At 40.0% G+C, this 56,441-nt stretch overlaps 2 protein-coding genes across 6 annotated transcripts; one reads left to right on the forward strand and one right to left on the reverse strand.

Moving 5' to 3' along the window:
* Positions 1 to 1,488: 1,488 nt before the first annotated feature.
* Positions 1,489 to 51,112, reverse strand: LOC121863247 (HIV Tat-specific factor 1 homolog). Of its 5 annotated transcripts, none has more exons than XM_042361781.1 (8): positions 50,982 to 51,112; positions 41,344 to 42,352; positions 39,515 to 39,695; positions 37,861 to 38,063; positions 21,140 to 21,309; positions 19,575 to 19,761; positions 18,472 to 18,608; positions 1,489 to 1,699 (listed from the first exon to the last, which is right to left on the reverse strand). In XM_042361781.1, exons 2-8 carry the CDS (start codon positions 42,334 to 42,336, stop codon positions 1,693 to 1,695), a joined length of 1,878 nt encoding a protein of 625 aa, XP_042217715.1. In that variant the 5' UTR covers positions 42,337 to 42,352; positions 50,982 to 51,112; the 3' UTR covers positions 1,489 to 1,692. The 5 variants fall into 5 exon arrangements, with proteins under 5 accessions (XP_042217715.1, XP_042217711.1, XP_042217712.1 ...); XM_042361777.1 differs by lacking the exon at positions 1,489 to 1,699 and adding an exon at positions 11,708 to 12,159; XM_042361778.1 differs by lacking the exons at positions 1,489 to 1,699; positions 50,982 to 51,112 and adding exons at positions 11,708 to 12,159; positions 49,993 to 50,080.
* On the forward strand, positions 24,077 to 28,699 carry LOC121863248 (perlucin-like protein). The gene is made up of 3 exons (XM_042361782.1): positions 24,077 to 24,183; positions 25,349 to 25,573; positions 28,188 to 28,699. The coding sequence occupies exons 1-3, from the start codon at positions 24,132 to 24,134 to the stop codon at positions 28,457 to 28,459; spliced, it is 549 nt and encodes a 182-aa protein (XP_042217716.1). The 5' UTR covers positions 24,077 to 24,131; the 3' UTR covers positions 28,460 to 28,699.
* Positions 51,113 to 56,441: the final 5,329 nt, after the last annotated feature.

Raw genomic sequence — 56,441 nt, forward strand, 5'->3', positions numbered from 1 at the left:
GTGACCTACCCCTTCTACCTACAGCCACTAGCAAGCAACACCTCCTCTGCTCCTGCCTGGTGGCTTTCGCTCTTGCTGGCGACTATGGCGCCCCACAAGCTGCGTGTCCTCCTCTGAGCACCCTCACCAACCAGCTCTCTCTACTCCACGCTTGTAACCACGCTGCCACTTCCCAGCACCAAGCTGTATTGTACATCCAAGCAATATGTATAAAGAGAGCACATTGTAAGTTTCCTTTCTCCAACCCATCCTGAGTGTGAACCAATACCTCAAAACCCCACAGGATTCCCTCGTATTCCTAGAGGCACTGGGTTTGGTTTTGGATATATAGTTATCGATCAAATGGGTCACTTTACTAGTTATGGTATTCAGCATAGTGTCTGCGTTCTTGTGCCTTAGTGAGTCAGGCCAGTGGATACACCTCATCCCGTCGTAATTTCCCTTGTAATATTTGCACCTTGGCCTGGCTTTATCATGAACTAGGTAACAGTTAAATCTGAATGACAACACTACATGGTGACTGGTGCCAACTGGGGCTAGATGTTCCAGTTTGGCCACCATACCCTCTTCGTTTGCTATGATGAGGTCGAGTGGCTTGGGTGTTTGCTCTCCTCTGTAATGTGTCAGGTCTTTAACATGTTGGAACAGAAAATTATCTCTTGAGTTTCTACAAAAAGAGTAGCAGGGTTATTCAAGTCATTTGGCGTGAACTCGTTTCTCCAGTCGATGTCGCAATAGTTAAAGTTCCCCATGATAAGGAGGTGGCTAGGGTTGAGCATCATTGCATTGTCTATTTAGTAGGCTACAGTTTGGGGATCTGTAGATACACCCGACAATAAGTAAGTCCCCTCCCTTTAATTTAATTTTACACCCATCCGTAAAGATGGCTAACGCCTGATCAAGGTGTTAGCTTTTCCCTTTGAACGTGTCATGCGCACAACTCAACAGCAGTGTCTGAGCATACAGAGTAGCTAACGTGATAGGCCGGGCATCCGTTTGTCCGTGATCTGTGTCCGTGTCCGCATCCGTATCTGTGTCCGTGAGGTAAACATTCATAATCCGTGAAAACTGCGTATGTGAGGTGCGCTTTTTCCCCGGAAAGTCACAGCAAGGCAATATGTCCCGACGTCTGCGTCAAGAACTAGAAGAGTTTGGCCACTTCCTTCTGATGGCCGGTATTATCCTTCACAGAGGCCATCACAATGCTAAAAAAAGAAAACATAGGTGGTGGGTCTGTCAAATCCTTCAAAGGCGTAGTGAGCATGGTGCATACTACCACTTAGTGAAGGAATTGGAACTGGATGAGGAACAGTTTCAACATTACTTGAGACTGACTGGAGAGCAATTTAGGCAAGTACTTTACCTGGTGGAAGAATCGGTGGTGAAAGTTTGCAAAACAAGGGAGGCAATATGCCCAAGGCAACGGCGAGTCATATGCTTGAGGTATGTATGCACACACTGGCTGTTACAAACATAAGAAAACGATGCTATCAAATAATCTTTATTGACCTAAAGAAAATGTTTCTTGAGTACATTATATGGGTGCAGGCAATAGGAGATAAACTGCCCAGGTTTTGTCTGACCAGTTCGACCAAGACCTCACAAACTTCTTGGTTGGTCAGTCTACTGGAGTCCTTGTGTTAACGCTCATAGGAGCGTTATTGGTTTGTTGACGCGTACCATATAATTCGGTCAAAACCTGTCAAAGAACAATTCTCATATAACAAATGCTGTTATCTCAGGACAAATAGTATGAATAATACAATCAATATACAGTACATAGCCTGTTAACATCTTCAATATAACTCACATGTTATAACTGTTCATACAGGAGACAATTTGTATAATATGATCAAATTACAGTACATAAATATACTTATTAAAATTATTTAGAGTTCCTTAGCAGATTCTAATACTTCACAATAACTCACATTTTAGGGTCTAGTGGTCTGAACCAACGTGTTGTCTGTCCTGTAGAAATCAGTAGACTACTCTCGAAGGCAATCGCAGCCCGGAGGCGAGGGCCATCTGTTTCGTATTGAAACACCTCAGCAAATTCGTCAGCAAATTCGTTGTCAACACTATATCTCTTATATCACCCTCTCTCTCTCGCCTAGTTTATCTTATTGTGGTTATCCTTCTCTTTCTCTCTCTCTTTTAGTTTATCTTACTGTGGCGGTAACACCTTGCGTTTGGGCATGGCGTTTGCTGTGAAAAACTAATTATAAAATAGGTCTCGTGAGTTTACGTAGGTTACGTAGCCCCCACAACAGCTTCCATGTTCCATACGTGTCCGTGAAAAGTCACTCGCTGTGCGATTCCTCGTGGACTCGGAACTGATATTTTACTTTTACTCTCTTTACCACCGATCGGCTCGTTAGCTGCTTGGGCGATCGGTCACATCTGTTACTTTTCTTTTTTATCCTCTTCACCAAATGATCGGCTCGTTACCCGCTTGGGCGATCGGTCGCGTCTCTGTTACACACTGTTGGCAAGTACTGGGCATGCACCGGCTCCTGAGTGTACCTGAACCCGCTCCAGTGTTGGTCAAGTCTTGTCTTGAAAGAGCTCACACTCGGTGCCGTCACAACACGTTCTGGTAGATTGTTCCAAGAGTTTACAACTCTCACTCCTAAAAAGTTTGCCCTCACACTTTTCTGGACTTGCGGCTTCTTCAATCTTGAGCTGTGACCCCTTGTGGGGCGAGCATCCGCCAGCTCCAAGTAAGGACACTCGACTGAGTAGTGCTCCTTGAGATGCTTATACACCTCAATTAGGTCGCCCCTTGCCCGTCTGTAGTATAAGCTAGGCAAGTTCAGGCGCTCCAATCTCTCAGGGTAGTTGAGGTGCCGAAGTGCAAGCACCAGTCTGGTGGCCCTGTGGGGTTTCGAGATGTTGTCTCGCACTCAGGATGGGTTGGAGAAAGGAAACTCACAATGTGCTCTCTGTGTATATATATATATTTTATATTGGATTGGATGTACTGTACAGTGCAGCTTGGTGCTGGGAAGCTGCTGCGTGGTTAGGAGCTTGCTGGTTCGGAAGCGTGGAGTAGAGAGGGCTGGTTGGTGAGGAGCTTGCTCGGAGGAGGTGTTGCTTGCTGCTGGGCTCGGGTAGAAGAAGGGGGGTCACAGCGAGGTTGAGAGCTTATATAGCGGAGGTAGGCGTGGCTTGATGGCTGACCTGCGCTTTGTCAGACGTCGCTAGTAGCCGACCATAGACCATGAGGCATTGGCTGGGTAACCCGAAAAGGGATCGGCTAGTCAGCGACAAACGGCAGTTGTAGTTGTAGGGGAAATTTCCACTACAATACTCCCCCTTCCCTCCGGGCGGTGCAGGAGACTTGTTGTCGGCAGGGTTGAATCCCACATGTGAGACATAATGGGCGGGGGTGTGGACTCTTCTGGAAGAAAATACCTTCACGGACCTACATATCTAAGGAGGAAAAGACCGCACCGGGATTCAAAGTTGCCAAGGACTGCCTCACTCTATTGATTGGTGGAAATGCTGAGGGTGACCTGAAGTTAAAGCCTCTCCTTGTGTACTGGTCTGAAACACCCCATGTTCTGAGGGGGGTTGTGAAGGGACAACTTCCTCTCATCTAGCGTTCAAACCGTAAGGCGTGGGTGACAGGGTCTGTGATGCACGACTACATGTTCAACTATGTGTCCAGTCGCATTAGTTGCTATAATAAGGAAAATAATTTTGATGATAAAACTCTGATGGTGATCAACAATGCACCAGGTCATCCACCAGCTATGGTTGACTGGTGTAAGAACATTAAAATTGTGTTTTTGCCTCCCAACACCACGGCATTGCTGCAACCCATGGACCCATTCAAGGCGCTCTACACTCAGCCTATCATCGAGCAGCTGATTGAGGGGACCGATGGAGAAGGGAAACCTACAATCCGGGAGTTTGGGAAAAAACACTACATCAGGAAAGCCATAAAAAACATCAGTGATTCATGGGAGGCAACAACACAACAGAACATGAACGGTGTGTGGTGTAAGCTGTGACCTGAGTGTGTGCACAACTTCGTTGGTTTCCCTTCAATGTCTGCAATTAGGAAGACTATTGTGACTCTTGCAAAGAAGGCTGGATTCGATGAAGTGGATGACGTTGACGTAGAAGACCTCGACTCTCACAATGAAGACCTGATAGAACTGGAGAGGCTTCAGCAGGAAGAAATGCCACTTGCAACGGAAGAAGATGCAGATGAAACTCCAACGCAACTCCTCACTGTACAGAACCTAAGGAAGCTGATTTCTTCATTTGAGAAGGCGATGGAAATGGACCCTAATATTGACCGAAGTTGCACTATCATCCGCAATGTCAAGAAAGACATACGAGCATACTACGAGGTGCTTGAGGAGAAGAGGAAGAATGCACAACAAATGACTCGATGCATTTATCGCGGCCAAACCTTCTACCCCCAGTGCACCAACCACCCCATATACAGTACATCCTAACAGAACACAGCTTTTAGGCAGATGTTCAAGACGAGTGTAAAACCACAGCCTTCAACGAGTGAACCACAGCCTTCAACCAGTGGAGAACAACAGCTTTCAGTGCAAATTGACAGCGATAATCAGAGTGAGGTGGCTGACAACCCTGGCAGTGAGGTGGCTGACGACCCCGGCCTCCTCTCACCCCAGTAAACCTTCACCCTCTCCCCTAATGCCAACTTCAGCAAGCAAGCAACACAGCACATCAGAGGTAAATTAACAGTCTACTTTTAAAACTTACCTCACACACCTACGCACATAAACATTCAAACACTCACACACTCAAACATGTAAAGTACCCCTGTATACTGTACTTGTAAACATATACGCCTAATAAACTCAGTCCTTGTTATTGATGTTTATTTGATATTATGCCCTTGTTTCTTTATTTATTTTATGTTCTAAATGTATTGAGTAAAACAAGTGATAAAATCTGAAGGCCGTGACCACTGCGATGCCCGTATCCCCCCTATTTGCATTATTTCTTATGGGAGAAATTGCTCCGCTATTCGCAGTTTTGACATTCACGAGTCTCATGCCCGTAACCTTTGCGATAAGTGAGGTAGCCCTGTGCTGCTTTCAGTGATTGGTTTATCATAATGATGCTTAGTTTATCTTATTACTTATCTACAAAGGAAAAACTTCAGAAGTCACAATTTGATATTTTTGGCTAACTCAATATTTTTTGTCAAGGAAGAATTAGTGAGCTTTCATGATAACAGTACAGGGGGGCCCCCCAAGATTGCAGATTTTTATTTCACGGATGACACCCTGGACGTACCGAAGAATGTCTGTGGGTAGTTTTAAAGTTGCTGGCATTTTCGCTGCCAGGACAGGGAGCCATTTGTTCTAGGGACAGTAATTTCCTTTACCTGTATTGTAAATATGTGTGCACAGACACACGCACACAAAACATACAAATAAATAATTATAGGAAAATACTCTCACAAATAATCAGAAACAAATTTATTAAAAATGTGACAAGTCTACCCTCAAGTCCGTGCTTTATTACTTTATTAATAAAGCACGGACTTGAGGGTAGACTCACATTTTAATAAATTTGTTTCTGATTATTTGTGAGAGTATTTTCCTATTATTAATTATTTGTATGTGTGTGTGAGTACTGTATGTCTACACACATACAGTATATATACCTGTACAATACACTACAGATAAAAGAAATAATTGTCCTAAGATCAAACACATAAAGGGAATACAGTATACATTTCTTTGTGCACAAGTAAAAATGTAACCTCCCCTCACCTACCCACAGTCCGCAAATGTTATTTTCGGATTTGGCAATCTGCAGCCATTTTGAGAACCTAACCCTCGCGAGTTTGGGGGCACCACCCCTGTACAGTGGTCCCTCGATTAACGAACACAATTGGTTCCACAGAATCTTTCGTTAACTGAATCTATTATTTCAATGGGATATTGGGTAATTGGTTCCAACTCACAGAAAAAGTACATACAAAGTACAGTATTAGGAAAAAATACTAAATTAGTCCAAAAATCATGAAATGAACCACATTACTTCTTCTATATCAGGGGTTCTCAACCAGGGGGGAATTCCCCCCAGGGGGGGAATTCAGGTTTTCAGGGGGGGAAAATCTGATTCGGGAGCAAGAGATATGTTCGATGAAAAATCAATCACAGAATTTTGGCCCTTGATGTGCGATTCCTACCCAAAAGTGGCAGAAAGAGCTATCCGTGCATTGCTTCCGTTTGTGTCGACATATCTTTGTGAGTCAGGCTTTTCAACTCTGTTGCAAATTAAAACGAAGCAACGTAGTAGATTAGAGGTAGAAAATGACCTGCGTTGTGCCCTTTCAAGCACTCCTCCGCGTATCCCAGAATTGGCGAAGAAAAAACAATCACAGGTTTCTCATTGACTGTAATCTTCATCTGAATAAAATTAATTACAAATTTACAATATCCTGGTATGCTATTGAACTTTTTGTTTATTGCATTATGCTTCAGTTTGGTCTGTTAAATAATTCATTATAAATAAAAAAAAAACTATTTTACTTTTATTCAAGTTTAATAAATCCATCAACATTTTCAATTGGCATTTAATTTGTAAAACTCCACTATAAAAATAATCCATGTAAAATTGTAAATGTATATGTACTAATATGGAAAAAATAAAGGATTTTCAGTATTATATGCACTTTTTGAGGCAGACAATCTTGGAAAGGAGGGGGGAATGACATTCTGACATATGGTGAAAGGGGTGCATGGGGCAAACAAGGTTGAGAACCACTGTTCTATATGATGGGAGAAGTGGTTCTATGGCCAAAAAAAAAAATCCATTCAATTTGTATATGTTTCAGATCTTTAACTCTTTGGCTCCAGGAATTTTCCCCAAGTTGAATAGAATCATCTGGCTGTTTTAACAGCAGCTATGGTGAAAACAAATTTATGTCTAAAAATCAAGTAGTTCCCCTGCCTACTTTTTCAAGTCGTATACTGTAAATGAAACATTGAATATTTCACATTGCTTGCCAAGAGAAACACTATGATCCATCCTTTTCAGCAGCTTTACTTTCTCTGTTATAGTCAGTGTGTGTCTTCCCCTTGAAGGAACTAGAGCCAGGAGTATTTACTGGTTGTTAGTAAGACATTATGTACTGTACTGTGAATTAGAGGTAAACAAACTCTGGGCTGGGAACAACAAGCACACAACAATGTGCTGTTAATTGGGAGTTGCTGATTGATGGAATACTGGATAAGAGAAAGTCAACCTGTGTATGTTTACAGTGGGGTATGCTATAACGAACGTAATTGGTTCCAGAACCTCGTTCGTTATAGCATTCGTTCGTTATAGGATTAATCCGTTCCAGGCCCCCAAATACAACCACTTCACACTGAAAAAATTCTGTGGAAAATGTAAAAAATACGGTACTTTATCTTACCTTAGTGTTGTTCAGCATGCAGGACAGGAGGCAGAGGGGGAGGGGGGAGGAGAGAATTATGGAGAAGAGGTGGAAGGAGAGGAGTCATCCTTCCTAGCCCTCTTTGGTGACTGTCTCACAGGCACTTTGTCTGTAGGTTCTTTTGTTACCTTTGTAAAGAAGGAATCCAGGGTTGGCTGCTTCAACCTTGATTTCTGGACCTTCCAAAAGTAGTTCATAACATTGTCATTGAACACACTGATGGCCTTTTGCACAGAACCAACATCAGGATGATAATCCTCAGCAAGCTTGGACAGTTTGCTCCAGCAAAAGAACGCATCCTTGAGATCTTTGGCTGGAATGATGCGGCTTTCCTCCTTGTCCTCCTCCTCCCCTGACTCCTCAGAAGTTAAGCTCCGCTTCAGTGTCTCGTTTTCCTCTTTGTGAAGCTCAAGCAGCTCCTCAGTGGACAATTCCTTACTGTGCTCTTCCACCAACTCCTCAACATCATCATCATCCACTTCCAGGCCCATGGAATTGCCCAGAGACACAATTTCATGAACAACAGCCTCTTCTTCTAACTCTTCGAAGCCTTCAAAGTCTCTTTGAAGGACACATTCAGGCCACAATGGCCTCCAAGCAGCACAAAGACACCTCACAGTAACCTCTTTCCAGGCTGAGGTAATTAAAAATACAGCATCTGCTATATTGAAGTGACTCTTCCAAAATTCCTTCAAGCTAACATCACTGGAAGAAGTGGACGCAAAACATTTTCTAAACAGTGCCTTTGTGTACAACTTCTTAAAGTTAGAAATTACCTGTTGATCCATGGGCTGGATGAGAGGTGTTGTGTTGGGTGGCAAGAAGTGCACAGTGATGAAGTTCAACTCCTCTGGCAATTCAACCATCAAATTAGGAGGGTGGGCTGGTGCATTGTCCATCACCAACAAAGCTTTCAGTGGAAGATTATTCTCCCCGAGGTGTTCCCGAACACTGGGTCCAAACACCTTGATCACCCACTCAGAGAATAAATTCCTGGTCACCCAAGCCTTTGGGTTTGACCGCCACATAACACCAAGGCGGGTCTTCCTAATTTTTTTGAAAGCTCTGGGGTTTTCTGCGTGGTACACAAGGAGTGGCTTTATTTTGTAGTCACCAGAAGCATTAGCACAAAGAAGGAGGGTAAGCCTGTCTTTCATTGGCTTATGGCCAGGGGCAGAAGTTTCCTCCTTGGTAATGTATGTACGGCGAGGCATTTTTTTCCAAAAAAGTCCAGTTTCATCACAGTTGAATACCTGCTGAGAAACAAAGCCTCCCTCGTTAATAATATTCAAAAAAATGTCATGGTGTTCCTTAGCTGCTTCCTTATCTGCACTAGCAGCATCACCATGTCTCACAACACTATGTATTTTATTTCTCCTTCTGAAACCAGTAAACCACCCCTTGGTACCCATAAACACTGGCACATCACTATCACTTGCACTGGGAGTCTTGGCTTTAAGGTTCTCAAACAATTGTCTGGCCTTCTCACAAATTATAGCTTCACTAATGCTATCACCTGCCATTTCTTTCTCCATTATCCACACTAAGAGTAAATTTTCCATCTCCTCAATCACATTACACCTTGCTTTGCTAAGTCTAGAGATTCCCTTAGCCACTTGCACTGTTTTCAACTCCTCTTTATTCTTTAAAATCGTACATATAGTCGATTTAGCCATCCCATACTCATCACTAAGTTTCGCAATGCTTCTTCCATCCTCACGTTTCTTTATGATTTCTTTCTTAGTTTCAAGAGTTATGAGCTTTCTCACTCGCTTTGGACGATTCATTGTCACAATTGTACACTTGTATAACAAAATATTTATACAAATAACTCTATTTCCACATCAAAAGACGAAATTTCAACAATAACAGTGGTGCACTGGCTACACAATGAGACAAAGATGGCGCCTGACGCTCTTGTTGTGGGTCGCGGTACAACAATATTCATGCGCCAGGCGAAATAGTCCGGTATTCATCCGCGTTGGTTGTAGGAGTTGCGTTCGTTATAGCATTCTCAATTTTATAGGTAAAACCGTTCGTTATAGGAATATTCGTAGTAGAATCCGTTCGTTATAGCATACCCCACTGTATATTTTATTATTTTTTAATGATTAAGTTCATTTAAGTTGGCTCTTCAGTTACAATTCGAACTGCACTAAATTTATTCTTGTTCAATTTTAAAGTAGACAGAATCTATTATCATACCCTTTAGATCAATTGTATGTTATTTTTCTCATGAATTTTACTAAACAAGCCCTTCAAACAATCTGCTTGAAAATGGGATACTGTACTGGACATATAATACAACATCCACTGAGGTTGCCTGCACAATAGAGAGCTTGAAGTTAACAGACATCTGGCCAAAGAAACTGGGTAAAATATATAAAATTATATTTAAATCTATATTAAATACATTGGCATCAGAGGTTAACTATATACTGTACTTTAATTAAAAAAAAAAAAAAAAAAAAAAAAATATATATATATATATATATATATATATATATATATATATATATATATATATATATATATATATATATATATATATATATATATATATATATATATATATATATATATATATATATATATATATACACAGTATTACCCGCCCTAGCGGTTTCACTTAACGCGTTTTATCATATACGCGGTGCCTCGCCAGAGCTGAACTTTCACTTAACACGGATTTTTTCCACATATACGCGGTGAGTGTCCGGCTCGAGACGCTATTTTTAGATTTGCCCCACCCGCCACTGCCTGACTGCCTGTTTAGCTCATAAAATTCATACAAATTACCCGGCCAGAATATAATTTACATTGCTGGAATTCTTATAATTTGGTGATCATTTTGAATATAAACATCATATATTTTGCATTAAACATACAATTTTTAGATAACAATTTTTCTCTAGGTAACTATGTTATCTTTTGTGCAAAATATATGACATTTATATTCAAAATATTCCTGGTCTTACAAGGAATCCAGCAATGTCAATTATATTATCCTAACTTTAGTTTGAGGTATTATTTATTAAAATTTAGTGGTTATCCCACACATCTCCTTGGGACGGTTGGTGGGGGGTGGGGGGTGGGGGGGAGGGAGGGACCGACCGACCATCTGTTACCCTGTGAAGAATTATTTTTTTTTTTATTAACTGAAGATATTTGTTTTAGCTCATAAAATTCATACAAATTACCCGGTCAGAATATAATTTACATTGCTGGAATTCTTATAATTTGGTGATCATTTTGAATATAAACATCATATATTTTGCATTAAACATACAATTTTTAGATAAAAATTTTTCTCTAGGTAACTATGTTATCTTTTGTGCAAAATATATGACATTTATATTCAAAATATTCCTGGTCTTACAAGGAATCCAGCAATGTCAATTATATTATCCTAACTTTAATCTGAGGTATTATTTAATACTAAATGTTAAAAACTCTGGAAGGGAGGATTGGTGGGGGGTGGGGGGGAGGGTTGGGACTGACCGCGCGGTTGGAAGAGGGGGGGAGGCAAGGTGGGGTACTTTGATTGACAGATAGTGTCGTGAAGATTATTTTTTTTTTTATTAACTGAAGATATTTGTTTTAGCTCATAAAATTCATACAAATTACCCGGTCAGAATATAATTTACATTGCTGGAATTCTTATAATTTGGTGATCATTTTGAATATAAACATCATATATTTTGCATTAAACATACAAATTTTAGATAAAATTTTTTCTCTAGGTAACTATGTTATCTTTTGTGCAAAATATATGACATTTATATTCAAAATATTCCTGGTCTTACAAGGAATCCAGCCTAGTTTGAGGTATTAAGCAGTGTAGTGTGAGAGGGGGAGGGAGTTGAGTCCATTATTTGAATGGACATTAACTTGGCGACTGTATTTCTCTATTTCTCTTAAGTATTAATTGTGTGCATGTACCATCATAAAATTAAGATGTTATTTTTACTACAACATAGGTATGTGCCTTCAAAAAGTGGAGTTTGGGGGTCGGGCCGGTTTCTATTGGAATTAATCCCATATGTTCTGTTGTTCACTTAACGCGGATTTCACTTAACGCGGGACCCTCTGGGTTCAATTGACCGCGTTAAGTGGGGTACAACTGTGTGTGTGTATATATATATATATATATATATATATATATATATATATATATATATATATATATATATATATATATATATATATATATATATATATATATATATATATATATATATATATATATATATATTACTCGGGTTTCCTTTACTGTTTATTGAAGAAATGGCAAGTTCTCTCACATCAACAACAAATTACCACTCTGCAGTCATACCATCTGGCTATTTTTCTCATGAAATACAAATAATAATAATAATAATATGTTCAATGTTAAACTTAAACACATTACTGTATTGCTTCAAAAATCACTGTAAGTACAAAAATTGCCAAGAATTTTTTCAATCACTGATGCAGCAGAACAGTTCTGGTTGTGTCTTAACTTTCAACAATTCATAAAATTTTGACATATCAGTGAAAATGGTCTACTTTTGAAGTGTTCATCATAAACATAACTTAAAAACAAATTTCCTCGTATATATTTCTTGCTCTGTATCTATCTTCAGTTGCTATGTTCATCTTTATTTTCTTCGCTTTCCAAAAACTTGCTCCATTTCTTCAATCTTTCTTCACGTTCTGCATCTGTTTCTTCAATTCTGTGAATGGGAAAGAAAAAAAATGTCAAGGTGCTATAAAACGTCTTCTAAAACATTCAGCACACCGGTTACTGATGTTTCTTACATCAGAAAATAAATGAAAGATTGAAATATGAAATCTCATTTTATGGATTTTGGACAGGAAAGAGGCAAGTGAATTCTGAGATTCCCTTTCTCCAAAGAGCTATATGCACTCGAGAGGCAAGAGCACTTTTCTGTGATATTGCTGGAAATTTTTATGTAAACAAATACACCCCCCCCCCCTTGAACTGGGAAATAGCATAGCAAAATTTTGCCCTCTATCTGGTTGTTGGTCCCAAAGCCAGCAAGATAATAAGTACTGTACACTGTGACAAACCTAAGAGGTTTATTAAAGTTCAGCCCTTACATTTTCCTGCCTAAAAGAAATTTCTAATTCATCTTTCTTTCAAAGTCACAACATGGGATTTTAACTCCATTTCTTTGCTTTATAACTGTTTAAGGGTTATATGACAAGTGACAGTTGAAATTCCAAATCAGCTAGGAAAGGGGAGGTGGTCTACTGGTCATGTGTTATGACAACCCATAGAAGCACCCCAACTAGGAAGTGCAGTCAACAGCAAAATTTCATCCTAAATCAATCTGCATGATATGAGGTAAGTGTATGGGGAAGAGTTGACAATATGCTTTAAATGGCTAGTTATTTAAAAATTACGATTGGAGACGTCCTAAGAAAACCTTTATTGTATATAACTTAATTACTCTATAGTACAGGTATACTGTACTCCTGTATAAACCTTAGATTTTTATTTTTATTTTTTTAAATCCAAATTTTTCCATATTACACTCATGTACTGTATAATAATTCAACCCTGGTGTTTGAGAAATACTAGGTATAATCCTAGACATTTTGTAGAAAGACGCTTAGGCTGTGCAGATCATGTGGGAAATTTACTTGTCCCGAATAAGTGACAATTGAAAATTATTTGCCTGGATTTTGTTATGGGAAAGCTAAAGGTTTATAAGAGTCCCGGCCCTGACATGGTGCATCCCTGAGCGCAATGAGCTTGCTGAGCCCCTGAAGACCCTGTTCTGTAAATGCCTGGATGAGCAAAAGGTCCCCAGTGATTGTAAAATGGTAAGGGCGATCGTCACTCCACTAATAACTATAGACAGGTGAGCATTATAAGCGATGCCATAATTAACATCTACTATGAAACAACCTTGTAAAGGATTGCCAACACGGGTTTATGCCGGGGCGCACCTGCTTAACACTATTACTCAAGGTACTGGATATTTGGACCTACCCGGTACTGTAAATTCTGGAACAGGGTGGTAATATCAACAATTTATATCTATATTTTGCCAAGGCTTTCGACAGTGTACCCCGTTAAAGGCTAAAAATTAAAATGGAAGGGTACGCACCCTAGCTGGGTCGTCCCCCCACCCACCTTCCCTCCCTACCAGAGAAGCTTTGGGAGAAAATAGTAATTTACATTTTTAGTAATAAATAATAACTCAGACTAAAGTTAGGATAATATAATTGACATTTCTGGATTCCTTGCAGGTCAGGGAATATTTTGAATGTAAACTTCATATATTTTGCACAAAAGATAAAATACTTGCTTTGTGTAAACCAAATTATTACATTTGATCTAAAATTTGTATGTCTAATGCAAAATCCATGATGTTTATATTCAAAATGATCATCATATTGTAAGAATTCCAGCAATGTAAATTATATTCTGGCCGGGTAATTTGTATGAATTTTATGAGCTAAAAAAAAAAAAAAATTATACTTCACCGCGTATATGAGTAGATGCACCGCGGAAAGTGAAAGTCTGGTTCTGGCAAGGTACCGCGTAAATGAGAAATCGCGGAAAGTGAAACCGTGTAAAGCGGGGTAATACGTATATGAGTGATGGTGGTAATAGTCTTTTTCCATATACAGGTACAATCGGGGTCAAAAGTTTTGAACACTTAGCAACATCTGGCATCTGCTTCTGAGTTATACATATATGATTGGATATTAATAACACTACTTGTCATCACTTATTATGCCTGAACTGCAAAATGGGATAAAACTCTCCTTAATACTGAAGATCTTCAGGTACAGTACTTACATGCCATATACTGTCAAGTGTTCAAGAGTTTTGGCACCTTACTGTACATTCAACAATTGTCAGTTATTTGCAAGTGTTAAATAATCCTGGCTGATCATGAGCGTGCAGCCATGCGTCAACAAACAAACAAAGCATTTCTCTTCTTTATCACAGCTCTAAAGGTCAGAAACCTTGTCTTGTATAATTTTCCCCTTCTCTTGAATGAGGCTACCTAGAGCACTACGCTGTTTAAAAGACGGCGGTACGCTACGTTCACAGTTGTCCATATTCCCCGTGCAGTGTTGACTTGCGGCACACCAACCGCCAACAACCCGTTGAAACATGATCTTCAACACAAACCTCACAAACACCAGAGAATAATAATTTCTATATCCCATAGATATCCTCTTAATACTTTCATGTTTGTTTGGTCATATGATGTGAATTTTTTTTTTTTTAGTGTTGGTTACTCTGTGTGTGTGTGTGTGTGTGTGTAATAATAATAATAATAAATAATAATTAACGGTTTATTGAAAGAGCATGGCAGCCGGAAGGCTGAAAATATACAGTTGGGGAATGGGTCTCTTGATTGACAAATAATATACGATATATAATGACTAGGTGGGGAGAAGGTCAAACTACAGGACATTTCAACATAGTGACAGTGCAAAAAGGTAAAATTGACTTCGAGTGAATACACTGGTTGATCACAAGTTGTTGATAATTTTTACAATGGTTGGGACTGGGCTGTTCTTATAGCGATCAGTACGTGCTCGTATGGGCTGGATGCAGTTGTGTTGTTGAACAGCAATTCGCGGACGAGGGATCTCGGGTGGTAGTAGGAGCCGGTGTCAAGGATGGTGCAGAAGCTTTCCACCAAGTTTGCAGATGAGGTCATGGTGATGGTCAGAGAGCGCCGAGAGGGTCAGTGTGTTGAGCGCTTCTTGATATGTGGATAAGGAGGGGGAGAGAATAATTTTGCATGCCCTCTTTTGCAAGTTTTCTAGGTGTTTACATTGTGTGGCATTTAGGGAGGAAGACCAGGCACGGGAGGCATGGGTGAGCTTGGGAAGTATGAATGTTGAGTAACAAGTGAGGAGCTCGGGCGCAGGAACTCTGAGGGACTTGAGTCGGTGGAGACGGAAACTGGAGGATTTGACAACTTCACTGATGTTTGTTTTCCAATTTAATTTATCTATAGTGATGCTGAGGAGCTTAGTGGAGTCTACAACCTGGAGTATGTTGGGGCCTAAAGTAATGGAAGGGGGTGGGACAACGTCGGAGGAGAGATGGATGTGCATAACCATGGTCTTGGTATGGTTGATGGTGACATGGTTGTTGGTGGCCCGATTTTGGAGACTGTTCAATAAATCTTGGAGGGCAGTATAGTCGGAAGCAGAGTTGTTAACACTGATCCCAATGGTGGAGTCGACATATTTCCAGCGAGCAGGGGTTTCTCTTAGGGCATCATTGATGAGCATAAGGAAGCAGAGCAGTCCCATCTTGGTGCCTTGGAGATGCCACAGGTGAGTGACTGAAAAGTGGAGACAGCCTCTCGGAAGTGTACGGCTTGGCGTCGGTCACTGAGGAAGTCTGTAGGCCATGGTATGACTTCTTCGAAACCCAAGGTCGATAGCTTTGTTGATGATTAAATTGTGGTCGATTAGGTCAAATGCTTTGGTGAAGTCAATGAAGGCGACAGCCACAGACGTTTTTCCAGATGGCGGTATATGTAGTCGAGAAAGTTGACAAGACAGTGAGTGGTGGAGGAAGTTTTCATATTGCCAAGTTGCTGAGGATCTATGGCACCTGCAATATCAGCATAAGCCTAGTCAAATACAAAACTTTCACAGATTAAGCTGGGTATTGGGGTGATTACAAGAGTCGTAGCTCATTTAAGGATTGTGGACTGGTTGGCTTGGGCACTGGTGACACATATGAGGTCTTCCAGTCAGCTGGGCATCTTGCTTGGCTGAGGGAAGCATTGATGATGGAGCAGAGGGGTTTAGCAAGCTCCGAGGAGAACTCCTTGTAGAGTTTCATTGTTAAGTCAATGGGGGTGTTGGAGGTCTTGAACTTAAGCTTATCCAGACATTTTGCTACTTAAAATTCTTCTACTAAGTCAGTGGGAAAGGGGGCTGGTAGGTAAGCAGGGAGACTGGTTGTGTCAGGCCGGGAGAGCGTCTGGCATACAGTTGAGAAATGGTTGATTGATTGCTCAGCTGTGTAACCATTAATGAATGACTAAGGAAGTGGAGGGGGTGTGTCTTATTGTTTAGTCCACAAAGTTCTTTAAGCTTACCATACCACTGACTGTTGTTGGTCTGCTTCAGGTGTTGCAACTTGGTTGGGTAGTGGGACTTCTTTGCGGTGCGTATTTCGCGGATGGCTTGGCTGTGAAGGGACCTGTAGCGGTTGTGATCATTGAGATAAAAGGCGCTGTCTCTCTGTTGCATAAGTCTTTTGATCCAAGGTGTGATCCAGGGCAAGTCAGCTGGGTGTGATGTGACGGATTTCTCGGGGAAGAAGTGGTGGTGAGCTCCCGTGGTGGTGTTGGTATAATTTATCCATTGGGTATTCACGTCATCCACACAAGGTACTTCATTCCAGGGATGGTGAACTATCCACTGCCCGAAGAGATGCACTGCAGAGTCAGTAATCGGCCTGTAGGTCTTGATGTAGGGTCTCTCCACTTGGGTGGTAGTGGCAGGTGGAGACCAGAGTACTGATAGGTGTGTGCTACACCCGATGGGAGGCATTGGCCGAGATGGTTGGTACTGGTCTGCTAAGTCAGTTAAGATAAGGTCAAGGGTATTTTGACCGAGTGTGGGGAAGTTCACAACTTGTGAGAGTGACAGCTGGTTCTGGATATGAGTGGAGTAAATTTTGTTGTAATCTCTGCATAATACTAGCTTGGCACATGGGTACCTAACTCTTGAGGTGGTAATGAGGTGATTGATAAGAGTGTCTCTGGTGGGTGAGCAAGGTGGATGATATATCACACAGTATATGATAGAAGCAGTATGACGTGGATGGGCCCGTGGCATGACCTGTACCCATAATACCTCTACATCAGCTGGGACTTGAACATCAAGGTGTGATGGGTGTAGTTCATCTTGACAGAAGAGGGCAACGCCCCCTCCGTGTCCATGTGAACGAAGGTGATGAAAGAATTGGTATCCCTCAATGTGGCACGTTTCAGGAACAATTTGCCAAGCTTCACATATGGCAACGACATTGGCAGCGTTTGTGTGTAGTGTGTATTGTGAGTGTGTGAGAAATATTATTGAGGTTATCGAAGTCTGGGTTGTGGCAACGGTGGGCCATCTTGCCAATTTGCAAATATTGCTAGCCCTACCCGGTGAATCTAGATCCCGACCCATGATAGTGCCTGAAGGACATTCTTGAATAATGTTTCCCTACATTAGCTTCGGGTTCCCATTGGTCGGGCTCACCATCGGATATGTTGACTGTGAATACGGGCCCATACCCCTTATTCTTTCTCTCCTATTGGAGTGTATTGTCAATGTGAGATTTGAGGCATCCATTCAAACTAGTAGATCTATTTCTGGAATTGCCTTAATACTTTGGAGGATTGGTAGCTCTTGTACATCCACCACTGCAAATCCTTTTTTAACAGCCAACAGCAGAGGACCCAAAGATAATGTTTTTCTCATTGAGGCAAAGATCAAGAGGTATTGTCTGACTAAATGGTATTAGCCATCATAAATCGGTAGGCCTTCTCTTTAGGGTACAGAAGGGGTGTGCTAAGTGATATACATCATACATAACTCATTGAGGCCCTGTCGATCATAAAAATACAGCACTGAAACAAACTGTGCTCCCAAAATACTTACCATTCTCAATTACTCCAGTCCCAGTAGTTTTCTCAAGAAACCAGGACATAGATGCTGTAAGTTCAAAACCATGGCAAGAATTGGAGAAGCAATGAATGAGTTTCGCATTACTGTATATAAGCAAAGGGGATGGAAATTAATTAATTTAACAGTGGGTTTTCAGTAGGATCATGTTTGACTCTGATTTGAATGGTTAAGGAGCTGCATGCAGAAACAGCTACTTTTTTTTTCAGCCCATTCACTCAAAACCATTCCCTCTCATTCATGCACTATATTCTTTTGACAACCCCTTTTTAACAGTATTTAACAATTCATAATTGGTATAATAAACCAAAACTTTACATACTTAAAAAAACTGAGAATCTCATACATACTTGAATTTTTCCTTTCCGTCCCAAGTTGTCACACGAAGAGTACGTCCATTGTACAGGCGATTATTTAAAGTTCCTACGCACATATCAGCACTTTCCACTTCATCAAATGTTACTTGAACAACCCCCTCTAGGTGGAGCTGCAAATAAGAGATTACATTAAAGCTTCTGCAAAGATTTTTAATCACTTACCTACAAAAATATAATGTAAGCTACTTCTTTCATCTACAGTATGGGTCTCCCTCCCCAATCATGGTTTCTAACTCAAACATTGTAGTAAAATGACCCAATTTTCTCTTTCATGGTTCCAATTCCCACATTTTCTCAGTGGTGGTGCCAAGTTTTGGAAACAGATGGCACCAACATGTCTTATTAGAGGACACTGTTATTGACAAATACTTTTCTTTTCTGCTTCATTAATATTTGTTAACATTATAATAAGAGTAAAGATTGTTTGGAAATCTGAGGGAGCATTTTTATACAGCAGGTTAGGTTCTGGGAAGCAGTTTATAACATAAAAGTGTTGTGACTTGAATGTACAATAACCAAGATGTTCCTGAATACTGGTATATTAGGGAACCTTCAATATTTAACTGACCACAACCATAATATACAGTATAGAGAGAATTTTAAAGAGTTTGCAGAGATTATAATATTACAGTATTACTGCATCTTTCACTTCTCATTATCATTGCAATTTTAGGTTAATTCATTTACAGTGTAAGTATAGGGTATCTATTTGTTTGATTCTTTTGTGTTATCATGACTACTATAATATATTAATTACTTTTTGAGGTATTTAGTGAAGGTAAGCCATTCAGAGGGTAGGTTTATGGAGACTGAAAGTGGTGCAGTAATTATGAATTTGACTTTTTGCATGGGTTTTTGAGAAATTGACTCGCCTGATATGGAACAAATTTTCCCCATTTACATGTAATTGTTTTGGAAACTAGGAAACTGATCACTATCTGGCTTATCAGGATAATTATAGGAAACTAATTCCAAAATCTCTGTACCTATATTGAAGAATATAATTAATGCACATACGTATATTACTTCAAAACAACATAACCACAAAAAACTGCAGAGACCAAATATCAACTTACATCATGAAGGTCTAGTTTCTTGATTTTACCAAAATTTTCACACTGACTTCTCATAGCTTCTTTATGAACCAGAATTTTTTCCATAGCAGTAATAAACTCCTTTGGGTCAAACACATTACGAATTATAATGGTCGTTTCGTATTTTTGTCTTTGACCTCGAAGTGGTTCTGGTCGCCAATCAAATAATCTGTAAGTAATGTAAAACATCATTAAATTTTTCTATCAAGCAATGTTTTTCATTATTTTTAAAATTTAATTTATTTTGAGTTCGTACCAACTAGGTAGAGAAAGAAAAAGTGGGCAGAAAGAAGGACTGTACTGACAGGTTAAACAATGAGAATTCCTCGTATTCCACAATATATAATTTTTATTATTACTGTATCACTCAAATTACAGTACATCATGTATCACTTTTAACTACCAAGAAACCTCTATAGTAACTGATCTAGCATGTGACCTTGACAGTGTGAGGTGAAATCACTGTTGCTGGAATACAATTACACCTCAGGTTTCTACATTGAATAAACCATTCAAGCTCACTCTTGGTTCCAGGCAAGTATTAAGGATCATGGACATGATTAATTTTCTTGAATATGATAAATGAATTCAAGAAAGGGTTAGACATATTAAATAAATTGTACCTCACTATAACTTGTCTGAAATAACTTTGGTATTAGATTGTGCTTTTTGTTTTTATTTATTTATTACAACACTGTGATTCTGTGTGCATTTTTAATTTTTATACAGTAAAGCCCCATAATTCGTACCCCTCAAATTCGAAATCACTCCTAATTCGTAATGTTTAGGTTACAAAATACTGTATTGTATATACAGTACTATTAAATTTTTTTTAAAATATTTTGTAAAATTTCAGATTACTATAAGAGACATTTACAAATACAGTATTTATGTCGCACATGTCACCATGGGATGGAAATGCCTGGCCCGCCTCAGTGTAAACAAATACTATACGCATCACTTGTGTCGGTCAGTTCACATTGGTCAGTTGTGGAGTGCACATCTACAGTCAACCATGCAAGCCTTTTCCACTTGTTTTTTCCCTCATTGCCCAATGTTTGAACCATTATGTCTGATAATGCTAGACCAAGCACCTCAAAAGGTACTGCTATTAGAAGTTTTTAAATTTTGATGGGGCAGATATTTTTTTTAATTATTATAATTTGTAAGGGCTGGAGCCCCTATTCATTCAAATTATGGTATTTTTTTTTACTGTACATGGAAATATTTAAGCTATGTTACAGTCATTTTATTACACGTGGGAGGTGGGGTTTTTTTGATGGGAAACTTTTCTACACTTTATAATGGTAATCAATGGAAAAGTATGATTTGATTTATGATTACAGTATTCAGTTAATAAAATGGTTTTCCTGTACACAACCCTATCCTAGATTGAGGTACATTTGTTGTTATTTTAATTTCTTGAGGCCTTGGACTTATGTTCCTCTGTCTTTCTACGAGACTAATCAGAAATACTTACCAGTATGTAGACACAATTGCCAGCACCAACACTTTAGACTCTCATATTTCCAACATAAAGGACTTACTTTTCTTGTCGTTTCTGAATTTTTTCTAGTAATTTCTTCTGCTTCTTTCGAGGTTTGAGCTTTGGATTGTACTCCCCTTTCTGCTGGAACCTGGCTTGTTCAACATGAATCTTTTTACTGCCTACTTGGTACTCATCAAGGATTTGTATGGCCAATTCCACAGACTCTATCTGGAAACAGTGTTATCATTAGAACTATAATTTTTTTCAAAGAAGCTTAAAGTATCATTTTATAGCTGTGGGTAAGAGATGAATAACCTGCATAATATGTACATCAATTAGAACATGACATTCAGAACCTTCCTTAGACAGGGTGTTGTAACATGTTTTAGTAACAGGCAACAGTATCCTGATTCACAATACAGTATTACCCCGCTTTACGCGGTTTCACTTTATGCTATTTCTCATATACGCGGTGCCTCGCCAGAACCGAACTTTCACTTTCTGCGGTTCATCTGTTCATCTACCCATATACGCGTGAAGTATAATTTTTTTTTTTATTTAGTTCATAAAATTCATACAAATTACCCGGCCAGAATATAATTTACATTGCTGGAATTCTTACACTTTGATGATCATTTTGAATATAAACATCATAGATTTTGCATTAGACATACAAATTTTAGATCTAATGTTTACTCTGAGTAAATATGTTATCTTTTGTGCAAAATATATGACATTTATATTCAAAATGTTCCTGGTCTTACAAGGAATCCAGCAATGTCAATTATATTATCCTAACTTTAGTCTGAGGTATTATTTATTACTAAAAAGGTAAATATTCTGGTTTTCCCACACATTTATCTGGTAGGGAGGGACCGACTGACCATCTGGCACAGTATGAAGAATATGTTTTTTTATTATTAACTGAAGATATTTGTTTTAGCTCATAAAATTCATACAAATTACCCAGCCAGAATATAATTTACATTGCTGGAATTCTTACAATTTGATGATCATTTTGAATATAAACATCATAGATTTTGCATTAGACATACAAATTTTAGATCTAATGTTTACTCTGAATAAATATGTTATCTTTTGTGCAAAATATATGACATTTATATTCAAAATGTTCCTGGTCTTACAAGGAATCCAGCAATGTCAATTATATTATCCTAACTTTAGTCTGAGGTATTATTTGTTACTAAAAGTTAAAATTAGTTTTTTCACCCAACATTTCTCTGGTAGGGAGGGAAGGTGGGGGGTGGGGGGGAGGGTTGGGACCGACCGACCATCTGGCGCGGTTGGAAGAGGGGGGGAGGCAAGTTGGGGTACTTTGATTGACAGATAGTGTCGTGAAGAATATTTTTTTTTTATTAACTGAAGATATTTGTTTTAGCTCATAAAATTCATACAAATTACTGGACCAGAATATAATTTACATTGCTGGAATTCTTACAATATGATGATCATTTTGAATATAAACATCATGGATTTTGCATTAGACATACAAATTTTAGATCTAATGTAATAATTTGGTTTACACAAAGCAAGTATTTTATCTTTTGTGCAAAATATATGAAGTTTACATTCAAAATATTCCCTGACCTGCAAGGAATCCAGAAATGTCAATTATATTATCCTAACTTTAGTCTGAGGTATTATTTATTACTAAACGTTAAAATCTAGTGTTTCACCCAATCATTTCTCAGAGAGGTAGGGGCCAGTGAGCTGGGAAGAGGGGGAGGGGGGGGATTTGAGTCTATTATTTGAATGGACATTAACCTGGCGACTGTATTTCTCTTAAATATTAATTGTGTGAGCATACCATCATAAAATTTAGATGTTATTTTTACTACAACATAGGTATTGTGTCGGAAAAAGTGGAGTTTGGGGGTAGGGCCAGTCTCTATTGGAATTAATCCCATATGTTCTGTTGTTCCATTTACGCAGATTTCACTTTCCGCGGTACCCTGTGGGTTCAATTGACAGCGTAAATCGGGGTACTACTGTACTGTATAACAATTGCTGCATAAACAACCCTTGCTCACCATGATGAATTAATACTTTGAATTGATCACTTAGTGGTTGCTTCAAGTGCCAATGAGACCTCAATTCATTGAGTCAAAACCTAACTTACATTCACCAACACCTCAAACCACTAACAGTCATTTGAGAGATAATGCCTCCTCAATATTACCTTGACAGTAGGAACATTATAGAATCTAGTCTCATTAAACATACCGAATCAGTCAACATTAATTTGAGTAATGGTATGTACAAACTGGATAATTTCGTAATTAAGAAGATTTGTAACCAGGTGAGAAGGTTGGGTCAGCTTACCCACTGACCTGACTACTGACTGCTGCGGTGCTTTTTGAAGATTAGTAGGGTCATTACCTAATACCTGACCATTGTGGACTTGATCTCACCCTCCTCTGTATATATATACCTTGTTTTGTACTTCTCCTTAGTCTGTACTCACCCCTGAAGATGTGAATTACACGAAAGCAATTGGGAACTTCGTGTTTTCTTTTTCCTTGTGGTTATCAGCATATATATATATATATATATATATATATATATATATATATATATATATATATATATATATATATATATATATATATATATATATATATATATATATATATATATATATATATAATTTTTATTTTTAACTTGACATTAACATTATTCAATTGGATGACAGAGGAGATAAACAATGGTTCACTTAATCTTATCATACACAAGACAAGATATCCTCATACCAAAGGCAGCTCCAGTAGATACTACCACAGTTACCTAATATTTTTTTAAGGTTTATTTAACATTTGCTATAGTGTCTTATTAAATCAGTAAATAAACCCAGAAAAGTCTAAATTCAAAGAATTCTGTCCCTGTGAAAAATATCCAGTACAATAGTAAAAAATTATGACACACACACATTACTGATACATCTCAGGTTAAAACAAGCAACACATGATCTATCTTGACCAACTGCCTTCCTTATCTACAATCCAAGTTACAATAGTTGTGTGTGTTAAACAATGAAGGGACATTTCTTATTCATCATCATTCTTGTCCTCCTAAGCAGGCAAGGTAAATGTAATCTTTTCAGTTCTATAACCTTTCTGGGAACAGTAAAGCTCTGCAGTAATTAACTGTGTTAGTTGCATTTAAAAACATTCCCAGTACATAATACTGTACAGTACTATATATACATACATAGATGAAGGTGTATCTAAATCTTATGTGCTAAAAAAATAAATAAATAAAAATTGTGGGAACAAGAAAAACCTGACAAGAGTGGGCAGGAATATAGGAAGAATAAGCAACATCCTTTCTGGATGAAATAAGGAAATGAGGTGAGTATGAGACAACAGATAACATGTTTTGAGGGGCTGTGATAACAAAGACAATATCCAAGGGTTGGTGAACTGACGGCTCCATATGCAATGTGTTCTATCCACACTGTCCTGAATGGGCTGTCAGTTTTATGGGACCCACTTTAATATCATTATGTTATTATCAACATTATTATTTACTAGAATTTATATACTGTACACTTATACTGATGTATATAAAGAGACATTATCATTACCAAATTTACAAGTGTAAAGACACTGTCAAATGTTTTTACCTTCCAATATCAGTATTCATATGTGGATCAAAATGGTGAGGCACCAAGTGAAAAAAATATTTCCCTAATATGAAAATCAGCCCAAAACAAGAACTGTGAAGCAAAAAATCAATACACACTTCAGTAAATAAAAATTTAGGAACACAGCTCAAAACTCGCTGATGAATACAATACAGTACAGTACATAAAAGTTGGGCAACATATAGGGACATTTTAAAGGTTGAGGAAAAAACGAGGTTTGAACTTCAGACTCTAGTGTACAACTTGGGGGTTCGAGTCATGTGACATGGGAAGAGACTATTCCAGGTGACTGCTTTTTTGAATAACAGCTAGATATTCATTGAGGTATTGACTTTTTTAACCACTAATTTTCCTGGTGTATGGTTGCCTTGTGAGGTGACCATGAACAATTTTCCCTGCCTCGGAACATAATTCGCTCCCTGAACATGGAAAGCTCTGCCAGGAGAGTTCTGAGCAGGTCATCTCATAGGTCATTTGACAATTTCTTGTATGTTGTAAAAGTATAAGTAAAAAATATTGTGCTATATTTTTGGAAGTCACTACCATATAAGAATCTTAATGGTGTTCAATCAATGACATGTTTTCTGTATGTTTCCAAAACAGGATGGTGTCAAGATCAGAATGGACAAGATAATGAAAGGCAGCAGCAATACTTATGTCCCCCCAACTTCATCCGACTGGGTCACAGTTGTTACCACTTCAGTGTGGAAATGACCACATGGCACAATGCTCACTTTGCCTGCAGAGATCTTGCAAGTCAGCTCGCTGCACTTGAGTCACAGAGGGAAGATGAAAATGTTCGCACATATCTCGGCAAGCCTGAATTTGGTAAGATTTCCTTATATGGTATTTGAGGCCCTCCGCATTAGAAGGGGGTGAAGCGCCAAAATAAAAAAGCTGAGAAAAACGCATTTAAACTTTTTTGAAGTTCAAACAACCATAACGTTTTTGTTTTTTAAGCTAGAGGGTTAATTTTTTTATCATGCAGCTCAATCCCTCTCCTAACAAACTGTGAAAACTGAAAGTTAGTACTGTGAATAGTTATTATTTTATCGCAAGTTGAATGAGAATAACTTCCTGTGATGTACAGTTGTTTGATCTTCAAACCAACAATAATCGTGTTTTTATGCATTTTTTTTATTATTGTGGGTTAATATGCTAAAACAATTTAATGATCACCAAAAACAGCACCCATCTTACAACCCCCCCCCCCAAAAAAAATGAAATACGTAATAAAAAACTCGTTTGCCTATCAGTATTTATCTTCCCGTCCCTATTATTAGCCAAAGATTTATAATATTGTTAAGTATAATAATGTATAGTAATAAGGAAACACCACCCCCACTCACCATTAACCTCTCACCCCCAACGTAATTAACATACGAACACAAAGGCGGAGAAAGCTTGCATAATCTTTGGTTAAAACAGTATTATAATAATAGTAATACAATCTTACTTTGTTTAGTTCCTTCTTTTTTATTATCCCTGAAGATACTGTAGTAGTAACTTGAAGTTACGTAAATCCTGAAGAGTGCGTATAACTTTAATGACCTTGTCATAATCAATCACATACAGTGGTCCCTCGGTTAACAAGCACAATCCGTTCTAGAAGGCTGCTCGTTAACCGAAAAACTCGTTAACCAAAACCATTGTTTCAATGGGTTTTTGGGTAATTGGTTCCAGCTCACCGAAAATTGCCTAAATTCAACAAAAAAGGTAGAAAGGTACACTTACTTTGAGGTGTGTATGTAGAAGGCTCCTGGATGATGATGATGATGATGATGATGATGATGATGATGGGAATTAGAATGGGGGTGGGGGAGAAGGGAGAAGAGAAGGCATTGGGGTGGAAGAGAAGTCACCCCATGGTGCTATTTCACCCATAAAATTTTAGTTCTCTTGGTAAGATTCAAGATTATTTTCTTTAAATCAACACTGCACTGCATTATATATTGTCAATATGTAAAATAAATTTCAAATTGACCAATAATTTGCTTGTAAACACAGAAAAAAAGCATTTAGTTGAAGAGAGTCTCAAGCAAGATGTTACCTCCACTGAAAAGACACAAAGACTGATGCCTGTATGCTGTGTTGGCAGGCTGGATGGCATGCCACAAACTAGTGACCCTACCTTCAATTATTTTCAATAATTGTTAAAATGAACTAAAAAATTTAATATTAAACTTTTTAAATTATTGAATAGTATAAACTTCTTGATATTTACTAAAAGGTTAAGGAATTTAAGCCCTAGAACCGATTACTGTATTGGCGGACTAATACTACAGCTGGTGGACCACCAAATGCAAGCGAAAACATGTGGAGGTCGGCTCGTAAGAAACTTGTTAATCGAGGGATTGCTCGTTAATCGAAGTTAAGAATCTTATGGAAGGTAACTCGTTAACCGAAATCTCGTTAACCGAGGCGCTCGTTAACCGAGGGACCACTGTACTGATCAAAGTCTTTCTTTGCACTCTCTAAAAATCGGCACACAGATTCTTCATCACTAAATCATTGATAATTATTGATGCCGGCAACAGTCCAGTTTCATTATAAGACTGAGTTATGGGCTCACTTTCACTAGCATTCGTTGGGTCAGGTTCACTTTCATCACTATCAAGGTCAATGCATGTCTCGTCACTGTCCACTTCTACCTCCTCACAGTCTGTATGTTCTTGTTGTGATACATTAGAGTCACTGCTTGTGTTACCATTAGACTCACTTTCATCATATTCATCGTCACTTTCATTGTCATTATTGCCGTCAGTGCATGTCACGTAACTCTGTACCGGAACACAGTCTGCAAAAAGGTTTTGTGATGTATAGCAGTCACTTTTTGTATTATGGGTATACCAAAATCACTATCACCAAGCATTCCTGGGGTGTCCACGTGAGCAATGTCGTCACTAAACACATGCTCAGGAATAATAGGCTCCTAAACCCACACCAGAAGGCCTGGCCTCACTCGAGTCTTGCTCTAATATTGGGCAGATATTACACAGCACTTCTCACACCCGTGGAACACGAATAACGTCAATGTTACGCCGAAAAGTAAAAAAAAATAGCAGTAGAAAGTACACTGAACCTCCATATGCTATACAGCGCACCAAAACTAACGAGGAGGCAGCATCTGGGTGGGCAGATTGGCCGAGGAGCTGTGACATAGCAAGGGGAAATCCACTGTGATTGGCTGCCTCAGGGGGTACTTTTATCATTTCACCTGCTTCACCCTATTGTAAGAAACAAATCACCTGTTCCACTCTATTATACTCACCTCATCTGTTCCACCTATAATAACATTTCATCTGTTCCACTCCTTTCAAGTGAAAATGAAGAAACAATTGATGATATAGAGACAAATAATGCACAATAACTTCTAAGCAGTACTGTACTGGATTTCTAGATAATCTTACTAACATGCTGTATTTCTCTCCTCAAAATACAGCATCCCTGAACAGGTGGGTAGGAGGCATCTACAACTGGTCTACAAGGCAGTGGACATGGGGCTCTTCAGCTGAGGTGATGCCATATAATGGTTTTGCCACTTCTGAGTTTCCTAGTTCATCTCGTTGGCACTGTGTTTATCTGTCACCAGACATTAGCTATCGCTGGAACCATGCACTATGCACCTCCTTTATGCATTACATCTGTGAAACTCACCAGATCAGAGTTCTTGATCCCAATGAAATTATCATAGAAGATCCAGGAAATTTCTGAGAACAGTTTACTGATTATAATTTCAAATCTCTTTAGTACTGTGAGTATATGAGGCAACTGGTTATGGTGCATCTTCCTGAACAAAGACTGATAATTATTTTCATTAAAGTATGCTGCAAAGTCACAGCATAGTACAGTATAGCCAATTCCTGGGTTCATATACTATATCAATATGACAGAAGCATATTGTATATATCCCCATGTTGCTATAATATATACAAATAAACATATGAGAATAAATATTTTTCTTTAGATCCCAACAAATATTTAGTCAAAACCCATGGACTATCATAAGTGTGCAGCAAGATATGGTCTACCACCGAGTGCCTCCGGGAAGATCCTGTCTATGCCTGGAAGCAGTTACACTATCCATAAGATGACTCATTCTACTAACTAGAAGCATAGAGCCTTGTCACCCAATCAAATCCACATTCAAATTTGGATCTGGATGTTGTCTCTAGGACCAGTGAGGTGTCAGGCCAAGACTCAATCAGACCCAGATTAACTTGATCCAATTCCCAGCTTAAACTAGTACAGTTCCTTGCCAGCAGCCATTCTGCCATTACCTATTTCCCTTAGTCCAATGGATAAAATGTTCTTAAAATTAATATTGTTGTTGTTATAGTACTGTACTGTACTGTACTGTACTGTACAGTATACAGTAAAATCCCAATTATCCGGAATCCATGCAACTGGCAGATTCAACCAACCGCACCAATATGAAATAATACAGGTTGGGTATCCCATATTCAAAATTCCCAAAACTGAAATGCTCTGAAATCCCAAAGTTTTTTTTAGTGCAAGGCCTTGGGGAGGTTCCCCGGTGATGTGCAGGCCCTGCTGCGCAACAGACTTGTACAAGCGTCATATGGCATCTTTGGCACCAAACATCCATTTCTTTTTAGCAGTTGTCACATGCAGACATTCATGCATTACTCCCCATGATTACAGTGATTTTTTATCTTATTTATATTTTTATTTTTGCTTACTCTGTGTTTTATGTTGTGAATATACTGCTCAAATCTATTTCATTATATTTATAGGAGAGAATACATTGAATGTGGCATATACTGTACAGTAAACCCTCACACTTCCGGATTTCAGTTGGTCTGGATGTGGCAAATTCATATCTGGTCTCTCTCTCTCTCTCTCTCTCTCTCAGTCCGTATGCTGCTTTTACTCCCCCACTGCTAAAATGAACTCAGTCTGCATCTCCTGCCACCAGTCACAGCACAGGTCCCTCCTCAGTCTTGCTTGTAGTCTCAGTGTGTGCACACCATCTTGCTACCTCTTGATCGCATCCTTTTGTTGTTCCTCGTGTATTTTGTGCCACGTGACTGTTTTTGTGCCTTGTGACTGTTGTGTAGTGATGGGACCCAAAAGGAAGCACACGCAGCTTACTGTAGCTCAGAAGCTGGAGTTGTTACAGAAGTTGGAGAGTGGTTGGTCTGTAGTGAGATGCTGTATCGAATATGGCGTCACTATGCAAACAGTGTCTGATATCTGAAGCTTATGGTTCCCTGCAGTCATTTGCATTGAAATATAGTCCTGATTCTTCGACCTCTAAGATGACTGTTGAAGACCACAAGCTGATGAGGGTAGAGCAGGATCAACGACTGGAAGATGCTGTCTTCAAATGGTATTCACAGCAGCATTCAAGTGGCGTGGCTGTGCATGGTGTCGAGATGCAAATGGCTGCAGAGAAGTTAGCTACACACCTTGGTATACCTAACTTTAATGCCTCTGATGGTTGGCTGTGGAGGGTTAGGAGGAGACATGGGATTGTCAACCGTAAGGTCTGTGGGGAAGCTGCAAGCACCCCAACCGATGAGATCAAGCATTTTCGCAAGATGTTGACAGAGTTGATTGCTCGAGGTCTGCTTTTGTCACAGGTATATAATGCAGATGAAACAGGGCTTTTTTGGAGATCGTTACCTGAGAACACCCAAGCAATGGCAAAGGAATACTCGACACATGGGAGGAAGCTGGATAAGGCTCAATTCTCCGTGATGTGTGCTGCTAATGCTGACGGCATGCACTGCCTAACTCCAGTTATTGTAGGAAAGACTAAGTGTCCCCACGCCATCAAGGACATAATGGATCATCTGCTCGTCCATTATTATGTCAGTGCCAAGGCCTGGTTTATGGTGGCTACCTGCACTGAGATACGCCATTATCAGATGGACATCTTGAAGATTCCTGCAAATTGTGTTTAGGCCATTATTCTACTTGATAATGCACCATCTCACCCTGATGCCCGTGAGATTGTTAGCGATGATGGTATAACACGGTGCATTTTCTTTCCTGCCAACACATCATTAATCCAGCCAATGGATCAAGGCATCATTTATGTGGCAACGAAGATATTTAGAAGGAAGTTTTTGCAAGAAGTCATGGTCGTGTTGGAGGATGGAGTTGATAAAGCTGAGGACACAAGAGGCCAGAGCACTCTACAGAACCTCTGGAAGTATGACATCAAGGCAGCCATCTTCAACTGGGCAGCAGCATGGAAGGATGTGAAGGTGTTGACTCTTGCCAAAGGCTGGAGGAAATTGTTATAAGATACAGATCATGTGGATTATTTTGAGGGGTTTTAGGTGGCTGACTACCACCGTAATTTAAAGAGGGCTGGTGAGGACACTATACTGTAAGTGAAGAAAATGTCTTGGAATGGCTTCACAGTGACGAAGGTGATCCTGGCTTCCAGCTGATGACTGAGGAGATAGCAGCTTCTTGCGCAGCCTCAGATGAGAACGATGATGAAAATGAGAAAGAAGACATCACCTTGTTTGCTCCAATGTTGTGACAGGTGTTTGGGCAGGATTGGACACACTGCTATCGAGTATTTGCATGCCAATACAAATGACCCTGATTTACAGTTACTATTCCTTTGTGAGTTGAGGGACTTGATAGGCAGGAAGCAGCTGGAGACTAATAAGCAGACTAAGATTGACTCCTTCCATACTAAAACCCCCGTCAATCCCAGAAGGACTCCTACACGTTGCCCTACTTCTCCCTCCTCACCTGTAGCTGGCCCTTCGTCTGCACCCACACACTTGCCGCCTGACGAAGAAGACTATACAGTCAAGAGTCCCACTATATGATCAGGGTAAAATCCAAACTTAAGCATATCTCACCAAAAGGTTAACAATATCTTATGTTACTGCATTAAAATTAAAAGGAGGTAAGTTAAAATAATACTGTATTGGTATACAATAATAACAATACGGTACTGTTCATAGAGTAATACAGTCAACCCTCACTTTACGCGGTCCCACATTCCGCGTTTACACGTTACGTGGTGCCCTGCCGGAACCCAGGATGCTCACATTCCGCGGTGCGTGTACCCCTTTACACGGGTGAAGCACAATTTTTTTATTTAGCTCATAAAATTCATACAAATTATCCGGCCAGAATATAATTTACATTGCTGGAATTCTTACAATTTGATGATCATTTTGAATATAAACATCATAGATTTTGTATTAGACATACAAATTTTAGATCTAATGTTTACTCTGAGTAAATATGTTATCTTTTGTGCAAAATATATGACATTTATATTCAAAATATTCCTGGTCTTACAAGGAATCCAGCAATGTCAATTATATTATCCTAACTTTAGTTTGAGGTATTATTTATTACTATACCTTAAAATCCAGTGGTTCCAAAATTTCTCAGAGAGGGAAGAGCCAGCGATTGTAGTGTGAGAAGAGGGGGAGGGAGTTGAGTCCATTATTTGAATGGACATTAACTTGGTGACTGTATTTCTCTATTTCTCTTAAGTATTAATTGTGTGCATGTACCATCATAAAATTAAGATGTTATTTTTACTAGAACATAGGTATTGTGTCAGAAAAAGTGGAGTTTGGGGGTCAGCCGGTCTCTATTTCATTTAATCCCATATGTTATGTTATTCACTTTACGCGTTTCTCACTTTCCGCAGTACCCTGTAGGTTACATTAACCCGTAAAGTGAGACCCAACTGTACTGTATAATTATTATGGATGCTATTATTACTGTATTATCATTATGGTATTATTATTTAATACAGTGAGTTCTGCTATAACGCGTGTTTTGACAACGCGAATTGGCTCTAACGCGATTGATGAATAGAGGAACAATATTTGTAAAACGCGAACGCGTTTGCTCTAACGCGATTCCACTCGAACGGTTATTATGGCTTGGCGGGGGGTTATGCAGTGTTTACAGTTCACGTTCGACATCACATGTTCAATTGATTTATGTGTTTTGTTTGTGAACAATTGCAGAAATAATTTATTTAATATTTATGTATACAGTATACCTGTACAGTATATGTAAAATGTAAAATTTTAATTAAGAGAGAAAAACAAAATACGTAGCGTTTTAGACCCGCGCGCTCTGTTTACTCCACACGTTCACTTTGAAACACGTGAGAAATTTTTAAGCGTCCTCAGTGCTTTCTGATGTACTGTTTCTCCAATTTTGTGACTATGGAAAAGAAGAATATCTCCGGGAAGCGTTCTGGTGATCGCATTTCCGGTGGTGATTGTAAAAGAAAGGCTATAACACTTGAAGAAAAGCTTGATGTTGTCAAGCGTTTTGAAAATAAGGAAAGAACATGTGATATTGTGCGTGCAACGGGAATAAAGGAGTCTACTTTACGCACCATTAGAGACAATGCAGCAAAGATTAAAGCAAGCTGTGTTGCTGGAAAAACCTTGAGTGCTAGCAAAAGTGTGAGATCACGGCCAAAGGAACTTGAGGAGATGGAATGGCTTCTAAGTGGTTTGGATAGAAGATCAAACGAAAAAGCGATCTGGGACCAGCTTCCTCACCATTAAAGAGAAAACCTTATCAATATATGAGGACCTAAAGAAAAAAGCTGAAAATCCTGCTGATGTGGTTGTCTTTAGTGCTAGTAGTGGGTGGTTTTCTGGTTTTAAGAACCGCTATGCTTTTCATAATGTAAAGTTATGTGGTGAAGCCGCAAGTGCCGACAAAGCAAGTGCCCGGGCATTTCCTCCCACTGTAAAGAAATTGATTCAGGAAGGCTACACCTTAGACCAAATTGTTAATTTGGATGAAACAGGTTTATACTGGAAGCGCATGCCAACAAGAACTTACATTTCCAAGAATGAAGCACATGCTCCAGGCTTTAAGGCTGAGAAGGACCGCGTGACAGTGTTGTTGGGTGCAAATGCTAGTGGAGACTTAAAGCTTAAGCCTGTGTCAACCTGCGAGCTTTAAAGGGTTACATAAAGTCTACTCTAGGTATTCACTTTAGGTCAAGCAAAAAAGGTTGGATGACAAGACAAATTTTTTCTGACCTTCTTGTGGATGTTTTTGAAAATGTGTTTAAAAAATATTGCAAGAAGAAGAATATAGATTTTAAGATTCTCCTCATTTCAGATAATACGCCAAGCCACCCTCCCACCATTGCTGAGCTTTCTGACAATATCAAAGTGCTCTTTCTACCTCCAAATACAACATCTCTCCTTCAACCAATGGACCAAGGAGTAATAGCAGCCTTCAAAGCCTATTATTTGAGGCGTACATTTAAGAAACTTATTGAAGCTACTGAGGAAGGAAAAATTTCAACATCAAGCATGCAATTGACATCATTGTGGAGGCCTGGGGTGAAGTAAGTAAGGACTGCTTGAGTGGAGTTTGGCAGAAGCTTCTCCCAGATTTAATTCATGATTTTACAGGCTTTGATGCATCAGAGGAGCTCCCAAAAATTAAAGAAAATTGTGTTTCTCTTGCAAAGCAAGTTGGCTTTGCTGAAGTGTAAAGCGCTGCTGTTGAGGAACTGCTCGAGTCCCACTGTGAAGACCTCTCTACAGAAGATCTACAACAACTTGTTGCTGCTGGGGAAATAGAAGATGCCAAAGATGAAGAAGTCCAGGATGCAAAACCAAGAGAGCTTCCCACTTCTGTTTTGTCTTCTATCCTGAGGAAAGTTGATAAGCAGTTGCAGATCTTGGAAGACAATGACTACAATGCAGAAAGGAGCAGGATTGCAGTTCGTGGTGTTAAATCTTTTTTGGCACCTTATGAACAGCTTCTTTGTGAAAGAAGAAAGACGGCAAAGCAGCAAACATTAGACGTCTTTTTTAAGTCAACCCCCAAGAAGCAGACTGAAGACACTGAACCACAGCCATCCACTTCTGGAATTAGACGTTTTTTTCTTCCCTCCCATGCAACCAAAACTGCACCTGATGATGACGATGACAACTGTCAAATCCTGTCTGCATGACTCAACCTCAACATCAACCTTCTCCCCCATCAAGTTATATTCATATTTTTCAAGGTAAAGTGTAACATTTACTGTATGATTTCATTATTAGATATGAATAACATTTATTTAGACTGTGCTATCCTTTGTGTTAGGCTAACTACGAAATTTTTTTCGATTTCGAGTAATCTGCACCTAACCCTATTTTCTCCATAAGCCCTGTTATTTCTATTACGCGAATTTCTATAACACGATGTTTTACAAGAACACAACTATCGCGTTATAGCAGAACTGACTGTACCATTATTACTATTATTGTTATTAACTGTATCAATAAAGTCCATGTACAATAATATGATTATTGTTAATGCACCTTCGTCCCCTAATTCATCCAGACATTTGTCACATCCGGACACCTTCTCCCCCCCAATTATCCGGAAGTGCGAGGGTTTACTGTTTATCATAATTTTTACTAGGGTAAGTATGAATGTGTAATGAAAAAAGGTAAGACACAGGCTGCTTAGCACCTCAGAGTCAGGCATCAAGGCGATGCCAAACAAACAATAGTGATTGCTTATTTTTCTGATTCTTCAGTGTACGTCTTATCATGTATTTCATACACAAAATTATTAAATATATTTCAAAAAACTACCTGCATGCTATACTGTATGCATCAATATGCTGTTAATGACATAAAATGAATTTCGTGTACAGTGGTCCCTCGGTTAATGAACAGAATTCGTTCCAGAGGGTCGTTCGTCAACCGAATCCATTGTTTCAATGGGATATTGGGTAATTGGTTCCAGCTCACCGAAAAATACATACAAAGTAAAAAAAAATGCAGTAAAGTACACTTATTTTGAGGTGTGTATGTAGAAGGTTCCTGGTTGATGATGATGATGGGAATTAGAAGTGGGGGTGGAGGAGAAGGGAGAAGAGAAGGAAGTGGGGATGAAGGAGAAATCACCTTTCAGTGGACCCATGCTTGATGAAGTAATTTCACCAATAAAATTTTAAGTTCACTAGGTGTAATTCAAAATTATTTTATTTAAATCAACACTGCACTGCACTATATATTATCAATATGTTAACTAAATTTCAGAATGACCAATAATTTCAATGGATAAGTGCAAAAATATTCAAGACACCAACAAAATAGATGATCACTCCACTGTTTTCAAAGCCCAACTGACGCCTTATAGCCGAGTCAAGCTGCTGATGGGCGCAGAAAAAACTAGTTCCCTGTACTGCATATATATCAATATGTTAAATAAATGTTAAAATGACTAATAATTTTAATATAAAAAATGCAAAAATATTAGAGCAAAACTTTAGTGATGTTTACTCTACTGGAAACTAATGTAAATACAGAACAATGACTGAATTGGCAGACTAGCCCATCAACTGATCAGCTGATGCTCACAACAAAAGGTGATATTCGTAAGGACTTCGTTAATCAAATTTTTGTTCGTTAACTGAATTGAAGATTCTTATGGAAGGTAATTCGTTAACCGAAATTTCTTTAACCGAACCGTTCGTTAACCGAGGGACCATTGTATAGACTTAGGCCCCATCCCCACTAGGTGAGCTACTTCATTGTACAGGTACTCCTTGACTTACGACCACCCGGACATACGACCGCCGCAATCGTATAAAATATTTTTCAAATTACATATTTTCGAGTCCCGACGTTAGTGATCGCGCTGTGTACTGACAAAATTTTCGTCTGTAATTCCCAATAAAATGGCTGGTAAGCGTAAAAGTAAGAGTTCTCGTGGTGCTGAGAAGAAAAAGAGACACCCATTTTAGATTTTCTATGTATTATTTTCGCATTTTCGACTTACGACCAATTCGACTGGGTTTGGGACCGATGACCAGATCAAACCTGGTCATCGGTCCCAAACCCAGTCGTAAGTCGAGGACTGACTGTACAGATATACAGGATATAGGTATTCCAAAATCCAAAAACATCCCAAATCCGAGACCCTTAAGACCCTAAGCATTTCGGATTAGGGATACCCAACCTGTAATAAAAATAAAAATTCCTCTATAATCAGCTAGAATTATAAGTTTGAATACCACACACAATGGGGATGAACTACCATATTTATTGCTATTATAAACAATAAAATCAATACATAGCATAACACAAAATATATTAGCACATATTTTATGTACAAAAAAACAGCTCCCACACTCAAACCATTCTCTGGGCAACATGATATAGTTCAGGCAGTCACCAACTGACTAACATTTGTGTGGCTGCCGCACTGACTGTGTGTATGCCATGACATAACATCAGGAGGGAGCTTGGCCATGCAGTTATAGCCCAGTAATCCACGACCTCCACACACATTCAATTCCCATATATACACACCCATGCTCTTCATTTTTTCTTATTTTATAGTTTTATATTTTCTTTATTTCTAAACCACGTAAAGTATTTTAATGATTTTCCACAACCTTTATAGTATCATTTTAAGTAACAATATACAAGGCAGCTGGGCTGATGAGTTGGTGACGTAATTATAGCCCATCGCCTCCTCACACATTCACTTCCCTTACATACATACATATGCTCTTCATTTTTCTTATTTTATATTTTTATATTATATTTTCTTTATTTCTAAGCCACATCATTTATATAGTTGAATAAGTGTCAAAGAAGTCTGTTTTTCTGTGACACGAATTTGCGAGGTCAGCCTGCAGCACTGTGCAATGTAGGATCCTAAGAGTGAGATTCAACTCACCGGAAAATCTCTCTATCCGGCACCTCTCAATCCCCAAAGGTGCCGCACAACTAGGATTCTATTGCAAAGGGCTTTTTAGGATTTCTGCGAGTGTGGCCCTGACAATTGACAAAATTCAACCTAAAACAACAGGCTTCTATTAAGTACCACAAGTATCTAATCTAAAAGTTTGCTGCCATAGATTCATACATACAGCAATAAAAACACTAATAAAAACAGACATACCATACATAAGTGATGCATTAACAAGAAAACATGAACACGTACCCTCAGATGAATAGCTAATGATAAAATTACTATTATCAAGGAGTGTGAAAAATTTAATGAAACTAAATCACCATCACTTACACTAATCCTAATAAATTACTGCACAATATTGCATTCTCTAATAAGTTACGGTAAACAGGTACAGGTACACAGAAACTAGTTACCTTTATGTAGGTGCAGAGTGCATCCCCTTTGAAGTTCCCTTCTTTATCTTGATACATCTTGATCTTTGGTTTGTTTGTCTCCATATCCTTAAGAATCATGCCACATTTCTGCATTAATTCCACAAATTCTTCTTCTGTCATAGAGTCAGGAAGGTTGCTCACATAAACTTTCGTGTTGTGAGCTTCATCTATAGTAAACCATGCTGTGGAAAATAACTAACAATTAATAAAATAATTGTTATATAGAGCATTAAGTTCATTGATTACCATTTAAGACTGGAAAAAAGCTCAAGAAAATTTTGCAAAGGACTTCATGGATAGCTATGTCAAGATAATTCTCTCTCATTACCATACTGACTTTCTGCAATGGCATCAAAACTGTATCCTGAGCCCTAAAGTGAAATCAATAATACTGAGTATGAAAAGGATAAAATATCTTTTGATTGTCAATATACCTGTACTGGGATGAGAAAGAAAGATGAAGGATTGCAATATGAAATCCAATTTCATGGTTGAAGGCCGAGATAAGTGAGACGAAATCCTAACATGCTGAACACCCAATAATGGAGCCCAGAACAACATGTTATTCAAATAAATATCATATTTGCCGCCAATGCAACTCTTTACTCAGTCATATTAGGTATCTAACAGTGTGATGGTTGCCTATGTGGCCAGCAAAGATATTAAGCTCGCAACTGGGTATACATAAAATTCTCAACAATTCCTTTACCCTGAAATCTCCCAGCCATGAAAGTAGGCAACTTGAGTTCCAGGTTCTAGTTCTTGTTGTTTTAGGCTCCTATCCATAAAATGGGATTTCAATCATTTCAGTGTTCAATCTTTCCTTTGTGGCCTCCAGTTCAGTAGTCAGTACTGTATATGGTATACTGTACAATAAAATCAACAAAATGTAGATCAGCACTTATCCCTCCTATGGTGATCCATTAAGAGACGGGAAGAGAGGTGCCAATCGAAAGGCTGTGTAGAATGGCTGACAACAGGTAACTGAGTATTTGAAGAATGGAACTCCTATTTGTGACAGTTATGAGGTGAAAATCAGGGATTTGACCAGATGAACCTGTTCATAAGGACTGTATTGCATGCTGCTAGAATGTACAAGAGCCCTTTACCCTAGCCAGACTCTGACAGGGTAATCTAGTTGCAGTATTCTTTCAAGTTGATGGCCAACTGACTGTAAAATTCAGTAAGACCCCCCCCCCTCCCCAAGTCAGACTTCCATAAGTTGGAAACCCCCCATTAGTCGGACTAGGGCCTGTGGGTCTGCCATCACTCACTCTACAACTCTGAGTAAAAACTGGTGATAACCCGCATCTGCCACCTTGCATCCTCGATTCCAACAGTGATTAAGCCAAAAAATAAATGCTAGTTTTATGTGATTTTCTGCAAAATGGTGGTTGAAATTACCAGGGAAAGATGGGGAGGGGGGGGGGGGAGTCCCACATAAGTCGGACTTTCACATTAGACTAGCTTGAACCCCATATAGTCCGACTTAGGATGGTCATACTTAATTCCCTTTTATACTGGGGATTTTATTTGGAAAATACACAAAATTTAAGAACTAGTTGACTTACTAAATTAGGAATGAAGTACATGTACTGTATAAGAATTAAAAACAGAAGGGATATAGTCTTACATGGTTTCTTCTTAGCTTGATTTTCTTTTAGTAATTCTTTCTTTCTTTCCTCTTCCTCAGCTATTCTTGCTGCTTCTGCTTCCTCTTTTTCATCATCAAATTTTAGAGGATTTAAATCTTTTGTTCCATCTGGGTTAAATCCATATGACAACTGGTACATGGCCATGAAATCCTCATCAAACTGAAAGTAAATGATTTAAAAAATTTAAGGCTCTCATACAATTGTAATTAAATATTCCCCAGTTCACAGATAACAATATTTGAAGGGCAACATTAGCTGTGCAGTGTATGTACCACAACTTCCTTACAAACCTGCAAATCAATTAATGTACTGTACATGTAAAAGATGAATAAATTATAAACTTTCTGGATAACCATTTTAAATACTATTTGATAAGATATAAACATCTTCGATACCTATAGAATACAGAACATCTCCCTCTATTCTCTCATAAATGGAGATAAAAAGATATAAAACAATGTACAGTGGGGTATGCTATAACGAACGGATCCTACTACGAATATTCCTATAACGAACGGATTTACCTATAAAATTGAGAATGCTATAACGAACGCAACTCCTACAACGAACGCGGATGAATACGGGACTATTTTGCCTGGCGCATGAATATTGTTGTACTGCGACCCACAAGAGCGTCAGGCGCCATCTTTGTCTCATTGTGTAGCCAGTGCACCACTGTTATTGTTGAAATTTCGTCTTTTGATGTGGAAATTCGCGTTATTTGTATAACTATTTTGTTATACAAGTATACAATTGTAACAATGAGTCGTCCAAATGGCAGGTGGTAACATTAGTGAAGCTATAATTTGTGAGAAGGCCAGACAATTGTTTGAGGACCTTAAAGCCAAGACTCCCAGTGGAAGTGATAGTGATGTGCCAGTGTTTAGGGGTACCTGCATGCTGAATAACACTAAGGTAAGATAAAGTACCGTATTTTTTACATTTTCCACAGAATTTTTTCAGTGTTAGGTGGTTGTATTTGGGGGCCTGGAACGGATTAATCCTATAACGAACGAGGTTCTGGAACCAATTACGTTCGTTATAGCACTGTACAGTACACTAAGTATTAAATTTCTTAATGCACATTAAATTTTTGGGTTTACTGTACAGTACAGTACAGTATATGCAAATATATAGGTAAAGGTTGGCAATTTTCTCAAGATATATAGTGTATTTTTTTGTATTTAAACCAATTTACATGAATTTTTGCCCATGTTTAAGATATACTGAACAAGTAAAATGGATCTCTTAATGACTATTTGTTCCTGTACTACTAAAAACATTAATCAATTGAAGCAAACTATTGTGTTAGCTATTTAAACAGCTAAGTCACCTTCAAGATTGGATTAGAAATGTGAAGCTCTGTAAAACCACAAATCTGGCAATACAAACTTACAGCTATCATGGCTCTTGTGTGCTTCTTCATTTATTGATTGTTTCTCTTTATTCCCATAAGAGAACATATTTTGGGGCATACCGTATGTCTACCCGTGAGTTTCTTTACAAGAATGAAGTTCAGTGAACCATACCTACTGTGTCTGAAACCCTCAAAGTACTATAGAACTGGAGTATACTGGGCAGTAATAACACTTTAAATCATTTACTGATACAGTACTAACTTGATCATAATTGTCTATTCTTCTTTCACTATGAAACGATATTATTATTTGTATGGTAGGTTTAAGAGGGTATATGTATAAATCTATAAATTCACACTGCATGAGGAACAAGCAAACAACTCACATTACTCTATGATAAAAATTAACATGCAGGTGTACTGTACAGTACAGTATATTATATCAATTACCTTGGGGAACCATGCACGTCTGTTTGCATCCCACTCATACATCACATTGTCACTGGGGTCACGTTTAGTGTAAGTAACTCCATCATAGGCAATGTTGGGGTCATTCTGGGCACCAGGAGGCTGTAATCCATTGCCAAAATCTTCATCAGAGTCTTCATCATCTGTGTCAAACTCTTCCTCTTCATCAATCCGAGGTCTTTTTCTTTTCAGTTTTCCGTCATACACTTCCCATGAATTGTTTTCTTTATTCAACTTATACACAACATTTGATACATTGTCTCTGTAAAACATTGAATCTCCTTGATAAAAATACCATTTTGAATTACTTTGTTCTACACCAGAATTACCAGTGGAAGTTACTTTCTCTGACCATGGTTTCCAGTCATTATCCTCATTCATGTAAAAAACATTTCCAAGTGGATCTTTGCACAAGTACATATTTTCTGCATAGTAGTAAGTTCTTCCTTCTTTATCTATCGTTACTTGTTTTTCAGCTTCATAGTCACTGTCTTTCTCCTCACTAGTTACGACCCATTCTCCAGCATTTGCATCATATCGGTATCTCTGCCCTGATGTATTGTCTGTATAATGATATTGGCCCCCAATTAACTCATAATGTTGACTGGAAGAAAAATCTGGTTTACTGTCTTGTTTTTCCCCACTGCTTTCTATTTTCTGTCTTTCAATATCACTGACTTGGGTACTGTCTGCTTCTACAGGTTGTTCATCACTTATAACATGTTTCTGCTTACTTTCATTCACACTAGTTATCTGCAGCTTTGTCTCTGTCATCTGAATTTCACTTTCTTGGCTAGAGAGTGTATCTTCTTCAGAAGACTTCTCATCACTTGGTATTGTGTTCTGAGGACTGTCTGACACATTACAAGAATCTGCCTCTCCAGTCTTTTCATTAGATTCAATATCCTCCTCCTTCAATGCTGTATCTTTTATAACCTTATTGTTAACAGGTCCTTTCTTTAATATCTCTGCCATTGTCTACCCACTGCACCTGAAAAAGAAAACATGATAATGCAATAAACAATGTTGAGTACATATATTTCCAAGCAATCTAATGGACTGGTAAAAAAAAAAATCAATATAAATAGCAAAATAATGCCATCAATCTTTGTATAAAAACTTCACTTTATGGCTGTACAACAACCACTAAGAGAGCTGCCCTGTCTAGAGGGCTACTGTGCTGGGCAGGGACAGTCCTCTACTTATTGGTGGAATTGTTGCATAACAGCTGCTTGTATTTCTTTAATGGTGTAAAGCAGGCATGGGCAACCTTCACTCAGTCATGGGCTGCATTACAATTTAGGTATTTTTCTGCAGGCCAACTCACCAAAATTTATATCATACCTAACCCAAAAGTAATGTTAATACTGTACTGTACAGTATTAGCATGTACAGTGAAACCGTTTATCGTCATGTCCACCTTACGGTATTTTCAATTTACAATCGTCAGTCCCTTTTCCCATTTATGAAATAAATCCATCATAATATTTTTTAAGTAATATGTTAATGTTTCTTGGTATTTAACATTAGATGAGTGAAGCAGTCTGTGAATACATACGTTGATTTTTCCTACAGTTATATATATATATATATATATATATATATATATATATATATATATATATATATATATATATATATATATATATATATATATATATATATATATATATATATATATATATATATATATATACACACACACACACACACACACACACACACACACACACAGTAGTACCCCGATTTACACGGTCAATTGAATCCATGGGGTACCGCGGAAACTGAACAACAGAACATATGGGATTAATTCCAATAGAGACTGGGCCGACCCCCAAACTCCACTTTTTCAGACACAATACCTTCGTTGTAGTAAAAATACCATCTTAATTTTATGTTGGTATGCACACACAATTAATATTTAAGAGAAATATCAATAATATTAGGTCTTTTAACACTTACATTAGTAGAAAAGATGGCTGGGCACACGGGGATGGGGGGTTGGTTCCGAGGCAGAGGGCAGATTATTGGCCCTCACCTGTATCACTTGTATCAATTGTATCACTATCCACCACATAGGCTTGCAGGGCCTCTTTGTCAAACCCCTCAAAGTCCATATAAGTCCATATTCTCACTATCACTGACTTGGGCCGGCGGTGATGGGTTTTGGATGAAGAACTCGGTAATGTTTTGATGACTGGGCGACCTTCTGCGCATCCTGCCCGCGCCACTTCCCGCGTATATGAGTAGATGCACCGCGTAAAGTGAAAGTCCGGTTCTAGCGAGGTACTGCGTAAATGTAGAATCGCGTAAAGCGAAACCGAGTTCTTCACCCGCCACCCACCACAGCCGGCCTAAGTCAGTGATAGTGATAGTGAGGATATGGACTTATATGGACTTTGAGGAGTTTGACAAAGAGGCCCTGCAAGCCTATGTGGTGGATAGTGATACAATTGACACACACAGAGTATAGTCTGCATTTACGCGGTTTTTGTTTACGCGTTTGGTCATTTACGTGGTGCCTTGCCAGAATGAAAATGCTTTAATTACGCGGTAAATTAGGTCATTTTCGCAGCGAGCGGCTGGAGAGGTCCAGACCGCCGCGCCATTTTTTACCCACGCGGTGCAATCTTGACCATACATGGGAAGCGGCGCGGTGAGTGGTGCACATTAGGCCGCTCTTACGTTATCGCTGACGTCATATGAAGTATCAGACTGTGATTGGGCCACGCATCCTTACCACCCACACATTTCCTCCGCCGCTAGCTGTGATTGGTCTAATGTAACATGATGTGCCCTGCCACCAGAGGGTAGAAGTCGCTGACCTAGCCGGGCCTGTCTCATTGTTCTCAGTCTGCGTATACAGTTCTCTCTTGTGCCCGCTATTCCCATCACAACTCACAATGGCTTCCGCTGGACCCCCAGCACCAGAGAAAAACACTGAATTACCTGGACCAAGCCATGATAATGTGAAGGAAATCACCGAGTTGGGGAAGAAACTTAAGCTCATCCTTGACAACGACCCAGACAAGCATCGGTATGAAGTGTCTAATAACCATCTGACGAAAGTTATGGAGCCGTATATCCAGATCTATCTCGACAACACCAATGCTAGTCGTCAACGTAGTATTGAGGACTTCCTAGCCCACAACCCACCACAACCACAGCCAGCCCAAGTCAGTGATAGTGATATTGACAGTGAGGATATGGACTTTGAGAGGTTTGTCTGGGAGGCCCTGCAAACCTCTGTGAGTAGTGAAAGTGATTCACCGGAGGGCAACTAATCTGCCCTCTGCCTCGGAACCAGCCGCCATCCACGTGTGCCGCCCCAGCTTTTCTACTAACGTAAGTGTTAAAAAACCTAATATTATTGATATTTCTCTTAATTATTAATTGTGTGTGTGCATACCATCATAAAATTAAGATGTTATTTTTACTACAACGTACGTATTGTGTCGGAAAAAATGGAGTCTGGGGGTCGGCCCAGTCTCTATTTCGATTAATCCCATATGTTCTGTTATTTCGTTTACGCGGACCTCCACGGGTTCAATTGACCGCGTAAATGCAGAATATATATATATATATATATATATATATATATATATATATATATATATATATATATATATATATATATATATATATATATATATATATATATATATATATATATATATATATATATATATATATATATATATATATATATATATATATGTGTGTGTGTGTGCGTGCGTGTATGTATGTATGTATGTAGATCACGCGATAAATCCACATGGAGCAAGCTTTCGTCATTATCTTCAGAGGCAACTGAAGTTGCCTCTGAAGATGTCTTGAATAAAGACGAAAGCTAAGGAGCTCCGTTGTTTCCCTTTTCCCATGTGATTTTATCAAGATATATATATATGTATACATAAATATATATACAGTCATGCGCCGGTTAACGTCCAACCGAACAACGTCCGATCGCATATACGTCCGTGGCCCCCCCTCAAAAAAAAAAAAAACTTCCGTGACGCCTGCTGGACCAACACTCCACGACCCCCTGACGGAGACACGATGATCCTCCCCATACTGGCCAGATATTGTGCTAAAGGAATATGTTTCCTTCCTTAGGCTTTTTTTAAGCATTTGCCTCCAGGTGTAATGTTAACCTACATCTATTGAGGATAAAATCTTTCACCTACAAATTGACAATAACACATTTGGTATAATCAGACATATCTAGTTGCCTCAACAATTGCAACCCCAGTTGCAATTGGGGTTGCAATTTCAAATTCTGTGTCATAACTAAGGAATAATGAAGTCTCTGGTGCACTCTAAGATTAAGAGAGAAAACGGAGGACTCAGGCGTCCTGAGCGAGAGAAAACGGACTCCTATGATGGGGGACACAAGCACTCACACGTGCCACTCATACTGACAGACTTGACACTCACTTACTTGACAAGTTTTACCAACCATTAGTTGTGTACGTTATCTAGTGAATTTAGTCAATATTGTACAGTACAAGTACACTGCAATACAGTGGTCCCTCGGTTAACAATGGACCTAAGTGCAAACCTGTGCTGTACATATACTAAAATTGTTATGTCTATTGCAAATATAGATTGTTTATACAGGTATTCAAATAAATCACTATCTTACAAGAATCCCAGCAATGTAAGTTATATTCACCCAGGTCGTTTGGGTGGCAAATTATGAGAAGAGCTTAGTCACGCTTAAGGAATGATAAATAAACACGCAGGCCTTCAGCGCCATCTGTCAAATCATATCTCAAATAAATAAACAAACACCAGACACTCTGTCACCTCACCTCCCGCTCCCCCCCTCTTCCCACGCTAGCTGGCTACCTCCCTCCTTGTGTTCCCAGACAAAAGATTGGTGATAACTTTATGCTTTAAGGTGTTTTATTTTATTAATATCTCAGACTAAAGTTAGGATAATATAATTTGCATTGCTGAAATCCTTGCAAGACAGAGATTAATTTGAATATAAACGTCATATATTTTGCCCGAGGTAAAAATTGTAATACATTAGTGTACAATACTGTAGTACATTTTATAATATAAAGTTTTTCAACTGTATTTTTGGGTAGATTTACATAAATGTCTTCATTTATTTTCATCCATTTACATGCACACACCATACTAAAAGAAATGTAAAAGAAATACTGTAAATGACTTTATTGCAAAGCTGGAGTGCACATGTACTAATTTGATTATGGTACTAAAATTGTTATGTCTAGTGCGAATTATAGGTTGTTTATATTTAAATAAATCAACATCTTACAAGAATCCCAGCAATGTAAATTATATTCACCCAGGTCATTTCACTGGCTTTTTATAGGAGAGAAGCTTAGTCACTTAAGAACTGATAAATATACACGCATTAGACCTGGGCCTGTGCCAACTGTCAAACCACTCCCCTCCCCCCACGCCCCCTCGCTCGCTTGCTCGCTCCCTCCCTCCCTCTCCACCATCTGCCCAGCGTTGCTGGAATCCTTGTAAAACAGTGAATAATTTTAATATAAATGTCATGTATTTTGCACAAGAGATAAAAATTAATCACCTGTATCACATTACAGTAGTGATTTAAGAGTAAAAGTGTATATGTACGTATATAGTATTCCACATACACGTAAGTATAAATACAAAGTTTATGTGATGATCGGACAACGTCCATTTCGGTTAGCGTCACGTTTCCAAGAACGTATCTAGGACGTTAACCAGCGCATGACTGTATATATACGTAGCTCCTCCCCGGCTTACGACCTACTCGACTTACGACCACCCGGGCATACGACCGCCTCAGTCGTACCAAAATTTTGTCAAATTACAAATTTTTGAGTCCCAACGTCAGTGATTGCGCTGTGTACTGACAAAACTTTTGTTTATAATTCACTTTAAAATGGCTGGCAAGTTTAAAAGTGAGAGTTTTGTAGTGCTGAGAAGAAAAAGAGGCACCCATTTTAGATTTTCTATGTATTATTTAAGCATTTTCGACTTACGACCATTTTCACTTACGACCTGGATTTGGGTCCAAACCCCGTCGAAAGTCGGGGAGCAACTGTATTGTAATATATTTTTTTTAAGCCTTTTTTCTATGTACAGTATGATCATAAATCACTGTAGTAGGCTGGACATGAAGGATGAAGGAAATTGCGGGGTAAAACACAGTGAAAAACTGATCATATGGCAATAAATGACGTCTCTACATGCTTTGTACGCAAAAAAAAAATATTTTTTCCACTAAATAATCCTTTTATTATTGTACTTACTATCATCCAAAGAACATCTGTGCAAAAAAATATCAAAATCGAACGTGTTCTGGTAGAGCCACCTGTTCCAGGATAATCCCATTTTTTGTGGACATCAGAGTATGGTAGGTTGTTGCACTGAAACAAACAAACAAACTAAGAGCGGACGACAACATGCGCCAACACCAGATTTTCCGGTAGGATATATTATAAGGTAAATAATTAATTTCTTTGCTTACAAAGCAGATAGACATCATTTTAGTGTCATATGATCAGTTTTTGCTGTTTTTTATCCCACAATTTCCCTCATCCTTAATGCGCTGCCCACTACAGGCGATTTATGATTGTATAGAGAAAACTAAAAAACTTAAACAAATACTTATACAGTAATACCTCACTTTACGAAGTCAATTGAACCCACGGAGGCCCGCATAAAGCGGGAAACACGTAAAGTGAACAACAGAACATACGGGATTAATCGAAATAGAGACTGGGCCGACCCCCAAACTCCACTTTTTCAGACACAATACCTACGTTGTAGTAAAAATAACTTCTTAATTTTATGATGGTATGCACACACATTTAATAATTAAGAGAAATATCAATAATAATAGGTTTTTTACCACTTACATTAGTAGCAAAGATGGCTGGGCACACGGGGATGGGGGTTGGTTTCAAGGCAGAGGGCAGATTATTGGCCCTCACCTGTATCACTTGTATCAACTGTATCACTATCCACCACAGAGGCTTGCAGGGCCTCTTTGTCAAACCCCTCAAAGTCCATATCCTCACTATCACTGACTTGGGCCGGCTGTGGTGGGTGGCGGGTGAAGAACTCGGTAATGTTTTGATGACTGGGCGACCTTGTGCGCACCCTGCCTGCGCCGCTTCCCGCGTACATGAGTAGATGCACCGCGTAAGGTGAACATTCCGGTTCTGGCGGGGTACCGCGTAAATGTAGAAACGCGTAAAAAAACCCAGCGTAAAGCGGGGTATTACTGTAATTAAAATAAAATGTGGGAATACTTCACGTTATGGCTGTAGGTTTTTTCAGTTATTTTCCATCAAATTTAAATATTTTGAACACTATCCTGACTTGAACTAACTAACCTAACCTGCAATATATAAAAATGTGGAGTAAAATAATAAAAAGACCACCAAGCAAACCTTTAAAATCTTCACTCTGATTTCCAGCTCATAGACTTTGTTTTTCGCTGCTGCAGCCATCAAGTGAAGTATTGCCTAAAATGTTATCGTATAATTTTTATTACGATCATTCAAAGAACATCTTTGGAAAAAATGACATAAATTGAACAACTCATTCTGGTGTTAGCCTTCTGCTCCACCATTACCCTCAATTATTATGCATTTCACTAAACTTTTATTATCACTGCAATGAAAATTTTGGTTCTTTATGTCTAAGTCATTTGCCAGTGTTTATGGAATACTGTAATTATTGATCATATAATTAACAAATTCCTATAAATGAGTTGAAACGAACTTCAAGATTTAACATTATTTCACTTGTTGCCACTATATACGAATCTCGGGAATTTTATAGTTGCAATCAGTAATTTTGACAATTCTAAGATACATTTCTTCAATGAGATTTCTGGGACAAATTATGTTTAAGCAAACTATTTCACATTTTACTAAGGCAGTACACATCCAGAACATTGAACGGCTGTGGAGCCAAAAGGTTAGGTTAGATTCAAGTGTTTTTCCGATGTTTTTAACACTTTTTAGCTTGATTTTTATAGCAAATCTCTGGACTCTGACATGGGATGAGGGTTGGGGGGCTTATCTCAAGACACCACTGATCTGTGTCATAAATGAAAGCTAAACTCGTTCGTGAGACATGAAACAAAAAGACAGTGTAACTTGGATTTCTTATAGCGGCAACAAGTGAAAATTTACCACTTTAACTTCATATTTATCCTAATGATTTGTTTATAACAAAATCATCCCAAAACCGAGATAATATTAACGCCACTGGGTAACTTACGTACTCAATCATTTTCACGGATGCACCCCATATCGTCACCAATCCACTTCATCACCAAAACCCCATTTCGTTACCAATATCAAATCCGTTTCGTCACCACCAACAGTAGCTGGTGACAAATTGTAAGTTTTTGGTCAATTTATAGAATCACACAGGTCTTTATTTTGATATGAAAAATAGGTTTTTCCTATGTACTGTATTTTCATGAGTTTCGAACGAATTTGATATTCATTTCTACCGGAAATCACGTTTTATTTTTTTAGATAACCCCCGCCACCCAACAATCATAACAGAAAAGTTGGATTTTTTTTTTAGAATAAATAACAAATTATATTGCAAACCAACCACGAAAACCTAACCCCACCTAACCCGTTGTTCATGCCCCAGACGATTAAAGAGTGAAGACGGAGGCCTGGAGCAGGGGTCAGACCACCTCTGCCATAACTAAACAAATCATGGCGACACTTGTGACTGAGCGAAAGTAATCATCTTGAAAAATTAATATCTCGGTTATCCTTAATTTCCGGTGGAAATATATTTGAAGAAAAATGTCTTAGAAATGTAAACATTACGAGATACATATTTTTAATACGAAACAAAGACCGGTGTGATACTATAATTTGACCGTTATTATTTTACACGAATAGAAATTACACATGTATACAGACGACCCGAGAAGTATTGCATTATTATTATACGAGATATTAATTATTTAATAAAGAAAACGATTAAAACATTGGTATCTTAACACAATACAGAACAAATAAGTAATTTGGCACCAGCACATAAAGCACCGAGCAGTGAGATAATTGCAGGCGTATTAACATGTTTATATTATTTATTTTTGTCTTTAATAAATTGTCTTAGTGTTTTTTACTGTTTTCTATCCCAAACAAAATATTTTTGTGTATATATTGATGGGAATGAACAGTGACGAAACGGGTAAAAAAGTGGTTATGAAAATGGTTAAAAATAGTGGTGACTAAACGGGTTGGTGACGATATGGGCAGACCCCATTTTCACTATTGGTCGGCTCTCAAACTATAAATTTTCGACCAATTTAGGATAGTAGCCAGGTTTCGGTTAGGTTAGGAAGCTTAGCACCAAAAACGAAGCTCATATTTGTTCGAATCAACATAACCAAAGGGCTTATTGCTGGACTGAATTAAGGTGTGAAAGTAGACCTTTGAATACTGCCAGTACTTAAATGTTAGTTAATACAATCAGGAACTGTACGTAGTAGTGGGCCCTGAAACGTTTCCATCAGAGTTCACAAGGACGAGTTTTAACTTAGGTATACAGACAACGATAACAAGACTCGTCACTGAGACCCGAAACACAAACCATGTAACATTTACCCGAGAATGATTTACGCTTCTCTTAATGTAAAAACGTTGTATAGGTGTTATTACGTCACAGCCAGCGAGTCAGCGACCAACACCAACAACCACATTGCCGGCGAACAACACCAACAACCACACTGCCGGCGAACAACACCAACAACCACACTGCCGGCGACCAACACCAACAACCACACTGCCGGCGACCAACACCAACAACCACACTGACGGCGAACAACACAAACAACCACAATGCCGGCGAACAACACCAACAACCACACTGACGGCGAACAACACCAACAACAACACTGCCGGCGAACAACACAAACAACCACACTGCCGGTGAACAACACAAACAACAACACTGCCGGCGAACAACACCAACAACCACACTGACGGCAACAACACAAACAACAACACTGCCGGCGAACAACACAAACAACCACACTGCCGTGAACAAAACAACAACAACACTGCCGGCGAACAACACCAACAACCACACTGACGGCGAACAACACAAACAACCACACTGCCGGCGAACAACACCAACAACCACACTGCCGGCGAACAACACCAACAACAACACTGCCGCCAACAAACAAACACACTGCCGTGAACAACACCAACAAACACACTGCCGGCGAACAACACCAACAACCACACTGCCGGAACAAATAATTAACAACCATACCTGCCGGGGAACAACACAAACAACCACACTGCGCTAACAACACCAACAACTACACTGCCGTGAACAACACCAACAACCACACTGCCGCAGTAACAACACAAACAACCACACCGCCGCGGCTAACACCAACAACCACACTGCCGGGTAACAACACAAACAACCACACTGCCGGGCGAATCAACACCAACAACCACACTGCCGGCGAACAACACCAACAACCACACTGCCGGGCGAACAACACCAACAACCACACTGCTGAACAACACCAACAACTACACTTGCCGGGCGTACCAACACAAACAACCATACACTGGCAAGTGAACAACACCAATAACCACACTGTCGTGAACAACACCAACAACCACACTGCCGAGCAACACAAAACAACCACACTGCCGGTGAACAACACAACAACCACACTAAGCCATAACAACACCAACAACCACACTGTCAGTCAACACACAAACAACCACAGCTAGCGCACTAACACTAACAACAACACTGCCGGCGAACAACACCAACAACCACACTGCCGGCGGATCAACACAAACAAACACACTGCCGCGAACAACACCAACAACCACACTGCCGCCAACAACACCAACAACCACACTGCCGAACAACACAACAACCACACTGACGCGAACAACACAAACAACCACACTGCCATGAACAACACAAACAACACACTGCGGCTAACAACACCAAACAACCACACTGCCGGCGAACAAACAAATAACACTGCCGTGAACAACACAAACAACCACACTGCGGCGAACAACACAAACAAACACACTGCCGGGCGAACAACACCAACAACCACACTGCCGCTAACAACAGACAACAACCACACTGCCGGCGAACAACACAAACAACCACACTGCCGGCGAACAACACCAACAACCACACTGCCGGGCGAACAACACCAACAACCACACTGCCGGCGAACAACACAAACAACCACACTGCCGGTGAACAACACAAACAACCACACTGCCGCTAACAACACAAACAACCACACTGCCGGCGACCACCAACAACCACACTGCCGCGAACAACACCAACAACCACACTGCCGCAACAACACAAACAACCACACTGCGGCGATAACACCAACAACCACACTGCCGGCGCAACACCAACCACACTGCCGGAACAACACAAACAACCACACTGCCGGCGAACAACACAAACAACCACACTGCCGGTGAACAACACAAACAACCACTGCCGACGAACAACACAAACAACCACTGCGGCGAACAACACCAACAACCACACTGCCGGTAACAACACCAACAACCACTGCGGCCAGCAAAAACAACCACACTGCGGCGAACAACACCAACAACCACACTGCGGCGACCAACACAACAACCACACTGCCGGCGAACAACGCAACAACCACACTGCCGTGAACAACACCAACAACCACACTGGCGAAACAACACAAACAACCACACTGCCGTGAACAACACAAACAACAACGCGTGAACGCACAACAACCACGCGGCGTGAACAACATAAACAACCACACTGCGGGCAACACAAACAACCACTGCGCCGGAACACACAACAACCACGCTGGGTGAACAACACAAACAACCACTGCCGGCGAACAACAAAACAACCACACTGCGTTGAACAACACCAACCACCACACTGCCGGCGAACAACACCAACAACCACACTGCCGGCGAACAACACCAACAACCACACTGCCGGCGAACAACACCAACAACCACACTGACGGCGAACAACACAAACAACCACACTGCGGCGAACAACACAAACAACAACACGCGGCGAACAACACCAACAACACACTGACGGGAAACAACACAAACAACCACACCTGCCGAACAACACAAACAACCACGCGACGTAACACCCACACTGCGGCGAACAACACAAACAACCACACTCGCCGGTGAACAACACCAACAACCACACTGCCGGCGAACAACACCAGCAACAACCACACTGCCGGCGATAACACAAACAACACTGCTGACACAACAACCACACTGCCAAGCGACCACAAACAACCACACTGCCGGCGAACAACACCAACAACCACACTGCCGGCGAACAACACCAACAACCACACTGCGGCGAACAACACAAACAACCACACTGCGGTGAACAACACCAACAACCACACTGCCGGCGAACAACACCAACAACCACACTGCCGGGAACAACACAAACAACCACACTGCGGCGAACAACACAAACAACCACACTGCCGGCGAACAACACAAAACCACACTGCGGCGAACAACACAAACCACGCGGCGACACACCCAACCACACTGCGGCGAGAACAACACCAACAACCACACTGGCGAACAACACAACAACCACACTGGACACAAACAACCACACTGCCGGCGAACAACACAAACAACCACACTGCGGCGAACAACACCAACAACCCACTGCGGCGAACAACACCAACAACCACACTGCCGGGAACAACACAAACAACCACACTGCCGGCGAACAACACAAACAACCACTGCCGTGAACAACACCAACAACCACACTGCCGGCGAACAACACCAACAACCACACTGCCGGTGAACAACACCAACAACCACACTGCGGCGAACAACACCAACAACCACACTGCGGCGAACAACACAAACAACCACACGCCGGGAACAACACAAACAACACACTGCGGCGAACACCAACAACCACACTGCCGGCGAACAACACCAACAACCACACTGCGGTGAACAACACAAACAACCACTGCCGGCGAACAACACAAACAACCACACTGCGGCCGAACAACACGAAACAACCACACTGCCGACGAACAACACCAACAACCACCTGCCGGCGAACAACACTAACCACACTGCCGGCGAACAACACCAACAACCCACTGCCGGCGAACAACACCAACAACCACACTGCCGGCGAACAACACCAAACAACCACACTGCCGTGAACAACACCAACAATACACTGCCGTGAACAACACAAACAACCACACTGCCCGGGCAACCAACACCAACACTGCCGGCGAACAACACAACAACCACTGCTGCGGCGGAACAACACAAACAACCACACTGCCGGCAGACCAACCAACAACCACACTGCCGGCGAACAACACCAACAACCACACTGCCGGCCGAACAACACAAACAACCACCGCGGCGACCAACACCAACAACCACACTGCCCGACCAAACAGCACCAACAACCACACTGCCGGCGACAACACCAACAACCACACTGCGGCGACCAACACAACCACACTGCCTGCGAACAACACCAGCAACAACCACTGCGGCGAATTAAACACAACAACCACACTGCCGGCGAACAACACAAACAACCACACGCCATTGAACAACACAAACAACCACACTGCCGTTGAACAACACATAACAACCACACAGCACCAACAACCACACTGCCCGTGAACAACACAAACAACCACACTGCCTGCGACCAGCACCAGCAACCACAGCCGACAGCGCAACAAGCCCCGAAAGAAGTGAGAAATGCAGAGAGACCTGACAGTTGTAGTGTGGGGTACGAGATGTTTGGTTCACACTCAGGATGGGATGGAGAAAGGAAACTCACAATGTGCTCTCTGTATACATATTGTGTTGGATGTACAGTGCAGCTTCGTGCTGGGAAGGCAGCATAGTTACAAGCGTGATGTAGACAGAGCTGGTTGGTGAGGGTGCTCAGAGGAGGACAGCTTGTGGGTCGCCATGCTCGCCGGCGGGAGCGAGGGCCGCCAGGCAGTGGCGGAGGAGGTGGTGTAGCTTGTTGCGGCTATAGCTAGAAGAGGAGAGTTGGTTGGTGAAGATGCTCAGAGGAGGACCAGCTTGTGGGTCGCCATGCTCTCCGGAGGGAGTGAGGACCGCCAGGCAGGCGGAGGAGGAGGTGTTGCTGGCTGGTTGGTGTAGGTAGAAAGAGAGCGGTCACCACGAGGTCAGGTCTTAAATAGCGGGTGGTAGGCGTGGCTTAGTAGTTGACCTCCGTGATGTATGGCGGCGCTGGTTGACCCAGACCACGAGGCATACACTGGGGAATTCGCGGGGTCGGCTACACAGCGACAAACAGCGTTTGTAGGGGAGAAATCCACTAGAATACTCCCTCCTTCCCTCCAGGCGGTGTAGGAGACTTGTTGTCTGCAGGGTTGCATGGCACATGTGAGGCAGAACGGGCGGTGCATGGCATATGTGAAACATAACGGCGAGGGAGTAGATGAGCCGGCCGCTAGAGACAACTGTCTAGATACGCAATATCTGTGGGAGTAGAGAGGGAGAAAAAGGGTGTGTGGAGGCGATGAATGTTGTGCTTCCCTCACGGCAGGTAGAGTCGTCAGATGCTCCTGCTGGGGTGTGTGGGCCTGGGTCAGGAGCAGGGGCTGCGTCAGCAGAAGCGGATGAGGGTACTGCTGGGCCGGGGCGGAGTCTGAGGCAGGACGGGTGTGTTGGGGTCGGTAGGACGTGGTGCTTGGGGCAGGAAGAGGAGCTGGTGTCTGCTTAGAGAAGCAGTGCTGCTCTAGGGTGTCTAACCTGCGGTTTAGAGACAGTAGCTGTAGAGCTGATGAGAGCTGCTTCTGGGTGGATAAGCCAGACTTCCATGTTGCTTGAAGACTGGGAGAGTGATCAGTTTCTCCTCCATCCTGTGTGAGTGCGAATCTCCGGGGGTCACCATTTGTGGGGTACGAGATGTTTGGTTCACACTCAGGATGGGATGGAGAAAGGAAACTCACAATGTGCTCTCTGTATACAGTACATGTTGTATTG

This window comes from Homarus americanus, unplaced genomic scaffold (genome assembly GCF_018991925.1).
Source record: "Homarus americanus isolate GMGI-L3 unplaced genomic scaffold, GMGI_Hamer_2.0 scaffold46197, whole genome shotgun sequence".
NCBI lineage: Eukaryota > Metazoa > Arthropoda > Malacostraca > Decapoda > Nephropidae > Homarus > Homarus americanus.

Coding starts and splice junctions, on each gene's coding strand:
- LOC121863247 (XM_042361777.1), bottom strand. CDS start 42,336: ATGGCAGAGATATTAAAGAAAGGACCTGTTAACAATAAGGTTATAAAA. Junction 39,696..41,343: donor GACGTGCATGGTTCCCCAAG/GTAATTGATATA, acceptor ATTTACTTTCAG/TTTGATGAGGATTTCATGGC. Junction 12,160..18,471: donor GACGGAAAGGAAAAATTCAA/GTATGTATGAGA, acceptor TCCCATTCACAG/AATTGAAGAAACAGATGCAG.
- LOC121863248 (XM_042361782.1), top strand. CDS start 24,132: ATGAAGGGACATTTCTTATTCATCATCATTCTTGTCCTCCTAAGCAGG. Junction 24,184..25,348: donor TGTCCTCCTAAGCAGGCAAG/GTAAATGTAATC, acceptor TTTCCAAAACAG/GATGGTGTCAAGATCAGAAT. Junction 25,574..28,187: donor TCTCGGCAAGCCTGAATTTG/GTAAGATTTCCT, acceptor CTCAAAATACAG/CATCCCTGAACAGGTGGGTA.